Source organism: Myotis myotis, unplaced genomic scaffold (assembly GCF_014108235.1).
Source record: "Myotis myotis isolate mMyoMyo1 unplaced genomic scaffold, mMyoMyo1.p scaffold_m19_p_2, whole genome shotgun sequence".
In the NCBI taxonomy this organism is placed as follows: domain Eukaryota; kingdom Metazoa; phylum Chordata; class Mammalia; order Chiroptera; family Vespertilionidae; genus Myotis; species Myotis myotis.
In genome coordinates, this window is record NW_023416324.1 from 159,061,180 (window position 1) to 159,133,268 (window position 72,089).

A 72,089-nucleotide genomic window follows, 5' to 3' on the forward strand; every position below is an offset into this window, starting at 1 on the left:
CTCTCCAAACAAGAGGTTGGAAATTGCAACTATGGACCTGTCCAGATCAAGAGGAAATTTTACTTAAAGATACTGACAATAGAGGTTCCCCAATACAGACCACCAAAGCACCTACAGTGAAAAAGAAAATAAGCCCCATTCACTAGCTCAGAGCTTCCGAAATGCTGCTTAGACTTCTGAGAACAGACAACCAAAGTGTATCAGACATTCAAGGAAAGCCTCTAACTCAGAACATAAAGGTTAAAGAAAAACAACTATTGGAAAGAAAATTCTATAAGAAAGGAACATTTAAGAAGAAAACAAGGGGGATTGAAGTTAAGAAGTATAATAGAAATGGAAAAAAAGAAGATAAAATTGAGGAACTTTCAGAAAGTAAAAACTAAAATGAAAAATAGAAAACAAAGATAGAGCGACATTTGAGTAGGGGTCGATCCGGTCCATGCTGAATGTCTGAGGAGACTTTCAAAAAACATCTAAGACTGTGGGAAACGAATTTGGCTGCATAGGTAAACACCGGAGATTGCTGCCTCGCACAACCACTTCAAATATACAACTAAAAGACAAACGGACATCATCCAGAACCACAGGAAGGCTGGCTGAGTGGAAATTCTACAACTAGAAGGAAAGAGAAAAGCATACCGAGACTCAGAGGAGGTGCAGTTTGGAAATAAATACAGAGGTACAGAGGCACATGTGGAGAGGGCTGGCGACTGAGGACACGGTTGTATTTTTCAATCGGGAGGGAGTCTCAAGCTCTGAGCTCTAGTTCTGGGTGAGTCTCTGGGGACCCAGACTCATAGAGGAGAAACTGGACTGTCTGGCATTGGTCTGAACTTGAGGGCAGCTTTCTCTCCGGGGTGCTTGCAGTGACTGCCAGGACACTGAGAAGCAGGGCCTCTGAGGGCAGGATTGAGAGCAGCCATAACTGCTCGCTCCGCCCTGTTGATGCCCTGGGACCCCACCCCGCCCAAGCCATGCAGGGAGGCTTTTGCATATGAAAGGCCTGGCCTTTTGCAATCTGAAAATTACCTAACAAACTGCAGCTGGCCCAAGGCCCCAGGGCAATTTGCATTGTGTCAAAGCTGGGTCCTGCTGGATAGCCTCAGGCAGAGGCTAGATTAGCACCTCCTTAGAGATCCAGGAGCCAGTGTGCCCGGTGGTCAGAGTGGGACCATCCAGATTGCAGCTCCTCTGATCCATAAGGGACACACTCAGGGGCAGACTCAGTGAGCACCAACGCCCCATTGAAGCAAGTCTTGCCCCGGAGGGGTGTCTCCAGCACAGAAGTTCTCCCACTGCAGACACAGCTGATTCTCACAGCCACTTGGCCTGGAGGTCAATCCCTCCCAGTTTTACCTACAACAATCAAGGCTTAACTACAACAAAACTGTGCACAAAGCCCACAAGGGGGTGCACCAAGAGTGTCTACCTCAGGTAATTAGGGAAACTGAGGCACTGGGCCCTATATGACACCTAGCATAGAAAGCCACTCTATTGACACAGCGAAGCATAAAAAAAGTGAGAAGACAAAGAAACAGGACACAAATGACAGAAATGGAGGAAAGCAAACTACTGGATATAGAGTTCAAAACCACACTTATAAGGTTTTTCAAGAATTTTCTAGAAACTGCTGACAAACTTAATGAGACCCTCAAGAAATCTAATGAGACCCTCGAGGTTGTGATAAAGGACCAACTAGAAATTAAGCATATACTGACTGAAATAAAGAACATTATACAGACTCCCAACAGCAGACTAGAGGATTGCAAGAATCAAGTCAAAGATTTGAAATACGAAGAAGCAAAAAACAGCCAACCGGAAAAGCAAAATGAAAAAAGAATCCAAACATATGAAGATAGTGTAAGGAGCCTCTGGGACAGCTTCAAGCGTACCAACATCCAAATTATCGGGGTGCCAGAAGAAGAGAGAGAGCAAGATATTGAAAACCTATTTGAAGAAATAATGACAGAAAACTTCCTCTACCTGGTGAAAGAAATAGACTTACAAGTCCAGGAAGCGCAGAGAACCCCAAACAAAAGGAATCCAAAGAGGACCACACCAAGACACATCATAATTAAAATGCCAAGAGCAAAAGACAAAGAGAGAATCTTAAAAGCAGCAAGAGAAAGAAACCCAGTTACCTACAAGGGAGTACCCATACGACTGTCAGCTGATTTCTCAACAGAAACCATGCAGGCCAGAAGGGAGTGGCAAGAAATATTCAAAGTGAGGAATACCAAGAACCTACAACCAAGATTACTTTATCCAGCAAAGCTATCATTCAGAATTGAAGGTCAGATAAAGAGCTTCACAGATAAGGAAAAGCTAAAGGAGTTCATCACCACCAAACCAGTATTAAATGAAATGCTGAAAGGTATCCTTTAAGAAGAGGAAGAAGAAGAAAAAGTTACAGATATAAATTATGAACAACAAATACACATCTATCAACAAGTGAATCTAAAAATCAAGTGAATAAATAATCTGATGAACAGAATAAACTGGTATTTATAATAGAATCAGGGGCATAGAAAGGGAGTGGACTGCCTATTTTTGGGGGGGAAAGGGGTGTGGGGGATGGGGGAAGAGACTGAACAAAAATCGTGCACCTATGGATGAGTACAGTGGCGGGGGGGGGGGGGGGTGAGGACGGAGGTGGGGGTGGGATCCGGGTGGAGGGGAGCTATTGCCGGGAGCTGGTCCATGCTTGCTGTTTCAAGGGACCTGGCATATATGGCATACTGTTCTTAATATGTTTGCTCACCTTCTTGGCACTATGTGTTTTAACCAAGGTCTCCGAGAAAGGGTGTTTCCCCAGGTAGGGATTTTTCCCTGAAGTTAGGGAGGGAATAAAACCTCTTAACTAAGTGCCAGGCGGGTAATTAATCACTTTAACTATGAACAATCATGCTTAAGCTACATAATCTTTACTCCCTGGAATGGAGATAAACACCCTAACCTTTGGAATAGAGATTGATAGGATTGGAATCAACTAGTATAAATACAGATGTAAGAAGACAGAACCAAGAGAGACAGAACCTACACAGGAATGAGAAGATAGAACCTACACAGGAACCAGAAGACAGAACCTACACAGGAACCAGAAGACAGAAGAACTTAGCTGGAGAGAACATGGCAAAAGATCCTGGATTGAACCTGACTACAGAAATTGGCAAAAGAACCTGACTAGAACCTGGTGACTGAACCTGGCTGGAGAACCTGGACAGAACCTGGCTGGAGAACCTAGCGAGGGAACATGGCTATAGAACCTGGCTGGAGAACCTAGAGAACCTAGCAAGAGAGCATGGACTCAGAACTTGGCTGGAGATCCTGAACCAGAACTTGGCTGGAGATCCTGGCTAGAGATCCTGGCTAGGCTGCTGATCAACTGAACGCTGTCTCCATGTCATTCCTTCTTCGCCGACTCCGTCCACACCTTTGGGGACCCCTGGACCTTCTGGGGTTGGACCCCAGCAAGCTATGAGGGGAAAAAGAGGAACAAATGTAATAATTTGAACAATAAAGATTTAATTAAAAAAAAGGAAAAAAAAGAAAACAAAGATAAAATTAGAAGACCTGTTCAAAGGGCCCAATGTTTAATTGATAGTAATTCCAGAAACAACGAGATCAGGAACCAGAGAACTTAACAATGAAATCATTCAAGAAAACATCTCCAAACTAAAGGACAGGGGTTTCCAGATGAATGCCTTAGTGCTCAGTACAATAGGAATAAAAAGGAAGAAGAAGAAAAAGAGCAATCCCATGGTATATCATGGGGAAATTTCAAAAACACTGAGAACAAAATTTTAGAGGGAAGAAAATTAAAAAAGGATGAAGAGTCAGAATGGTTTCAGATTTCTCAATATCAACACTGGAAGCTTAAAAAAAATGGAGAAAATGTTTTCAAATTTCCAATACAAAGGAATTTCTAACTTTCAATATTGGCAGGAGCCTTCTGATCATTATAGACTGTAATTCAGGAGAAAATACAAGCCTGTCCAAATAAAAGACATCCTTCCATATTTACATGTGTTTGGATATGTTTAGAGTAGCTCTGGAAAGATACATAAGAAGCAATAATATAAAAATTGTAAATTCACATATCCTTGACCTAGCAATCCCACTGCTAGGAATTTGTCATACAGATAAAAGTGAGGAATAATCTATGTGCAAGGCTATTTGTTGCAGCATCATAGTATTTTTTTTTTGCATTGTATTCCCTTCAAACAAGCAACTAGCTAGCTAGATGCACTGGAGGGCGACTCTTTGCTGCATTCTTTCATGCCTTTGAATTTCACAGATGTTATTACCTATTTAAAAGCAAACAAACATTATCCCTTAATCTTTTTAAGCTTTTGTATAATAATTTTGAAAAGTAATCGATATAGTAAAAAAAGACCTTGGAAGATGATATTTGCAATGCATATAACCAGTAAAGAACTAATATCCAGAAAACATAAATGAACTTCTATGAATCAACAGAAAATGCAAGAATCTCCATAAAAATATGGACAAGACCATGAAAAAGCAATTCACAGAAGAGGAAACTGGCATGTTTAATAAACAGAGTTTTTAAAATACTCAGCATCATTAAAACAATAATGATGTATTATTTCACATCTATCAGCTTGAAAAATGTAATGCCTGACAATATTAAGTACAGTGGGGCCTTGACTTATGAGTGTCCCGACTAACGAGTTTTTTGAGACACAAGCCGTCTCTCGGCTGATTTTTTTGCTTTGAGTTGCGAGCTAAAATTTGGGTTACGAGCCAGCTTCAGATACCCCAATGCTAGTTGGCGCAGCGAACGTCACAGTGATTTGACATACGAGTAATTTGAGTTACGATCTCCGTCACGGAACGAATTAAACTCATAAATTAAGGCCCCACTGTATTGAAGATGTAGAAGTTTAAATTAGAGCAATTATTTTGAAGAGTAAGTCAGGGTCTGCAAGTGTACTATTGAAAAGGCATAATTAAAAACCCACTAAATAAAAAGTAGGAGGAAAGATGTAAGAAATCATAAACTTAAAAACTGTAAATAAACGAGTTCCCATATAAAATTTAAATCGAGTCTCAAGTTGTATTCATTCTGTAATTTTGCCCTTGGGAGGATGTCTGTTTCCCCTCTGTGGAAGGGTAGAGGTTGTTCAGGTGATTTGACCCCACCCAAACTCTGCGAGAGCCATTCCCATGAGTGGGCTCTGTGTGCATTGAAGATGGCTCAGGTACGTGCGTGACTGGGAAGGTGGGATGAGAGAATTACTTTGGTTTATTTCCCGCCCTCTGTGGTGTGAACACATGCATGCCACCCCCAAACAATGCTCCATATGCTCTTTACTCCTAGTTTCCCAGGGAAGAAGCCACACTGTAGCAGAACAAGGAGATCACAAGCCTCTAATAGAGCTCATCCCTCAAGGCAATACAGTCTCCTCACATCGACCTTCACCAGATAAAGCCTGTAAAGTACAGAGCCCTCCTCCTCTCCTCATGCTACTTCATCCTCCCCTCTCCCCCAGCCTTTTAAATATCTACTCCTTCCAACTTTAAGCCTTTGCTCCTTTCCCATATTACGGCCCTTTCCTTGGCAATTAGCAAGGCCCATGTTTCCCTTTGCAAAATCTTCACAACCTATGACATTAGTTGGAAGTCAGAGCCATTCCTTCCCTAGCCATGTTAGACTAGACTAGAGGGAGGAAGGTGCTGGAAGCGGAATGCCTGGGAATTAAGGAAAGGAAGAGGACATGAAGATATTTTGCCCTGAAGGAGGCAGTTTACTTCCCCTCCCTCCCTCCTATCTTCTGTCCTTTATTACTAGTTATTATTGTTAGTCTCTTACTGTGCCTAATTTATGAATTAAACTTTATCATAGGTATGTGTGGATGAAAGGGGCCACATGCTGACCTGACAAGCTCAGGGGAGGCCTGCATGGCAGTCTTGCAAACTCAGAGACCTAAAGCAACCACAAAGTGTTGTAATGTACCCCGCGAATCACACAAGGATGCCTCAAGAAGTCGAATTAAAGAGTCACATTTATTGCAAATCCGGGACTAAGAGGGGGCATTTCACTCTCCCAAATCTCGCAGTGCCCTCCCCAGCCCCAACATCAGACTTATAAAGATGCAAAAAGGTATTGATTACATTCTAGGGTTTGGAATGAGGAACCTGGTTTGCAAAAAGCAGTTTACAGAAGCAGGCTTAAGCATGTTAGCTAAATTATAGTTTTGGGTCTCCGGATCACTGAGTTGACAGAAACACATTACCTAAAGCCCTCTCGGGTCTTGGGACCACTGAGTTGACAGAAACACATTATCTAGAGCCCTCAGGTCTTGGGATAATTGTGCTGTCCTGGTTCCCAGGTACAGAAGAACGTGCTTTCTAAAACCAGTATGACCACAACCAATGGGGTATTCACATTACAATCAATAAGGTGTTCAATCAAATGGGATGATTTATATAATTCAGAAAATCAAAATAACTTTTCTATTATTTTAACAAAGCAAATAAGTACAGAAGCCAAACAGCAGGGTTAAAGTTTAACTATAGTTTCTACCTGAGATGATTGCTACCATACTTCAAAAGGATGGTCTGAAATTAAACTTTAACTAAAAGCAGTTATGGTGGGCAGTTACGTCCTAGGCCAGTATCTTCACTGACAAGGTCAACCTTTACCTTAACTGAGCCTATCTGTCTTTTTGCATCTATAATAACATACCCTTGAAATGTCTGGGTAACTTGTAACTTCCCTTTTTCTGGAGCCCCTGGGGCACAACCAAATGTGCTGGGCGCCAGGACAGATACCACATATTCCTTCATTATCATGTTAATTGTTCCTGCACACACCTAAGTATGTGTCCATCATTTTACTTTTTATCCAATCCCAGGGGTTTCCCATGCTTTGCTTTATCCCTCCTCCTTAATCTATCACCAATGAATTTCATGTAACCCACCTACATCCCTACTTTGATTGCAATGTATAAATACAAATGTAACCCGCCATACTCCAGAGCATTATCTCAATTCATTGAGGTTCTGCTTCCTGGCATATGTCAACAGTTTGGCTCAAATAAACTAACAAAAATTCTTTACAGGTTTCAATGGCTTTTTTTTATGTTAACATAAAACATAGTATATCTAATAGGGTTTGGTACTATCTGCCTTCTTAGGCATTCACTGGGGGTCTTAGAATGTATTCCCCTGCAGATGTGTGTGTGTGTTGGTGGTGGTGGGGGGGGTACAATATTTGCCTTTCCACAATTTACCACTCAGGTTCTTTTCCTTTATCTTGTCACTTCTCTAAAAATTAATTGTTCCTTTCTAAGAAGCTATATATATAAACTTACATTCTGAGAAAAACTTTCAGTTATTTGTCTCTGGGTACTCCCATATGTGACATACATTATGTACAGGTTAATAAACTTCTGCTTGTTTTTCTCTTGTTAATCTGTCTTTTGTCAGTCCAATTTGCAGGGCCCCTCGTGAAAGCCTAAAATGGGTATAGAAGGAGATTTTTCCTCTTCTACAGGAATATGTCGAACAGAAATAAGATTTTAGAAGTGTTAGCTAACATTACAGCAGTAATCATATTGCAATATATAAATGTATCAAACTAACCCATTCTACACCTTAACTTACACATTATATGTGAATTATAACTCAATTTTTTGAGGGTTTTTTTAAAATTAAATCTTTATTGTTCAGATTATTACATTTGTTCCTCTTTTGCCCACCCATAACTCCCCTCCTTCCAGTTCCCACCCCACCCTCCGCCCTCACTCCCCACCCACTGTCCTCATCCATAGGTGCACAATTTTTGTCCAGTCTCTTCCTGCATCCCCCTCACCCTTTTCCCCTCCAAGAATAGTCAGTCCATCCCCTTTCTATGTCCCTGATTCTATTATAATCAACAGTTCATTCTGTTCATCAGATTATTTATTCACTTGATTCTTAGATTCACTTGTTGATAGATGCATATTTGTTGTTCATAATTTGTATCTTTACCTTTTTCTTCTTCTTCCTCTTCTTAAAGGATACCTTTCAGCATTTCATATAATACTGGTTTGGTGGTGATGAACTCCTTTAGCTTTTCCTTATCTGTGAAGCTCTTTACCTGACCTTCAATTCTGAATGATAGCTTTGCTGGATAAAGTAATCTTGGGCCGAAACTGGTTTGGCTCAGTGGATAGAGCATTGGCCTGCGGACTGAAGGGTCCTGGGTTTGATTCCGGTCAAGGGCATGTACCTGGGTTGCGGGCACATCCCCAGTGGGAGATGTGCAGGGGGCAGCTGATAGATGTTTCTCTCTCATTGATGTTTCTAACTCTCTATCTCTCTCCCTTCCTCTCTGTAAAAAATCAATAAAATATATTTAAAAAAAAAATCTTGGTTGTAGGTTCTTGGCATTCATCACTTTGAATATTTCTTGCCACTCCCTTCTGGCCTGCAAAGTTTCTGTTGAGAAATCAGCTGACAGTCGTATGGGTATTCCCTTGTAGGTAACTGAGTTTCTTTCTCAGTTTTTTTTTTTTTAATATAAGAAGGTAAAATCAACATGTTTAAGGTGAAATGAACCTGTTTCTGAGTACGATGGATTAGCTAGTGACTGACTCATGCTCACATCTCAAGCAACCAAGAAATAGAAGCAAAATAGAGAAACCATCTGTGTAAGGCAGAGGAGAGCTGCTGAATCAACAAGAACTGGAGAGGTTCAGCCTCCACAGGGGAAGAAACTTGGGGAGGGAGAGCTGGCTTCTGAGCCACTTTCCCCGGGGTCATTTGCTGATTCTGGGCATGGGCCAGGAGCTGATCATTCCGGACCTTGGGAGACCACTGCTGGGAGACCAATGAGTGGAGCTATTGGAGGGGATTTGGCAGGTCTATGAGATTCTGGGGCTGCAAGAGGCTGGAGTTTCAAAATAGAAACAGAAAGCCTCTGAATGAAGAACAGAGCCTTCAGAAATCTTGTGAAACAGATTAGAATTACTAGATTTACCAGCAGGATTTCTGCTGAAAATCCTGAAGAGACAGGATTAAAATGGAGGTAGACTGAGCCTTACCAGGGCTGCACTCAGCCTCAACTCAGCCTGGTTCATTATTGGATTCAGGTGTCCAGCCTCAATGAAGTATAGTAACCTCCATCTTTGGTAAAAACTGCTGTTTAAAATTTTAACCCGGCTATTCTGGCTTCTGAAAACATTTGCTTCCTTGAATAATAGGGAAAATAGGACTACTCCCCACTCCAGAGAGGCCATAAACTATGCCCCAGACAGAGTTGTCAGTGCCGACACCAGGCCAGGCCTTGAGATACGGTTTTATGGCCCTGTCTCAGCAAACAGGACCTTTTCTTAGAAGGTCCGGAAGTCTCATTCCAAATTTGGAAAACAAAGAGCTGAAAAACATATAAATTGAAAAGACTTCCACCATATTGGGCCCCAGAATTTGAGAAGCAAGAGTTACTCTGGGCCCGGTAGCGAAAATGAACAGGACTCCAAATAAATTTGGCTTATTGATTAAGGCGTCTTCTGATTTACAATATAACACAATGAGAAAGAAGATGCTTTATAAAATTAAAATGTAATGTAGTTTCAAATTTAAATTAATGTAATTTTTACTTTATATGGAACGTAAATGAGCAAAAATGTCAAACAGTATTCCTGATTCAAAAGGGGTCCTGAGAAGAATTTGTTCTAGCAGTCATTCAAATGCACTGGTAGCCAATTTGAGACCCTTGGCGTACAAGAATATCAATAATGGGAATATTAAAAAAGACCTACACTTTTCATCATATTCTCTAAAAGATTTCAGGTGAATTAAATATTAAATACTTAAAAATCAAAAGAAACGCACCCCCACCAATGTGAATAGACTATCACAAGGGGAAATCACTTTTTCACTCTTGATGGAATAGAAATAAAAAAGATGGACAGATTCATGACTTAGATAGTTTTACCTCTGATGCAATGAATACCAACAAAGCTGAGATTTAAAAATTTAGAAGGATGGAGGAAGTGTTTGCATATAAACACAAAAATTCAATAACTTAAAAGTATAAATAATTAAAAGAGCTCATACAAGAAGAAACATGATTATAGATCATGGCAGGCAACCAGTGGTGGTGGTGGGGTGCTGAGGGAGCAAGGGAAGGAGGAGGTGGGGATGCCAGGAGGCAGGGAACCTGATGGGCCCTGATCACCAGCCAGGCCTAGGGACCCTACCCGTGCACAAATTTTGTGCACCAGGCCTCTAGAAAAATATAGTTTTTGCTGCCTTCTTAACTGGACAGATGGGAAGATAAAGTCATTTACATTTAGTTATATGAACCTTATTGAATGCTCATTTTCATAAAAAGAGAACAAGTTAGAGGTAAACAATGGTCAGAGTGAGTCACTCCACCCTAGCAAAATGTTCTGTAGGGGAGGAAAAACAATTTTCCTTCTACCCTTATAAGGTCTTGGCTGAGACCCCTTATAATAAAAGACAGATTAACAAAAGAAAAACAAACAGAATTGTATTAACATGTATGCTTGGGAGAGACTCAGGGAGAATGCATAACTCCCAGAGGTGGCTTAGAATTCAGATTTAAATACCATCTTAATAGCTGAAGGGACATGGGTTGGGGGATGTAGGTCTCTTAGGGGAGAGTAAAGTATTTTGGGGAAAGATGAATGGGCCTTAGAAGAGTAAGATGAGACACATGATAGTTTGCAATTTGTCTGGGGGTCTCCTCTCTTGTGAAGAGTCAATCTTCCCTGGTTCATGAATCTCCTGGGGAGGGAATTTATGACAACTGAGTTCCTTTTGGGGGCTCTGTCTTTAGATAGATAGGGGGAATTCAGAGAAAGCCTCTTCCTGCGTTTGCTGCTCTGTGAGTCCCTTCAGCTCAAAATAATCAATATAGCAAAGCAGCATATTTGGGGGTGGCATGTCTTGAACTCCTACAGTCATATTGGGGGGTGGCATACTCTACTACCCTTTAGTTCCAACTGAGAGTTGGCAAGCAGAAAGGAACTATTAGATCATAGCCACTGCCAGAAAGTAATTTGAGAAGTAGGACTACAGTGGGTAGAATTGTGCCCACCAAAAACATGTTGAAGTGCCAACCCCCATACCTGTGTATGCAACTTTTGGAAACTGGGTCTTTACAGATGTAATTAAGCTAAAATGAACTCATACTGAGTTTTATTGAAACACAGTCATGCTTATTTGTTTACAGATCTTCTAAGGCTGCACATGGTGAAAATAATTAAAAATCAATTTGCTCAGGTGTTAAAAAGGGAAGCGATCTTCCCTCCACTCTTCATTTTCACTTTAGAAAACTTGCAATGGATGGTTCATTTGTTCTCTGCCTCTTTGAGGTGCATGTAAATGGTTTTGAAATCTGTAAAAAGCCTTCTGCCGGATTTACAACCCAGGAATGTTTTTTCAAGGACCAGGGAACCATCTCTTTGAAATGCCATCCTCAAGGGAGATGGCACCCCATCTCCCAGTTTCCCTGGGAGGGCAGGAGCCTAACTTCCACTGGCATCTGGCTCCAAGTTGTAACTAGTCCCTGTCCCAGAGACAGGAGACACTTCTTTTGAATGAAGCAATTAGCTAACCCAGATGGACACCCCAATTACCAGGTGAATTTAGGATGAACAATGTGTGACAAATGGTGCTGTCAAGTCCTCTTACTTGAAGACGAGTTATCATTTGCCTTGAGAACATGTGTGTAATGGATTGTATCTGCCTGGCTATATACAAAGCTGAGATTTCTTTCTGTCTTTGCAATCCCTTTAGTGGCTTGCCTGTGATGAGTATCACCCTCAGGCTTAATGCTTAATCAATAATAAAACTATTTTTTTTCTCTTCTCCTTTATGGAGAGGTTTTCTGGGCTGGCAGAAGTTTTGTTTTTTAATTATATTTCTCCAGCAGTTGTTTCTGGTCTATGATGGCAGAAATTGAGTAATTGTAACAGACCGCATAAATGGTCTAAAATATTTATTATCTGGCTCTTTATAGAAAAAGGCTGCAGCTGACTCCTGATCTAGTGGGGGCGCAAGACACCTGGAAAAGCTAAGTTATTCAGTATAGCAAAGTCAGAGGAATTTGGGGTACGGTCCTGGGAACATGGGGAAGGTGAAGAGGAGGAGGTGGATCTTAGGACAAGGGGGTGCAAACCCAAATGTCTAGAGGGGCTGGAAGTTAAAGTAAATGAGTGCAATGGGCCAAATGGAAATTTTAGTGAATAGAAGCCAGGAGTCAGCTGGTCCTGGCTCCACTTGATCGCTGATATGTGAGGAAGTAAACCAGCCAAACATTGGCAAACCATCCGACTTTTTTCCAAGAGAACCTGGAAATCTCACACTGTTAAAATATGAGCATCTAATTCAAATTTGAAAAGCAGGTCTCAAGACAGGCTTCAGTTAGTGATCACCAAGTTTAACTTCTGGTCTAGAGAGTGGGGAGGACTCTCCATGTTAAAATGGGATGAGCAGGATGTCTAGAGCAGTGGTTCTCAACCTTGGCTGCACATTAGAATTACCTGGGAATCTTTTTAAAATCCTGATTTCTGGGCCTCGTCATCTGGAAATTCTGTTTTTTTTTGTTACTAATGTTGTGGCCCCACCCCATAACAAAGAAACAGAATTTCCGGAGGATGAGGCCCAGAAATCAGGATTTTAAAAAGATTCCCAGGTAATTCTAATGTGCAGCCAAGGTTGAGAACCTAGGCTAAAGGGGCAAGGGGAGGGCATGTACTGAGACTAGGAAGAGCCATACCTATAGGAATGAGCCATTGCAAGAAAACCATGGATTTTGGGAGACAGCAACGGGAGTGAGTCCCCACCCACTCTCTTCCCTGAACCTCCATTCTCTTGCTGGTACCTCCCTTTGCTGAACCCAGCCAGTAATCAGAGGGCATGAGAATGGGGTTGCTGCAGTACTTAGAAGTCAATGCCCAACATCACCACAAGAAAGCTCGGTAAGTGAATCTTGACATCACATCTGCATTGTCAACCTATGGTTGTTGGTACCAATTCAATGAGAATCTCCAATTTGGGGTGCAGTAAGAAGGAAACTCTATTTAATGCAAAACAGCTCACTGTGATACAGCAGGGGTGTGAGATGGCCCTTGGGTCAGACCCCTCTCAAGCTAAATAGTCTGCTCTTCTCCTCACTCATCTGCTTTGTTCTGTGCCAGTCTGCTCTGCCTGTGCTGGTCTATCCCACTTCGCTCCAGTGAGACATCTTCTGAGTTTTAGCTCCAGCCAGGGAAACACAGTTTTTGGTGGAAACAGAAAGTGTGCTCTCAGGGACAGAGGAAAGCAGATTTATATAGACTGAAGTCCCTGCCCCTTGTCCCTGATTGGCCTGTCCTTATGCAAATGAGGACTCCAAATCCTCACCATTTGATTGTTCCAAAAGACATTGTCCTTATTGGTCTGAGCCATTCGGATTGGTTGGTGAAGAAGCAGGTGGGGATATAGCTGCACAGCTCTGATTAGATGGGAAAAGCCTCAGTTCTATTGGTTGAAATAGGACTTCAGGAATTCCTTTATAAGGGCTGGCTGAGGTGGCAGAAACACCATCCAGGCAGGCAGTTCAGGGCAGAGGCAGGTAATTCAGTGCAGGTTTTTCCCTGAAGTGCAGTTTACATGAGAGTTTCCCATGTAAAAATGACTGCTAGGCTGTTTTTATTTGTTTGTTTTTAACTTCAGCCCAGTTAGCCACTAGCGGTTCTTTTTAGTGGGCATCTTCTTTCTCAGGATTCACAACATTAATAGATTATATATATATAAATTATGAGGAACAGAGGGAATTATGTGATTCATAATTTGGAGACAAGATTGAATGAAAGTTTCTGCAGTAGTGGCATTTGAGACCTTAAATGATGAGTAGGAGATTCCTAAAAGAAGGAGGTGGAAAGGCATTCTAGAGAGAGAATGCATAGAGCAAAGGCCATAATAATAAATGTATGGACTATGATTTGGAAAAGCTGGTGGTCTGGTGTGACTAGACTGTAGGAACTTGGTGAGAAGGAAGGGACATGAGCTAAGCAAAGCAGAATGAGAAACCCCTGATGGCCATGCTGGGGAGTTTCTAGGCCAGTGGTCCTCAAAAATGTGGACTGAAGACCACTAGCAGCAGCAGCAGCAGTTGAAACTTGTTAGAAATGCAAATTCATGGCCCCAACTTCACACCTACTGGGTCAGAAACTCTGGGGATAGGTCTTAGCAATCTGCATTTTATTGAGTCCTCCAATGATTCTGACACAAGATCAAGTTTCACAAGCACTGCTCTGGGCATTAGAGAATCACTAATGACATATCATCAGAGGAGTGATGAGATCAGAGCTAATTTTCTCAAAAAATAGTTTGCAGTAAGAGGAGGAAGAGAGTCGGGGACAGAGAGAGTTTTATGTGGGTATTTTAATCATTCTGGTAAGAGAACTATGAAAATGCCAATGGGGTAGTGAGATTTGAAGTGAAGGAGAGGCAGGGCTAGTGATGATGGACATGCAGGACAAGGGGGAGAAGCCAAAGGTGCCACTAAGACTATATATCAATGTACTATTACTGTAATATATTTTATATTTCCTGTCGTTTCCCCAGGAACTAAAACTAAGTTTCCTCCTCTATAAAATCAGGCATTTCAACATCATTTCTGCAGTCCTTTTCGACTCCTATGCCAAGCAAATAAAGCTGTGGAGTGATCTGCTGCCTTTTCAAAGCAGTGGTTGGAATGATAACCCATGGCATTGCACTGTATCACATCTTATTTGGCCTCACTTCCCTTTTTGTTTGTCCTTTCTTCACTGACCTGGGTTTGCACCTCCCAAACAAGTTGCTAACATCTTAATTTTTGCCTAAGGATCTGTTTTGGAGGACTCAGAACCCAATCAATAGAGAAGAAAATGGTACCCAACTCCCATATGGCAATCAAAGCAAAGCCAGTTCTACACCCCAGGATAAATGTAAGAAGTAGCACAAAGGTTTGATTTTTCTGCTGATTGCTTTGATGCTATCTGTGATGCTGTAATTTATAATAGGAAATTTATCATATGTATTTGGTATTTGTCCCAGTTTGTGGCACAGACCTAAGATCCTTGGACTTTCCCGAAAGCTGAGAGCCCATAAAGATGTATTTTATGTTAATGAGGTGACTTGTTATAATGAGGTTGTTATGGAATTGGCTCAGAAGGGACAGTTGTACACTCGGAGGTTCAGGAAAGTGAGCCTTTATTCAAAGTCCCGCTGCCAGTTCAGGGGACTTAAAATCCAGATCCTGAACCACTTAGCCAGTGAGATTTTCTCCGTATATATTTCTGCGTCTCTTGTTTCCTAACTGCCAAGCTTCTGTAGTGGACTCGCACAGCCCCCCTCGCGTCAGTTAGATGGTTAACTTAGACTGTAGCTAATGTCCATCCTGGATGGTGCCAGTGACCTCCCTCTAGTTAAGCTGTTACATCCTTGGTTTATGTAACCTGTTACATCCTTGTAAATTGGAAGTATTTAGGTAAATAGGTCTTGCAAGATCAGATAATTAAGGATGGGGCAGTGACTTCCTTATAGGCTATCAGGAATGTGCATTAGGGATACTGATTAACTAGGTACAGAGTCCCGCTGCTAGTCTACATTCTTTCACAAATGGAGTTACTTATCGGCTAGCAAGAGTGTGCAGTAGAAGGCAGGTTACTGGAACAAATTCAGATTGCTAGCCCCCACAATATGTCTTATGCTCCCCATCAAGGTGACTAAAAATGGGGTCTGGTTACCAGAGGAGCCAACCACATGATTAGAGGGTTGGAACTTTCAGTCCCACTCCCTGATATCTGGGGAGGAGACAGGAGCTGGAAATGAAGTTTAATCAACCATGTCTTTGTAGTTCAGATGGCAGGGAAGCTCCATCCTCTTTCCTATATGCCTTGCCCTGTGCATCTCTTACTATCTAGTCAGTCATTTCTGAGTTTTATCCTTTTGTAATACACAGATAATTTAGGGAATAAATTGGTTTCCTGAATTCTAGGAGTCACTCTAGTAAATTAGTTGAATCCAAGGGGTGGGGTCGTGGGAAGGAGAGAAGAGATGAAACTGCAGCCTACTCTTACCTTTGTAGTACTCTGTGTTAAGGAGGAAAAATATTGAGAAATGTGATTTTTCACAGCTGAAAATGACAGCAGTGGACTCAAAAGTAATTTTGTTGTACACTGAATGTGTTGTAGGAAACCACGAGAATCTCAACCTAAGGAAAAAGAAAAAAGGAGTAGGGAAAGAACACAGACCATCTGTTCCTAATATTTAACTTTATTTAAAGCAGATACAGCCGATAATACCTCACACGGAGCAAAAGCAACAATCTAAAGGCTCACCAACCACTCACACCATTAAACTGCCTATGCACACACTACATTGTAATCAAGAATCTAGACCCAAGCAGGAATCAAACTTTTGGTGTTTTGGAGCAAATTTAGCTAAAGGTTTTATAGATACAAAATAATTACTCACAATGGTAAAGACTTTAATGAATAATCAAAAATTAAATGCATCATCTAATATTTTTAAAGGCCTATCATTTCGTTTAAGCTTCCTCAACTCTCTAGATAAAGGAAAAGATTCTGGGTTTTTAAGTTCTTCAAATAGGACTTCTTTGGAGGAAATGTGCTGTGAGCAACGTGTAGGAATGTGTTTTTGAGACAAGTCCAGAATAACAGGAACTCCTCAGTCGCTCCATGGAGAAGTCCCCTATGGGAGGCAGTATAGCTCTGGGGTGTAGAAGCCTTGCAGCCAGACTACCTCCTTCAAATCCCAGCACTTCTACCCACTAACTATGTGACCTTTGTCAAGGTATCCTTTCTTTTCATCAGTTTTCTCAGTTATAAAATAGGGATACTAATGGTATCAATCACACAGATATAAAGATCTTATAAAGGGGACAAAATAAGTCCACAATAAATATTAACTATTACCCTCTGACCAAAAATATATGTGTGTGTGTATGTGTATCTTTAGGAAAAGAAAAAGACATCGTGTTCATCATTTTCAGAGAGAGGCTGGGATGTGGGTAACCAAATAAGAAACTCAGTTTTCAAATCAGTGGTAAGGACTCCAGAAATGACTTCCTTACTCCTGCCTCTGCTAAAGATTTCGGGAGCATATATCCCTCTGCTGGGGTATTAGCATCCTGAGTCAGGCAGCAAAAATACATTATGCACCAACGGTATATACCAGGCTCTATATCATGAAAAATAATAGCCTTATACTATTTATTAGCAAAGGTTGCACAATCTTTGCTCCTGGTCACTTTTCTGGCCATCAAGGAGGGAAATGTGTCTTAATTTTCTTTAACCAAAGCTTCTCCCCTCCCTCATTCACACTAGGATATTACCTTTAGGGTACTTAAAGAGATAACCAACCAACCAACAATCAAAAACTAAAGGACCACCAAGAGATGGTAATTTAAAAAGGATCAATTGGCAGCTAGTATTTCAACTGAAAAGGACAGAATACGATTTCAGACCCACAGCACTCCATCCCCCCCAACAATAACACAAGAATGAGGCACAATACCTCTGCAGCAAAAATCACATAGATCTTTGGGGCTTTTATCTTCTATAAAAGGTGACACTACAGAAATGACAGACTATCAGATCCTTACTCTTACATGAATCTCCTTGAGATGAGTATTTTTAAAGGTTGTTTCTACATTAAGATTTAGATTGGTATTTACTCTGCCTTTTCAACTGTGTCTTTGGAACGCTTGGCTCAAAATATCCTTCCAGCAGTCTTCTTACTCAATTCCTTTATCTTTCAGCTCCTGCTTGACACGTTTCAGATAATTAGGATCAGGATAACCATACCTGCAGAAGGAAAAGCCCCTTAGTTTCACACATGGTTTTAAAGATTCTGTACAGCAGGCCCCTGGCATTAATATTGTGTTGCAAACATTAACAAGCAATACTGGATGCGGATGAATTATAACCACTTGTATGTGTGCAGATGTTAGTCATTCAGCTAGTGAGTGAGCGTTGCTGTCTGTCTAAGACAGTGATGGCAAACCTATGACACGCATGTCAGAGGTGACACGTGAACTCATTTTTTTGGTTGATTTTTCTTTGTTAAATGGCATTTAAATATATAAAATAAATATCAAAAATATACATCTTTGTTTTACTATGGTTGCAAATATCAAAAAATTTCTATATGTGACACGGCACAAGAGTTAAGTTAGGGTTTTCAAAATGCTGACACGCTGAGCTCAAAAGGTTCGCCATCACTGGTCTAGGATGTGCCTCCCAATAAGACTTTTTATTTTCAGCTTGTGCTAAGCTGTGACTCTAATAAAGTTATACTATACTGTAAATGTATAAAAAGTATAAAATATATTAAAAACATGTTACAGGAGAAACCAAGATGGTGGCATAGGTCAACACCTGAAATTGCTGTCTCATACAACCACTTTAAAACTACAACTAAAAGACAAAACAGACATCATCCAGAACCACAGGAAGGCTGGCTGAGTGGAAATTCTACAACTAGAAGGAAGGAGAAAAGCACACTGAGACTCAGAGGATGTGCGCAAGTAAAGTGCAGAGGTACGGAGGCACATGCGGAAAGGGCTGGCAACTGAGGACGTGGTTGTCTTTTTCTATCGGGAGGGAGATACAAGCTCCTAACTGCTCTGAACTCCAGTTCCAGGTGAGTCTTTCAGGACCTAGACTCATACTGGGAGAAACTGGACTGTCTGGCAGCAGGGGGGCGGGGGGGAACTCGAGGGCGGCTTTCTCTCAGAGGTGCTGCAGTGATTACTGAGGGACACTGAGACCTGGGGCCTCTTAGGGCAGGGCTGAGGATCAGCCATAGCTGTTTGCTCCACCCTGTTGATCCCCTGAGAAACTGCCCCACCCAAGTTGTGTGCAGAGGCTTTTGCATATGAAAGGCCTGGCCCTTTGCAATCTGAAAATTACCTAACAAACTGCAGCTGGGTCAGAGAAACCCAGAACTTCCAAAAGAAGGCCCAAGGCCCCACAGCAGCTTGCATTGCTTCAAAGCTGGGCCTCATGTAGGTGCCTCCAAACCCCAAACAAAGAAAAGCAATTTGTAGATCTCTCCATAGTTCCTGCTGGGTAGCCTCAGGCAGAGGCTAAATTAGCACCTCCTTAGAGATCCATGAGCCAGTGTACCCAGTGGTCAGAGTAGGACCATCCAGATTATAACTCCCCAGATCCATAGCGGACACACTCAAGGGGCAGACTCAGTGAGCACCAAAGCCTAACTCAGGGGTGGGCAAACTTTTTGACTCGAGAGCCACAATGGGTTCTTAAACTGGACCGGAGGGCTGGAACAAAAGCATGGATGGAGTGTTTGTGTGAACTAATATAAATTCAAAGTAAACATCATTACATAAAAGGGTACGGTCTTTTTTTTTTTTTTTTTTTTAGTTTTATTCATTTCAAACGGGCCGGATCTGGCCCGCGGGCCGTAGTTTGCCCAGCTGGCCTAACTGAAGCAAGGCTTGCCACATAAGGGTGTCTCCAGCACAGAAGTTCTCCCACTGTAGACACAGCTGATTCTCATAGCCAGCTGGCCTGGAGATCAATTCCTCCCAGTGATACCAACAACAATCAAGACTTAACTACAACAAGACTGTGTACAAAGCCCACAAAGGGGTGCACCAAGAGTGTGCACCTCAGGTAACTGGGGAGGCTGAGGCACTGGGCCCTATAGGACACCTAGCACAGAAAGCCACTCTGTCAACACAGGAAAGCATAAAAAATGCGGAGACAAAGAAACAGGACACGGAGAAACTAAGATGGCGGCATAGGTAAACACCGGGAAATTGCCGCCTCACACAACAATTGAAAATTACCGCAAAGGACAGAGCGGACATCATCCAGAACAACAGAAAGGCTGGCTGAGTGTAAATTCTACAACTAGAAGGAAAGAAAAGCACGCTGAGAGCCAGAGGCGCTGCGGAGGTGAAGTGCAGAGGTACGGCGGCTCGCGCGCGCGAGGAAAGGGGGTGGCACCTGAGGACGCGGCTGTCTTTTTGAATCACAAGCTCCCGACTGCTCTGAACTCCGGTTCCGGGAAGTCTCTGGGGACCCAGGACTCATACGGGCAGAAGCTGGTCTGTCCGGCAGCGGGCGAACTTGAAGGCGGCTTTCCCTCAGAGGTGCTTGCAGCAATTAGCGGGTCACTGAGACCCGCGACTCCGGGCGGAGAATCAGCCATAGCTCCCTGATCCGCCCTTTGATTCCCTGAGACCCCGCCCCACCCAGGCTGCGGCAGAGGCTTTTGCATGTGAATGTACCTAACTGCAGCTGAGCCAGGCAGACCCGGAACTTCCAAGAGAAGGCCCAAGGCCCCGCAGCGGCTTGCATTGCTTCACAGCTGAGCCTCTTCGTGGCTCCTGCTGTGTGGCCTCAGGCAGAGGCTGAATTAGCACCTCCTTAGATCCAGGAGCCACTGTACCCAGTGGTCAGAGGGGGACCATCCAGACTGCAACTCCTCAGATCCATAAGGGACACACTCAGGGAGCAGACTCAGTGAGCACCAAAGCCCCACTGAAGCAAGTCTTGCCCCAGAAGGGTGTCTTCAGCACAGAAGTTCTCCCACTTTAGACACAGCTGATTCTCACAGCCAATTGGCCTGGAGGTCAATTCCTCCCAGTGATTCTACAACAACCAAGGCACCAAGAGTGCACCAAGAGTGTCCACCCCAGGTAACTGGGGAGGCTGAGCTACTGGGCCCTACAGGACACCTGGCGCGCAGGGCCACTCTATCAACACAGGGAAGCTGCCAAAATGCGGAGACAAAGAAACAGGTCACAAATGGCAGAAATGGAGGAAAGCAAATGATTGGATATAGAGTTCAAGGCCACGTTTATAAGGTTTTTCAAGAATTTTATGGAAACCGCCGATAAATTTAATGAATCCCTCAATAAGTATAGTGAGACCATGGAGGACATGAAAAAGGACCAACTAGAAATTAAGCATACACTGACTGAAATAAAGAATAATTTACAGAGATCCAGCAGCAGACAAGAGGATCCCAAGAATCAAGTCAAAGATTTGAAATACAAAGAAACAAAAAATACCCAACCGAAAAAGAAAAAAGAAAAGAGATTCCAAAAATATGAAGATAGTGTAAGGAACCTCTGGGACAACTTCAAGCGTACCAACATCAGAATTATAGGGGTACCAGAAGGAGAGAGAGGGCAAGATATTGAAAACCTTTTTGAAGAAATAATGACAGAAAACTTCCCCTACCTGGTGAAAGAAATGGACTTACAAGTCCAGGAAGCGCAGAGAACCCCAAACAAAAGGAATCCAAAGAGGACCACACCAAGACACATCATAATTAAAATGCCAAGAGCAAAAGATAAAGAGAGAATCTTAAAAGCAGCAAGAGAAAGACAGTCAGTTACCTACAAGGGAGTACCCATACGACTGTCAGCTGATTTCTCAACAGAAACCATGCAGGCCAGAAGAGAGTGGCAAGAAATATTCAAAGTGATGAATAGCAAGAACCTGCAACCAAGATTACTTTATCCAGCAAAGCTATCATTCAGAATAGAAGGTTAGATAAAGAGCTTCACGGATAAGAAAAAGCTAAAGGAGTTCATCACCACCAAACCAGCATTATATGAAATGCTGAAAGGTATTCTTTAAGAAGAGGAAGAAGAAAAAGGAACTCTTACCATTTGCCACAGCATGGATGGAACTGGAGAGCGGATAAATACCACATGATCTCACTCATTTGTGGAATATAATGAACAACATAAGCTGATGAACAAGGACTGATCCAGAGACGGAGAGGCATTGATTGGACTGTCGGGACTTGGAGGGAAGGTAGGGGAGGGTGGGGGTAAGGGGGAAAGATCAACCAAAGGACTTATATGCAAGCATATAGGCCTAATCAATGGACATGGACAACGGGGGGGTGAGGGCATGAGCGGGGGGGGTGGGGGGGTAGAGGGTAACGTGGGGACAAGGACACATATGTAATATCTTAATCAATAAAAAAATATATTAAAAAAAAAAGAAACAGGACACAAATGACAGAAATGGAGGAAAGCAAACTACTGGATATAGAGTTCAAAACCACACTTATAAGGTTTTTCAAGAATTTTCTAGAAACCGCTGATTAATTTAGTGAGACACTTGAGGATATGAAAAAGGACCAACTAGAAATTAAGCATACACTGACTGAAATAAAGAATATTATACAGAGTTCCAACAGCAGACTAGAGGATCGCATGAATCAAGTCAAAGATTTGAAATATGAAGAAGCAAAAAACACCCAACCAGAAAAGCAAAAAGAATCCAAAAATACGAAGACAGTCTAAGGAGCCTCTGGGACAACTTCAAGCGAACCAACATCCGAATTATGGGGGTGCCAGGAGAAGAGAGAGAGCAAGATATTGAAAACATATTTGAAGAAATAATGACAGAAAATTTCCTCTACCTGGTGAAAGAAATAGACTTACAAGCCCAGGAAGTGCAGAGAACCCCAAACAAAAGGAATCCAAAGAGGACCACACCAAGACACATCATAATTAAAATGCCAAGAGCAAAAGACAAAGAGAGAATTTTAAAAGCAGTAAGAAAAAAACAGTTAATTACCTACAAGGAGGTACCCATACAATTGTCAGCTGATTTCTCAACAGAAACTATGCAGGCCAGAAGGGAGTGGCAAAAAATATTCAAAGTGATGAATAGCAAGAACCTACAACCAAGATTACTTTACCCAGCAAAGCTATCATTCAGAATTGAAGGTCAGATAAAGAGCTTCACAGATAAGAAAAAGCTAAAGGAGTCCATCACCACCAAACCAGTATTATATGAAATGCTGAAAGGTATTCTTTAAGAAGAGGAAGAAGAAGAAAAAGGTAAAGATAAAAATTATGACAAAACAAATACATATCTATCAACAAGTGAATCTAAAAATTAAGTGAATCCAAAATCTGATGAACAGAATAAACTGGTGAATATAACAGAATCAGGGGCATAGAAAGGGAGTGTACTGACAATTCTTTGGGGGGGCGGAAGGGGTGTGGGGTGGCGGGAAGCGACTGGACAAAAATCGTGCCCCTATTGATGAGGACAGCTGGGGGGATGGAGGTCAGAGCGTGGGGTGGGAACTGGGTGGAGGGGAGCTATGGGGGGTAAAAAAGAGAAACAACTGTAATAATCTGAACAATATTTAATTTAAAAAAATGAATAAATAAAAACATGTTATATATAAAAATATAGTGTAGCCCTAACCGGTTTGGCTCAATGGACAGAGCATCGGACTGTGGAGTCAAGGGTCCCGGGTTCGATTCCAGTCAAGGGCATGTACCTTGGTTGCAGGCACATACCCAGTAAGGTGTGTGCAGGAGGCAGCTGATTGATGTTTCTCTCTCATCGCTGTTTCTAACTCTCTATTCCTCTCTGTAAGAAATCAATAAAATATATAAAAAATAAAAATATAGTGTAGTATATATTTTATTATATATATGTGTGTGTATGTATATATATATATATATATATATATACACACACACACACAAAATTAAACAAACTGTAATTGATTATTACAGTTGTTTCTCCCACATTTACACACACACACACACACACACACACACACACACACATATATATGTGGTATATGCTACTGGAGGATTTTCAAATTTGGAGAATTTGCAAAAATCTCAGGACCCTTTTGTATATTAAGGATCTGAGCTATTCTATCTGAATTTCACTAAGAACAATTGGGTTGCCTACAATACAACTTTCGCAACATTAAATAAGAGCTTTTCTAGAGTACTATTAGCCAAGTAAATTAAGGATTTCTGCGGACTAATGGGAGGAGGGGGTAGATTGAAGGATGATCCTAAAAGAAGGCAAAGTAAGTAACATTCCAAGGATCTACCCTTCAAATAAACAGGAAACCTCAAATCAAGTCATCTGAGATATCATTGATCTTGGATTCTGAAGATCCTTGCATTTTAATGCAAAAGTTAACTATATAACAACTGTATCATACATTTAGAAGGTGATGGGAACCAACCGTTCTGCCTTTGAGATTAACATCTCTCAAAAGACTGTATCCAATTCCACTGCTATAAATAGTCCCTTACAGCCATATCCTTAAATTGCCATAGCGTACAACTTCTAAATTCTGTTTGGCAATCATTGTATTTCAAAATGTTCTCACATTGCTGGTCCCACAAACCTGGAGGTTTTGTGGTGGATATCATTCCATGTAGTGATGTCTGACATTCCCGAAACTGGAGAAACCCCGACTGTGAAAATTAGCTTTTGGGCAAAGGCCTTTTGAAGCAGTGTCAAAACCTCCTTCCCTTCCTCGTTAGCAGGTAAGAATGCAGTTCGCTGTGTTCCAGAATATGGCTTTCCTGGGTTTGGGTGCTCTTCCTGTGTGAAGACAAAACAATGTCACATGAAAACACTCACGAGTCTAAATTTTACTGTACAGGATAGATGTGTTCATTTGCAGATAGAGTAAATAAAAAAAGTATAGAAATTTTGCTCATATTCCCAATAATTCATATTTCTCCTCTTTCCCTAAATTCATGCTGGGAATACCATCCACCCTAACACATAATCACCACCCACCCTTCCTCTCCCTTAACAGACACAAAAGGTAAGTTCTAAGCTAACACTGTTAACTTCATCACTACTTAAAGCCTTAGAAATATGACCATAGAAATAAGTCCCTGGGAAATCTACTAATTGGCAAAAGCAGTCTCTTTTGCATTGGTCATCCTAGCACACTGGAAAGAAACACAGGGATCTCAGAAACACTTACTGTTTGTATGCCTCCTCTCATATCATACTTAATCACGATGGAGCCATAGTTTTCATAGCCTGGAAGTGAATGTCTTACATAATTGACAGACATCGTTCCCTCTGGCTGGCTCCCTTTCTGGACACCATAAACAGTCTGGCACACAGGACAGACTGGCTTATATCTCATGGCTTCGGTGATACAAGGGGTGCAGAATTCGTGCTTGCACTTTGGTAGCACCAGCTTGTTATTAATGGGCTCCATACAGATGGCACACATATCCTCTTCCTTGTTCATTCCTGATGCCCCAGAACTGGCAGAGCGCTGGGATGTTGGTAAAAATGTTTCTGAATCATCACTATCAACGTCCATGGGTGTTTCATGATCCTCATTGGATTTCTCTCCAGCTAATGGGGACATGTCCCCTGTTTTTAAGACATATTGTTTTGCCTTTGCGATGTGATTTGGCAATCCAATAAAAGTAACTGATCCTTGAGTTAGCACAAAGTCTACACCTGGATGCCTTTTTTTAAAGTTATCAGCAAACTTGATCCCATATAAGTGCTTTCTCTCCTTGGCCAAAGGAACAACTTCTCTCATCAGCTGACAAGAAAAATGGTGATAGGCATCAACGAAATTTGCATAAGCATGCACAGACAGATCTACCTCCTTGTCCTTAGGTTCAAATAGAATGCAGGTTTTATCACCTTTCCCCAAAATCTTACTTTGAGTGTTGTACTTTTTTTCTATCTCTGATATCTCCTGGAGTAATTCAGCTTCTAAACACTTATAGCGAGCCGTGTCAACCTCAATTCCATTCATCATGCATGCAGGAGGCAATATTTTCACAGGTACCTTGACAAGACTTTCAGAGATTTGGGGGGCAAGAAAATGTCTGGCAGTTGAAATGTCATCTTGGGTCCCAGGGAGAGGTAATTCTCCTTCGTTCTCCTTTATAAAAAGCTTTCTAGGTTGGTGATAAAATCCCTTATTGACTTTATATGCCTGCTTCTTGTCTGCTAATGCAACACATTCCTGCTCCATATTTCCCATGCTTTTCTGAAATTCACTGACAAAAGTCTCTTCGGCTGCTCTGAGGTCACCTGATTGACTTGAGGTGAAGTATATGGAGACCGTATTCAGAGAACTCTCCTGGCTTTTTATTTTTACACCAAATCTTTTCTCTATCGAGTTTATTGTTTCAGGGTAGGTATTTTTGAAGTATTCAAATAAAGGCAAGGGAACTGTGTAACAACTGCCTTTTCCTTCTGACTTCGTTCTTGGTTCAGAGGGAGAAACACGGCTCTTCTGGTCCTGCTGATGGAGTGGCTCCTTCTCTGTTGTCAAAGGGGCTGATTCCTGTTTCTGCTCACTTTTTAGGAGTTGCTCACTCAAGAAGCCATGTATTTTTTCAATATCTCTGAAGTCACCACACACCTTCTCAATTCCATCGGAGCACTCCAATCTTTTGACATTGGGGCAAAGAGTGGTTATGTGTTCCCTCTGCTCTTTAGAGAACAGGTTACAGTTCAGGTCAGCTGTGACACTAAGGAAGATCTGAAAATTTAAAAGGAACAAATGAAATCTTTCAGACATCCAGGCCTACAGTCTCTTCTAAGGAGAATGTCTAAAGACTAGAGAAATAACTACTATGTCCTCCCTTAGATTTGTTCTTTCAAATCCTTTTCACAGAGGATGGAGCTATGTATAGCCCAGTCAGAGATGCTCAGCCCTGTCTGCATATTTAGTACCACCTGGGAAGTTATAAAAGAGGGGGAAAAAAACAAAACATAAACCAAGGTCTAGGGCACATCTCCAGAGATTCTGATGTAAATGTAGAGCTTGGACATGAGCATATTTTAAAGGTTCTGTGGACAAGCAATCTGGATTCTGCCACTATCTGTTTGATGGAAGGAAGGCACTTTGTCTTTTCAGGAAAGCTGCTGTGTTTCTCACAAGAGTCTGTAAGCCAAGAAGGGACCCATAAATCTGAGGAGAATGTTTTTTCTAGTCTTCGACCCCCCTCCTTTTTTTTTTTTTTTTTTAACTAAACACCTAAGAGCATGCAATGTTGCTGAGTCCTCTACACCCTACCTAGCCTTTAGTAGCTCAAGTATAAGGCAAGCACAACAAATTAGGCTAAAAAAATATATAGGCAAATTAAATGGAATAAAAAAAGGAAGATTTCTAATGTTTTGTTCCCCCTCAGGATCTTTGCACACGCTATTTCCTCTGCATGTACCATCTTTCTAGATCTTCCTTTAAAATGTTTACTGAATCCAGTCACTTCTTACACCTTGATCAGAACCAGCTGAAGTCCAAGCCATTCTCATCTTGCACTTGGCCTACAGCAACTCCTCCTAAGTGGGCTCTGACTTTCCACTCTAGCCCTTTTCTAAAATCAGTTATCCACACAGCAGCCAAAGTGATCCTTTAGAGCAGTGGTTCTCAACCTTCCTGATGCCGCGACCCTTTAATACAGTTTTTCATGCTGTGGTGACCCCTAACCATAAAGTTATTTTCGTTGCTACTTCATAACTGTAATTTTGCTACTGTTATGAATCGTAATGCAAATATCTGATATGCAGGATGTATTTTCATTGTTACAAATTGAACATAATTAAAGCATAGTGATTAATCACAAAAACAATATGTAATTACATATGTGTTTTCCGATGGTCTTAGGTGACCCCTGTGATAGGGTTGATCGACCCCCAAAGGGGTTGGGGCCCACAGGTTGAGAACCGCTGCTTTAGAGACATAAATCAGATCACTCCACTCCCCTGGCTCAAAACCATCTGATGAATCCCCTAACATTTAAGTGAAAGTCCAAAGTCCTTACTTTCATCCCCAAAAACCTGACTTCTTGTTACCTCTCCAAGTTCCTCTCATATCACTCTCTCCCTTGCTCACTGCCCTCTACCCCACTGGCCTTCCTTCTTGAAGCTTCGGGGCTCACGATATAAGCTCCCATCTTGAGGGCTTTGTTCTTGTGCTCCCCTCTTAGAACATTCTTCCCCCCAATATCCACTTAGCTAGCTCCCTTACTTCATGCATGTCTCTACTCAGATGTTACCTCATTCAAGATGTTTTTCCAGATATCCCAAAGTAATGGTCTTGTCACTGTCATTTACCCTGCTTTATTCTTCTTCCTAGCACTTATCACTGTCAGACATCTATAATAATAAAAGTGTAATATGCAAATCGACCAAACGACTGAACAGCAGACCATCAGGACAACCGTACTATGACACACACCAGTGCCAGGCCAGCCAAGGTGGGTGCGATGCAATTAGTCTGGGGACCCCACCATCACCCCATGATCACCCTGCAGGGGGAGACCCACGCAAAGCAATCGATTTGGGGGATGGGAGAGCTCTGCAATCACCCCAAAGAGGGAGGCCCAGGCTACCCTCTGTACAGCGATTTATCGCAGAGCCCCTGCCGGGTGAGCAATTGCACGAAAGTGGGAGGCCCAGGTTACCCAACTGGCGGCACTGTGTTGGGTGGGCAGGTCCTCCCTCTGCATGAAGATCAATCTGGGGGCACCACAATCTGGGGGCCCCACAGAGGGAGGCCCAGGCCACCAGCCAGCAACTCTGTGGCGGGTGTGCGGGGCCTGCCAGCAATTGCCCACAGAGGGAGGCCCAGGCCAGGCAAGCAATCGCATTCCACGCCTGTCACCTGCAGAGGGTGGTAACTGGCAGGGGGGAGGTAGGAGGCAGCACCGCACAAATGGCAAGCAGTGGCAGCAACAGAGGCGAGGCCAGCTGCCGGCAGCCAGGGGAAGGAAAGCCCCAAAGGCCCTGATCGCTGGCCAGGCCTAGGGACACTACCCAAGGGGTCCCAGATTTCGCAGGCTGGGCTGAGGGAACACCCACCCCCCATACACGAATTTCATGCACCGGGCCTCTAGTTTTATTAAAAATAAACTTGAGGCCCGGTGCATGAAATTCGAGCACGGGTAGGGTCCCCAAGCCTGCCTGGCGATCAGGCCTGATCAGGGCCTTCTGGCTGCTTGCTGGGGCCTTTGTTCATTCCACACTGCCCCCTGGTGGTCAGCACACATCATAACAGGCAGTTGAACTTCCGAGGGGACAATTTGCATATTAGCCTTTTATTCTATAGGAAGATTTGTTTACTATAGGATCTGTATCCCTCACTAGAATGTAAGGTCCTTGAGGGCAGGGTCTGCTATGTAGCTGGCTGTGTCCCCAGCTTCTGTGACAGTGCCTGGCACACAGTAGGCAGTTGATATTGATTTGTCAAATGACTCTTGGCATGGCTAGCTCCTTCTCATTTAAGTCTCAGGCCAAATGTCACCTCAGAGACTTTGTCTCTGATTCCTGGTCAGAAGTAGCAAGACCTCCTTTGTCTTCTTATTTGGTTTACTTGCTTATTGACCTTTTATGTAGCCCCCCAGCAGGGACTTGTTGTCCTCTGGGTCCCAGTGCCTGAAACAGTACCTGGCTCATAGAAAGTGCTCAGCCAATGGTTTTGAGACAATAATGAAACATATGGTGACTGGAGAGGAAGTTGCAAATACACACCTACCTCCTTTCAATACTCACCTTTTGGACACAGGAATCCACAGAATTAGGAATATGTTCTTCATTTGGATGTTTCTCACCAGACCTTGCCCCTTCTTGTGACTGTCTTTGCACTTGAGACATTCCATTCTTCTCTACTGAATTTTCAGTGCGTTCCAGGAAAATAGTCACAAGTTTGTCGTCAACCGTAATTTGGTGCTCTCCTTTTTCCAACACTCCCTTCTTAGCTTCAGTGGAGACATTAAACACACACATACACAAAAACAAGGGAGTGATGTCAAACAATCCTCTATTCAGGCACCTGTATCCCACCCAAGCACCCTCCCAGTGAGGGCTGCTCCCTACTTGCGGGGAGGGTTTATGTTACAGAATGTGAGGGAACTATTCAAAACTCTCACATGGGCAGCTTCAATTTTCTTGCACAAATGAAAGCTCAAGGATAATAAAACATTGACAACTCGTGACAAGTCATGTCTCTGAAACTGTCTGGGGTTTCCTTTTTCAATCAGATGGCATAGTACTCACATAAAGTGGATTAAAAACAACAACAGGGAGTCAGCAGTGCAGACTCAGAATTTTGTAAATATACAAGTGTGTACTGACATTTATAGAAAAAATGTTCACATTGCTTATCTCCAGGTGTTGCTCTTTATTCTTTTCTTTCTGTCTTTTCTACGGTGGGCATATATTATTTTTGTAATCCTCAAACATAAATCAATGGAATAATTACTTAAAACATGAAAGCGGAATATCTAAATGGCGAGGAGCCACAGCCCTATGGGGGACGGCAAGGTGTTAGACCTGAGAAAGATGGGTCAGGGCCAGGATGCTGGGAGGTGTCAAGGGTAAGGTGCAGTCCGGCGAGATCAGCGACCGGGCACCTCTGGGCGCTATCCTCCCGTGGGCTGAAGAGACCCCAGTTCCTGTCCCCCACACTCCCACCCCACCCCACCACCTCCCGCCCTTTCCCCTCTTCTGATCGCTCTGGGTCCGCCTGGAACCCCGTGAGGCTGGGCCCCGGGGACGGCCTCTGCACCCCCAGCCCCAGGCCTGCGGCTCACCTGCCCGGTCCAAGAACTCCACCCGGAAGGCGCCGGCTCCCAGGGCTCGGACGGTGCACTCCCCGCCGCGCGACTGCCGGCTCTGGAAGTAGCTTTCCAGCTTCCGACGTAAATTCAGGCCGGGCTCGGACACCCGCACCAGCAGCGTGGAGGGCGGGCTGGGGTTCGAGGAGGCCATGGCTGCGGGCGGGCGTCGGGTGCGCGGCGGCTCCGGGCGGTGCGGGGCCTGGACTGAGGCGGGGGATGCGTCCCGCCCCGCCCACCGGCCGCAAAGTTTCAGTTCGCTTTCCGCGAAGTCCCTCCCCGTTCCCGCTCCCGCACAGCCGCTCCGCGCCCTACCTCGCAGCCTTCCCTTCCCTTCGCGGCCCAGCGCAGTGAGTAGTTCCGTCCCGCGTCCCCCGGGCGGTGGGGACCGGCGGCCGGCGCCCCGTCCTGCGGGCTCGGGCTCGGGCTCGGGCGCGGGCGGCGGCGAGCAGGCGGAGGGGGTTGCGGCGGGGCGGTGGGTTGCGGGGGGCAGGCCGGCCACGCGAGGGTGAGACTGGTCAGGTGCTGAAGTCAAAGAAAGTTCCTCCTGAGCTTGTGATTCCTCTCAACTCTCACTGTTGTTACCCTTACTGTTATGTGCAGCCAAAATGTCATTCCCGTTCTGAGTTCAGATTAATACCTGCATTAAAAAAAAAAAATAAATCGTTCACTTGCGTTATGACATAGCACCAGTTCCCTCCCTCCAACTTTATCCTTTTAGACTGACTCTCCTCATTCCTTGCCTTGACCAACAGTATGAACTCGGCGCCGCCCTGTGCATTGAGAGTAAAGATGAGCATGCATGCCCTCGGGCCGGTAAAGGGAGGGGGACTTGTGAAGCAAATCTCTTGAAGGCCTCCAGGAGGAGATTTGAAGCAAAGTCTTAGAGAGAGAGGTGGGGGTGGGGGGGTGGTGGGTCATGAGTAGGTTTTAGGGTGCATCTGAGGCACGGATGAGCACTGGGGCCTTGGAGGCCATGAGATGGGTGAGGGACATGATGGAGGAAGGGGCTAGAATCAGTGCTGTACGTACAAATATCTAATTTTAATTTTTTAAATGTTATGAGCCATATTTTATAAACAAGTGAAATTAATGTTAATGATGTTATTTAACTCAATATATCCTGAATGTAATCATATATATCCTAAATTAATCAGCATGTAATCAATGTTAAAAACGTTTTTAAGATTTATCATTATTGTTGAAAGTTATACAGATGGACCCATTGTTTCCTCACTGAACCACTCTAGCCCGTCCCCTCCTCCCCACCAGGCCTTCACCACACCATCGTCTGTGTCCATGGGTTATGCATATATGCATACAAGTTCTTCGGTTAATCTCTTCCCATCCACCGCCACCTTCCCTCTGAGATTCATCAGTCAGTTCCATGTTTCTATGTCTCTGGATCTATTCTGTTCATGTTTATTTTGTCCTTTAGATTCTACATGTGAGTGAGATTGTGTGATACTTGTCTTTATCTGACTGGCTTATGAGATATTTTACATCCTTTCTGTCATTCTGAGTCTTTGTGATCCAGTGTTTATCTCACACTTAACATCACACCTCAGTTGGGACTAGCCACACTTCAGGAGCTCAAGAGCCGCATGTGGCTAATGGTCCACACTGGGCATACAACACAGGTCTAGACCGTGAAAGGCACGAAGATCAGTGGGAAGAAACAGAAGGGTTGTCAGATGTGCATTTTAGAAAGATGGTGTTGACAACCATGTGGAGGACACATTTCCAAGCAGGGACGAATGAAGGCAGAGAAGCCAGAGAGAACGTTTTTGCACATGGCTGGTAAGACTGGGAATGGGTCAATCCTTATGGAAAGCAATTTGGCAGTCCTAGCAGAATTACAGCTGCATAGACTTTCTGATTCTGCAGTTAGGGGTAGGAGAGAGCCTTTCACACTTCTAAATTTGATCCAGGAAACATAATACCTATCCAAACAATAAAATGTAAAATTAAATATATTTAAATTTTTAAAGAGACTGTGTTGACATAGCTCAGGCAAGAGGCCCTGAGGCCCTGAAATGAAGTGGCCAGTAGGCAAGAAGGATTGGCGCATAAGTGACTTAGGTGTTTAGAGCTAATTGATAGGTTGTTTATGGGACAAAAGAGAAGATTCTAGATTTCTGACTTGAGTGGATAAGTGGTATATCATTGATTGAACTGTGGTGTTTAGGAGAGAAAGCATGGACTTTGGAGGGAGTCGGGTAAGGATAGGAAGGTGAATCCAGGCAAAAGGCCTGTAAAGGTAAAGTGAAAGGTACCAAAAGAACCAAGTGAAGATGGCATAAGGGATGCTAAGAAAGCAGAGTTTTGGGACACAAAGAATGAAATACAGAAGAGAGTCTGTTGAGGTTAATTAACCTCATGGAGGACACTGATGAGCATAGGAGTACAGGGGGTAGGCAGGAACCCCCTACAGTGGGTTGAGCCGGCAATTGGATAGAGGAGAATCCATTTCTTCATGTTGCCCATGCAGGGAAAAGAACTCTGTAGGAACCAGTGATGGAAAGTTGGGAAGGCTTTTGTTGCTATTAGTGTTGTTCTTAAAATTGAACAGATTGTATTATGGGCAATATGCTCCTTGTTTCTGATTTCTTTGGAGTTATATATACCCACACACACCCCTCAAGTGTATTCCTACGTCTATAAAGCCTGACCTAAGGAAAAAAGAAACAAGTGCAACACCAGGGAAAGCAAAAGCCCCAGCCAGACTTCCTTCTTTTGTGAAAACAGCAGCGCCCTCTGGAGGCAAAAATGCATCTTGTCCTGGGACTTTAAGATTGGACTGAACTTGCTGTTTTTCCTGACATGGAAGAAGAGTGCTCTGATGCTGTAGATAGCTGCAGAAATTTTTTTCTGTTGCAAAGGCATTACAAATCATTTCAGAGGCCTATTGACAACTCTGTGGACAACAAGTGCAGGCTACTGTGTCAGTAAGCATTTTCATTTCCACCTATTAGATAGAAAATCATCAAAATAGTTTTTCTAGAGTTTCTGATTTTTATCCAGATATTCCCATTTCTTGTTTTTTAAAATATATTTTATTGATTTTTTATAGAGAGGAAGGGAGAGGGATAGAGAGTTAGAAACATCGATGAGAGAGAAACATCGATCAGCTGCCTCCGGCAGACCTCCTACTGGGGATGTGCCCACAACCAAGGTACATGCCCTTAACTGGAATCAAACCCGGGACCCTTAAGTCCACAGGCCGACGCCCTATCCACTGAGCCAAACCAGGCAAGGCTCCCTTTTCTTATTAGATTAAGAACTTATCACAAATTCACTACACACACCCTTGACATACATAACTACAACCCTTTCTTCAAACACTCTCCAGGGTTCTTCATGTTCACGCAGAAGGCTGGTTTTTCCTCGTTTTTTTTTTTTTTAATGCTGTGCTCAGTCTTACGACTTGGTATCATTCTCCTCTTCTAATTGTAAAAACTTGTTCCACCCTTCAAGATCTAGTTCTAGTCTCACCTCCATAAAGCTCTCCCTGCTGTAGCCCGTATGTCTCTTTCCCTTCCCTGAACTGCCATTATGGTTTCAATTGGAACCTCATGGTAAAAAAATAGGAGGTAAACAGTAACTATGGCAACAAAACAGTAGTGCCTTTTCACTAGTAAAACTAAAACCTACTCATGACCAGAAATCATCATGTTTAGTTTTCCTATGGTTCATTCTTGCCAAATTCCCTAAGACTCTGGTCTGTGCTTATTGCATCCTTTGTATTCATTCCTAGAAGTGGGCCACCATATTTGGGAACAGCAGTCTATGCTTGGAAAAGCAAAACATTTGAAGGGTACAAACATTTGAAGACCCTAGGGTCCTAGAGGATGGAGCTTTCTAAGGTAAAAAGCACTTATATATAAACATAGATGAATTTTGAACTTGATCAGCACATGAATATTTCCTCCCATAATAGCAAGAAATCTGGGTCTTCAGTTTGGTATCAATAGGCCAATTAAAGTTTCTCCTTGTACCATGTGAGACACAGGGAATCCAGAATATGCTAATCTAATCACCAGAGGCAGCCTGAGGATGGATAATATGTAAAAATAGGACCTCAATATCATTTTGATTCTGTCTACTTATTTAGCAGTTCTGCTTTTGCTGGATTGGGCAGGGGGGAGGGAAGAGCATTATGGAGGAAGAATAAAAACAAAGAAATAGAGAAAAGACACCTCATTTGTTCAAACGTAAAATTCTACATTCAGGCTTATGTCATGAAATAAACAATTGAAAGTGGTCCCTTACTGGTAGATGGGGAGGTGTAGCTGATGAGGCTCATGTCCCCATGTATTCTGTTCTGTCTAGAAAAACCCACAAGCCTTTGGAAATTGGAGGCCTATCTGAAAGTTTTGGTAATTTGGGCTGTGACCTTTGGGCCTTTGCATGTATTAATCTCTAACCCTTCATCTCATCCTGAATCAGAAGTGCATTGATTGGCCTCTAGGAAGTGGGGTAGGGTCAATATTTGCTATGATATTAAGTATTTCAAGTATTTCAGGCACACAGATTAAAGTAATGAACAAACAGGTAGGTGTTCCCCTTCCCCTCAAACCCAGGGCTTTTAGCAGAGTATCTGTTGCTTTGTGATTATTAGGCTGTATCTGTTATCAGTAATCTGTAGTCATTTGGTTTCAGTTTTTTTAAAACCATTCTCATTTTTCACAGGGTGCTGGAGCAGCAGCTTACAATGAAAAATCAGGTAGGATCACCTCACTCTCAGACTTATTTTAGAAAGTGTTTACTCATATCTGTCCTCAGTGGATAAAGGGGAATGCAGAAGGAGACTGTCTTCCCTGCAAGTGTTCAGGTGTGTAATTGCAGGACCTGTGGCAACTCAGAGCGTGCCTCAGAAGGGGTACTGCTTCAGGGGCAGTGTGCATCAGCAGACACGTTCTCTAAGGGCTTCCATTGATCCCTTTCTTTCCCCACAGGATGTAAGACTCTTCTGACCACAAAAATACTATTGAAAAGAAAACTCTATAAGAAAGGAACATTTAAGAAGAAAACAAAGGGAGTTGAAGTTAAAAAGTATAATAGAAATGGAAAAAAACAAGATAAAATTGAGGAACTTTCAGAAAGTAAAAACTAAAATGAAAAATAGAAAACAAAGATAAAATTAGAAAACCAGTCAAAGGGCCCAATGTTTAATTGATAGTAATTCCAGAAACAAAGAGATCAGGAACCAGAGAACTTAACAATGAAATTATTCAAGAAAACTTCTCCAAACTAAAGGACACGAGTTTCCAGATGAATGCCTTAGTGCTCAATTCAATAGGAAAAAAAAGGAACAAGAAGAATTAAAAAGAGCAATCCCAGGGTATACCATGAAGAAATTTCAGAAACACTGAGAACAAAATTTTAGAAGGAAGAAAATAAAATGGAAGAAGAATCAGAATGGTTTCAGATTTCTCAACATCAACACTGGAAGCTTAAACAAAATGGAGGAAATGTTTTCAAATTTCCAATACAAAGGAATTTCTAACTTTCAATATTGGCAAGAGCCTACTGATCATTGTAGACTCTGATTCAGGAGAAAATTCAAGTCTGTCCAAATAAAAGACATTCTTCCATATTTACATGTGTTTGGATATGTTTAAAGTAGCTCTGGAAAGATACATAAGAAGCAATAATATAAAAATTATAAGTGCACATATCCTTGACATAGCAATCCCACTGCTAGGAATTTGTCATACAGATAAAAGTGAGGAGTAATCTATGTGCAAGGCGATTTGTTGCAGTATCATAGTATATTTTGCATTGTATTCCCTTCAAACAAGCAACTAGCTAGCTAGATGCAGTGGAGGGAGACTCTTTGCTGCATACTTTCATGCATTTGAATTTCATAGGTTTTATTACCTATTTAAAAACAAACAGGAGGTCATCCAAGATGGTGGCTTAGGTAAACACCAGAAATTGCTGCCTGGCACAACTACTTCAAAAATACAAAAAGTCAAAACGGACATCATCCAGAACCACAGGAAGGCTGGCTGAGTGGAATTCTACAACTAGAAGGAAAGAGAAAAGCACACTGAGACTCAGAGGAGGTGTGGAAGTAAAGTGCAGAGGTATGGAGGTGCATGTGGAAAAGGCTGGCAACTGATGACACGGTTGTCTTTTTCAATCGGGAGGGAGTCTCAAGCTCCCGACTGCTCTGAACTCCAGTTCCGGGTGAGTCTCTGGGGACCCAGACTCATACTGGGAGAAACTGGACTGTCTGGCATCGGTCAGAACTCAAGAGCAGTTTTCTCTCAGAGGTGCTTGCAGTGATTACCACAGAACACTGAGACCCAGGTCCTCTTAGAGCAGGGCTGACGATCAGCCATAGCTGTTTGCTCCACCCTGTTGATTCCCTGAGACCCCGCCCCACCAAAGCTGTGCGCAGAGACTTTTACATATGAATGCCCTGACCCTTTGGAATTTAAAATTACCTAACTAACTGCAGTTGGGTCAGAGAGACCCAGAACATCCAAAAAGAAGGCCGAAGGCCCCACAACAGCTTGCACTGCTTCACAGCTGGGCCTCATCTGGGCACCTCCAAACCCAAAACAAAGAAGAGGAATCTGCAGATCTCTCCATAGCTCCTGCTGGGTAGCCTCAGGAAGAGGCTAAATTAACACCTCCTTAGAGATCGAAGAGCCAGTGTACCTATTGGTCAGAGTGGGACCATCCAGATTACAACTCCCCAGATCCATAACGGACACACTCAAGGGGCAGACTCAGTGAGCACCAAAGCCCCACTGAAGCGGGTCTTGCCCCAGAAGGGTGTCTCTAGCACAGAAGTTGTCTCAGCGTAGACACAGCTGATTCTCACAGCCAATTGGCCTGGGGATCAATTCTTCCCAGTGATACTTACAACAATCAAGGCTTAACTGCAACAATACTGTTCAAAAAGCCCACAAAGGGGTGCACCAAGAGCGTCCACCTCAGGTAATTGGGGAGGCTGAGCCATTGGGCCCTATAGGACACCTAGCACAGAAAGCCACTCTCAACACAGGGAAGCATAATAAATGTGGAGACAAAGAAACAGGTCACAAATGACAGAAATGGAGGAAAGCAAACTACTGGATATAGAGTTCAAAACCACACTTATAAGGTTTTTCAAGAATTTTCTAGAGACCGCCGATTAATTTAGTGAGACCCTCAAGAAATCTAGTAAGACCCTCGAGGATATGAAAAAGGACCAACTAGAAATTAAGCATACACTGACTGAAATAAAGAATATTATACAGCGTTCCAACAGCAAGATAGAGGATCACAAGAATCAAGTCAAAGATTTGAAATACGAAGAAGCAAAGAACACCCAACCGGAAAAGAAAAAAGAAAAAGGAATCCAAAAATATGAAGATAGTGTAAGGAGCCTCTGGGACAGCTTCAAGCGTACCGACATCAGAATTATGGGGGTGCCAGAAGAAGAGAGAGAGCAGATATTGAAAACCTATTTGAAGAAATAATGACAGAAACCTTCCCCTGCCTGGTGAAAGAAATAGACTTACAAGTCCAGGAAGCACAGAGAACCCCAAACAAAAGGAATCCAAAGAGGACCACACCAAGACACGTCATCATTAAAATGCCAAGAGCAAAAAACAAAGAGAGAAACTTAAAAGCAGCAAGAGAAATACAGTCAGTTACCTACAAGGGAGTACCCATACGACTGTTAGCTGATTTCTCAACAGAAACCATGTAGGCCAGAAGGGAGTGGCAAGAAATATTCAAAGTGATGAATAGCAAGAACCTATAACCAAGATTATTTTACCCAGCAAAGCTATCATTCAGAATTGAAGGTCAGATAAAGAGCTTCTCAGATAAGAAAAAACTAAAGGAGTTCATCACCACCAAACCAGTATTATATGAAATGCTGAAAGGTATCCTTTAAGAAGAGGAAGAAGAAGAAAAAGGTAAGGATACAAATTATGAACAACAAATACACATCTTTCAACAAGTGAATCTAAAAATAAGGTGAATAAATAATCTGATGAACAGAATAAACTGGTGAATATAATAGAATCAGGGCCATAGAAAGGGAGTTGACTGACTATTCTCCAGGGGGAAAGGGGTGTGGGTGGTTCGGGAAGAGCCTGGACAAAAATCGTACACCTAGGGATGAGGCCATGGAGGGGAAGCGGGTAAGGGCAGAGAGTGGGGTGGGAACTGGGTGGAGGGGATCTATGCGGGGGGGGGGGGGGGAAGAGGAACAACTGTAATAATCTGAGCAATAAAGATTTAGTTAAAAAAAACAACAAAGGGATAAAACAAACAAACAGACAAACACTATCCCTTAATCTTTTAAAGCTTTTGTATAATAATTTTGAAAAGTAATCAATACAGTAAGGAAAGACCTTGGAAGATGATATTTGCAATGCATATAACCAGTAAAGAACTAGTATCCAGAAAATATAAATGAACATCTTTGAATCAACAGAAAATGCAAGAATCCCCATAAAAATATGGACAAGACCATGAAAAAGCAATTCACAGAAGAGGAAACTGACATGTTTAATAAACAGAGTTTTTAAAATACTCAGCATCATTAAAACAATAATGATGTATTATTTCACATCTATCAACTTGAAAAATGTAATGTCTGGCAATATTAAGTATTGAAGATGTAGAAGTTTAAATTAGAGCAATTATTTTGAAGAGTAAGTCAGGGTCTGCAAGTGTACTATTGAAAAGGCATAATTAAAAACCCACTAAATAAAAAGTAGGAGGAAAGATGTAAGAAATCATAAACTTAAAAACTGTAAATAAACGAGTTCCCATATAAAACTTAAATTGAGTCTCAAGTTGTATTCAATCTGTAATTTTGCCCTTGGGAGGATGTCTGTTTCTCCTCGGTGGAAGGGTAGAGGCTGTTCAGGTGATTTAACCCCACCCAAACTCTGCGAGAGCCATTCCCATGAGTGGGCTCTGTGTGCATTGAAGATGGCTCAGGTACGTGCGTGACTGGGAAGGTGGGGATGAGAGAATTACTTTGGTTTATTTCCCGCCCTCTGTGGTGTGAACACATGCATGCCACCCCCAAACAATGCTCCATATGCTCTTGACTCCTAGTTTCCCAGGGAAGAAGCCACACTGTAGCAGAACAAGGAGATCACAAGCCTCTAATAGAGCTCATCCCTCAAGGCAATACAGTCTCCTCACGTCGACCTTCACCAGATAAAGCCTGTAAAGTACAGAGCCCTCCTCCTCTCCTCATGCTACTTCATCTTCCCCTCTCCCCCAGCCTTTTAAACATCTACTCCTTCCAACTTTGAGCCTTTGCTCCTTTCCTATATTATGGCCCTTTCCTTGGCAATTAGCAAGGCCCATGTTTCCCTTTGCAAAATCTTCACAACCTATGACATTAGTTGGAAGTCAGAGCCATTCCTTCCCTAGCCATGTTAGACTAGAGGGAGGAAGGTGCTGGAAGCGGAATGCCTGGGAATTAAGGAAAGGAAGAGGACATGAAGATATTTTTGCCCTGAAGGAGGCAGTTTACTTCCCCTCCCTCCCTCCTATCTTCTGTCCTTTATTACTAGTTATTATTGTTAGTCTCTTACTGTGCCTAATTTATGAATTAAACTTTATCATAGGTATGTGTGGATGAAAGGGGCCACATGCTGACCTGACAAGCTCAGGGGAGGCCTGCATGGCAGTCTTGCAAACTCAGAGACCTAAAGTAACCACAAAGGATGGTCTGAAATTAAAGTTTAGCCCTAGCTGGTTTGGCTCAGTGGATAGAGCGACGGCCTGTAGACTGAAATTAAAGTTTAACTAAAGCAGTTATGGTGGGTAGTTACGTCCTAGGCCGGTATCTTCACTGACAAGGTCAACCTTTACCTTAACTGAGCCTATCTGTGTTTTTGCATCTATTGTTACAGAAAAACTGGACAAGAACCAAACAGCACTCTGAGAGTTCGGAGTTACACTTTATTCACTTTTGCGGCCCTAGGGAAATGAATCCAAATTCTAAGCAAAGCTACAAGCAGAGCTTCCCTTTTTATGGAAGAGCCAGCCCTTTGTGTGCTTGCTGGCGGCGGCCTTGAAAACTACACAGTTCTATCAATTAAAAATGCACCTGGTATGGCATTGGGTGTATCTAGTCTCTGGCCTACAAGGTCAGACAGCTAATTTATCTCCCCCATTATTCAAGCAGGCTAGAAAGCAAGTTACTTTTTCAGAATAAGAGGCTGTCCAAAGAATAGCAGAGAATTCCAAACAGTTGTTTTACAGAATAGGGGTTTTCCTTCACATTCCCCCCCCGCCTTGTCCCACAAGCTTTTCAGCCTTGTGGTACAACAACCATGGGGTGTTATGGTGAACATGGGTGTTGATCGATCTTTTACTACTTCCTGCTGGAAAGGGACGATGTTCAAGGGGTTAACATCCCATTTCTTCCTCTTGGAAAGGTTTGTAGGGAATTCTTCTGGCTTGTAGGACCATTTGAAGTTTAAAAGTATCTAGATGGGATGAGATAAAGCAAGTTAACAGATTTAGAAGACATGCTCCTGTCTAGATTCCCCATTTCTAGATCCCCCCCCCCCCCATGCAGCCCAGGACTCAGATAACTTCTGTTTTATTTATCTTGTTTCTTTTTTTTGTGTAGGAAGCAGTAATTTTATGTTGCTTCTGTATTTCAGCAAGGGCAGAAGAGTTCTCCTCCTGGGCCTAGCCTTGGGTTCCTGCAGCGTTTATAAAAAGATAAAATGAGAATTACTAGAAAGATAAAAACAATGATTATCTAGAAATACCAGAGCATTTTGCCTTTAAGAGAAGATAAGAAAGAAAGTGTAAGGAAGAATTCAGAGTGTTCTCTGAATCCTTTGGAGCAGGTTGATTGGCCAGGTCCATTGTCTTCTTGAGGGTGATCTTCAGTAGGTGTGTCTGGTCAGAGGTCATCTTCCAGTCAGGCTCCTTGCTGTCCTGGGCACAGAAGGAGCTGGGCTTGTGACCTGGCAGAGACAAACTATAACAAATGGTCCACTGGAAGGGAAGGAAAAAATTTCATCTTTAACAACCTCTATTAAAATAGGATTTTTCTCTTTAAAACTCCTCTATGGTTATCAAAAGTCAAATTAAGACTAATTTATCTACCGTATTCAATTTGGTCTGATGTTTGCATAAATACAACAAGAATGGTAACTGACTATCTTTGCTGGAATTTCATGATTGAATCTTAATGTGCCCCATAGGGCCAGGAAGCCAAGCCATCCAGCTGCCATCAGGCCTGCCTGCAGTATCTGCTGAGTTAGGTGAATCCCTCACCTGAAGCAACTCCACCTGAGCCCACGCTCAGGCCCATCTCAGTAGCCCTCCTACTCGTTGCAGCCCAGAGTGTGTGGGGGTTCCACAGGGATGCAGAGGCATCCTTATTGCTCCCCTTCTACTCTGACCAACCGCCAGTGATGGTAGGGCATGGGCCTGACGTTCCAGCACCAGCCATCTTCAGGGCTCGCAAGCAGGATACCAGGCTTTTCCCATGGCACTCTTATTGGCTTCAAGTCTTTAGAGTTCAGACAGGTCTCTTTAAAACATGATACTTCAGTCAAAGTTTTCCGTTAATAAAACCACTATTAGGAACCAGTCTTATTGAATATATGCAAAGAAATGTATTGCCGTGATTTATTAAGCATTGCCACATTCTAGAGGAATTATATAAGGAGGAAAACATACTGACCTGACCTGCTCCAAGATTTCCTGATTTTCCCTGCCAGTCCCTTTTCATGGACTCTTCAGAGTAATATAACCATCTTTAAATGACAAGAAGAAATTTATAATATGTCTATATTCAAATAGATAGTTATAGCTTCTCCTATAGTAAGGCTCCCCTTACTTGACTTGTTCTCTCAGAATGGACTAAAGGAGCTTTATTTCCTTACAGGGTTTTACATGTCACAGGTCCTCACAGGGTCTATAATTCCTGTAACAGAGGGCTAGTATTTACCACTTCACTACTTCCTTCTGTTCTAAACAGGCCTTCCCCAGTTTCCTACAGTTGAGGTTTGTACCACCCCTGACATGGGCATGGTCACACAGGCCTGCAAGACAGTATACAGGCTGCCAACTGTTAACTGTCTCTTAATAGAGGCCAAAACCTGATGGTTATTTTTCTTTGCCCAGTTGGGCACTTGCCCTCTCGGCAGCTACAGCTACATTCAAACCTGTAAGAGAATCAAAGGTGAATATAACATATTAATACAATGAAACATAATATTGGCACCATGGCCGCTTCAGGCAGCTAAATCTTCTGCTACTACACATGAGATATGGTAGGGCTATATGAACATCTTAGGGAGGTGACTAAAGTCTACTCTTGACCTTCCTACATAAGGCAAAATTGTCCTTGTCTCTTTGGAGCCATGTCCATGAAGATGCAGGCATCATCTAAGTTTATTATACAATTTTCTGCAGGTTACTGTCAGGGCTGTGCACTGCAGCCAGTTCTTCTTTCTAGCTATAAACACAGTCTGTCCAATTTCCTTAATATGTATCCTGGCACAGGAGAAGGTTGTTTTGCTGTATACAGGTAGCTTAACCCCTATACAACTGAGCTTGGACCTCTGCCTAGCAAACTGCAGTCATAAGTTCAATATGCAGCCTCCGGTTCTCCTAACCCAATGAGGTTTCGGCCAGTCTCTGAGTCAGACTCCTCCTCTCTTGGAGAATTTCAAAGTCCTGATGGCTCCCAGGTCCAGGGAGAGTGCCCTTTTCTTTGCCTTTTTGTTAACCCTGTTTATTAGTTACAGGGCCTTGCTATCCTTGACTTCCCACCAGTCCCCTTTGTGGCAGAGCAACAACCAGGCCTCTTCCAAGGGAGTGCATTGGAAGGGGATATTAGCCCCTCCTCTTCCAGCAGCAACAGGTACTGAACCCTTTCAGTACATTTGCAAACAGGGAGCTTTTGCTAGCTCTATCCGCAGCTTTTATAGATCCCAGGCTTGCTGCTCTATTCCTGGGGCTGTAGGAAGGCTAGTACCAGTCACTGGCTTCTGTTTTAACTGTTGTAGCCAGTAAGCTAAAGGCCCAAGTCTTGTATTGCTTGTTGTAAGTACTCCTTACTCTCTGGGCAATAGAGGGGCAGCTCTGGTGGCAGGTAAATTTCAGCTTTCCCCACTTCTCTCGCTGCTGCTTCTTCTTTCTGGGCCGCAGCGGGCAGCTCAGGCATCCAGCCCCCCTTCTTTGACCTGGCTCTCAGGGGCTGAGTCTGCCTGGCAAACAGTTCTAAATCACCAGGGCAGCTGCAGACTTCAGCTCTGTTTCTCCTCTGTTTCTCCCATTTCTCCTGGGAGTTTAGTTGTTTTTAATGTATTAGAATTCTTTATTCTTAGAAACTTTAATCTTTTAATGATTACCAAAAGTGAACAGTCAGCAATTTTAGATTAATATTTATGAACACATTTTAAAGTACTTTTACTCTTAAGATATATCTAGACCAGCCGTGGGCAAACTACGGCCTGCGGGCTGGATCCGGCCCGTTTGAAATGAATAAAACTAAAAAAAAAAAAAAAAAAAAAGACCGTACCCTTTTATGTAATGATGTTTACTTTGAATTTATATTAGTTCACACAAACACTCCATCCATGCTTTTGTTCCAGCCCTCCGGTCCAGTTTAAGAACCCATTGTGGCCCTCGAGTCAAAAAGTTTGCCCACCCCTGATCTAGGCCTTGAAGTTAGTTGATAATGCACCTGCTAGCAGTCTGCAGCCAGTAACATAACTGCTAACACCCCCCTTCTTTGTCTCAGCCCAGGCCCGTTGCTTTCCCTCACAGATTTCTTGCAGAAGGAGGCCACCTGAAATTCAGTTACAGATACTTTTCAGAATCAGGATGAGGGAGGAAGGGAAAGACCAGGTTATGTCCTCTATGAGGATTCTAATAAAGAACTGAAAATGGCAAGTCAAATCAAACACATAACCACAAAGACAAAGACAACAGACCACACGAGACACACAATCAGGGGTTAACGGGGTCTATAGACAGTTAATAATAACTTCAGCCTTAGGTGGCTCATGTTGGACTATGATGTCACAGGCAGGGTCAGGGCCAGTAAATCTCTCCTCCCTGCAGAGCTGTTAGCCCTCTGTGTCCACCAAAGAGATAAGAAAACCATAAATAACAAGTTGTTTGAAATTTACTACTTTGTTAATTTGCTAAGAAAATAGTTAACTTGAAAAGATTTCTCTCTTGCTTTTTTATAAGCAATCTCAGAACTAAGCAATCTTGGAACCTAGCCAGCCTTTATTTTAGCCTTTAAATCTACCCTAGAACTTCAAAATTTCAATTTAATACAGTGAATTTACAACCCAGGTAAGAGCAACTGATAGACAGAACTTTTTGTTAGCAAAGTGGGCTGATTCCTTCTGTAATGGCTAGCAAAAGACTCTGAGAACTGCTAGAGACTTTTGCATACCATCACGGGTCCAGTCCAAACGTTCAGCCAGATGAATTAACAGAATGTAGAATAAATCAAAGTAGCTTTCACTTACACAGACCAGTTAATGAGTAGCCAAACAGATAAAACACTCGTACTTACATTCTCTCAGTAGACTAGCCCAGACTGGAGCTGAGCAAATAAACGAAACAATGCTCAACTCCCCAAATGGGCATGGGGGCACTCCTGGCACCCATGTCCCAGAGCAGAATTCTCAACCAACGTCTTGGTGAGAACCTACCGGAGGAGTTAAGACTGCGTCCAGTCCCCCTTCTCAGTAGCAAATTGGCTAGTCCCACACAAACAAACAGCTGTTCACTCAGGGTTTAAACAAATTCCCAAATTCTAAACAAATTCCAAATTCTAAGAAATTCCAAATTCCAAATAAATTACAAATTCCAAACAAATTCCAAATTCAAAACAAATTCCAAATTCCAAACAAATCCCCAATTCCAAAGGGAACTCTGTGGCTTCCCGGGAGGTGATCAAGCTCCCCTTCCACTCATTCCGAGAGGGCCAAATAGTAGGGGATTGGGGCCCCTACCTTACCAATTCTGTCAACAGGTCCCAAGGTGTGTCCGTCCACACTCTCCAGATGCTGGCCGGGTCCTGGGCTGAGGTCCAGGAGTGCCCGGATTCCCCCCGGTTCAATTCTGCTAAATCAGTAGAGCAGCGCCTCCCGGGGGCCTATCTGGCTCCCCCAGTCCTCAAACCCAGTCCACACCGGAGGCCAAGAGGCCACGATGGTTGGTTCCCCAGTCTTCCCGAAATGTCAGGGAACCAATTATGTTACAGAAAAACCGGACAAGAACCAAACAGCACTCTGAGAGTTTGGAGTTACACTTTATTCACCGCGGCGGGCCTAGGGAAATGATTCCAAATTCTAAGCAAAGCTACAAGCAGAACTTCCCTTTTTATGGAAGAGCCAGCCCTTTGTGCACTTGCTGGCGGTGGCCTTGAAAACTACACAGTTCTGTCAATTAAAAATGCACCTGGCATGGCATTGGGTGTATCTAGTCTCTGGTCTACAAGGTCAGACAGCTAATTTATCTCCCCCATTATTCAAGCAGGCTAGAAAGCAAGTTACTTTTTCAGAATAAGAGGCTGTCCAAAGAATAGCAGAGAATTCCAAACAGTTGTTTTACAGAATAGGGGTTTTCCTTCACAGTATGATAATGTACCCTTGAAATGTCTGGGTAGCTTGTAACTTCCCTTTTTCTGGAGCCCTTGGGGCACAATCAAATGTGCTGGGCTCCAGGACAGATACCACAAATTCCTTCATTATCATATTAATTGTTCCTGCACCCACCTAAATATGTGTCCATCATTTTACTTTTTATCCAATCCCAGGGGTTTCCCATGCTTTGCTTTATCCTACCTCCTTAATCTATCACCATTGAATTTCATGTAACCCACCTATGTCCCTACTTTGATTGCAATGTATAAATACAAATGTAACCCGCCATTCTCCAGAGTATTATCTCAATTCGTTGAGGTTTTGCTTCCTGGCATATGTCGACAGTTTGGCTCAAATAAACTCACAAAAAGTCTTTACAGGTTTCAATGGTTTTTTTTACATTAACATATGTATAGGGGAAAACATAGTATATATAGGGTTTGGTCCTATCTGCCTTTTTAGGCGTTCACTGGGGGTCTTGGAATTTATCCCCCTGCAGATGTGTTTGTGTGTGTCAGGTGGGGAGGCAATATTTGCCCCCCACAATTTACCATTTATAGAGACTCAAGGCTCTTTTCCTTTATCTTGTCACTTCTCTAAAAATTAATTGTTCCTTTGCTAAGAAGCTATATATATAAACTTACATTCTGAGCAAAACTTTGAGTTACTTATCTCTGGGCACTCCCATATGTGTCATACATTATATACAGGTTAATAAACTTCTGCTTTTTGTTGTTGTTGTTGTTGTTAATCTCTCTTGTCAGTCCAATTTGCAGGGCCCCTCGTGAAAGCCTAAAATGGGTAGAGAAGGAGATTTTTCCTCTTCTACAGCAATATGTCAAACAGGAATAAGATTTTAGAAGTGTTAGCTAACATCACAGCAGTAATCATATTGCAATATATAAATGTATCAAACTAACCCATTGTACACCTTAACTTACACATTATATGTGAATTATAACTCAATTTTTTAAAGTTTTTTTTAATATAAGAAGGTAAAATCAACATGTTTAAGGTGAAATGAACCTGTTTCTGAGTACAATGGATTAGCTAGTGGCTGACCTATGCTCACACCTCAAGCAACCAAGAAATAGAAGCAAAATAGAGAAACCATCTGTGTAAGGCAGAGGAGAGCTGCTGAATCAACAAGAACTGGAGAGGTTCAGCCTCCACAGGGGAAGAAACTTGGGGAGGGAGAGCTGGCTTCTGAGCCACTTTCCCCGGGGTCATTTGCTGATTCTGGGCATGGGCCAGGGGCTGATCATTCCGGACGTTGGGAGACCGATGGGTTGGAGTTATTGGAGGGGGTTTGGGAGGTCTATGAGATTCTGGGGCTGCAAGAGGGTGGAGTTTCAAAATAGAAACAGAAAGCCACTGAATGAAGAACAGAGCCTTCAGAAATCTTGTGAAACAGATTAGAATTACTAGATTTACCAGCAGGATTTCTGCTGAAAATCCTGAAGAGACAGGGTTAAAATGGAGGTAGACTGAGCCTTACCAGGGCTGCACTCAGCCTCAACTCAGCCTGGTTCATTATTGGATTCACGTGACCAGCCTCAATTGAAGTATAGTAACCTCTATCTTTGGTAAAAACTGCTGTTTAAAATTTTAACCCTGCTATTCTGGCTTCTGTAAACATTTGCTTCCTTCAATAATAGGGAAAATAAGACTACTCTCCATTCCAGAGAGGCCATAAAATATGCCCCAGACAGAGTTGTCAGTGCCGACACCAGGCCAGGCCTTGAGATATGGTTTTATGGCCCTGTCTCAGCAAACAGGACCTTTTCTCAGAAGGTCCGGAAGTCTCATTCCAAATTTGGAAAACAAAGAGCTGAAAAACATATAAATTGAAAAGACTTCCACCATATTGGGCCCCAGTATTTGAGAAGCAAGAGTTCCTCTGGGCCCACTAGCGAAAATGAACAGGACTCCAAGTAAATTTGGCTTATTGATTAAGGCGTCTTCTGATTTACAATATAACACAATGAGAAAGAAGATGCTTTATAAAATTAAAATGTAATGTAGTTTCAAATTTAAATTAATGTAATTTTTACTTTATATGGAACATAAATGAACAAAAATGTCAAACAGTATTCCTGATTCAAAAGGGGTCCTGAGAAGAATTTGTTCTAGCAGTCATTCAAATGCACTGGTAGCCAATTTGAGACCCTTGGCATACAAGAATATCAATAATGGGAATATTAAAAAAAGACCTACACTTTTTATCATATTCTCTAAAAGATTTCAGGTGAATTAAATATTAAATACTTAAAAATCAAAAGAAAAGCAACCCCACCAATGTGAATAGACTATCACAAGGGGAAATCACTTTTTCACTCTTGATGGAATAGAAATAAAAAAGATGGACAGATTCATGACTTAGATAGTTTTACCTCTGATGCAATGAATACCAACAAAGCTGAGATTTAAAAATTTAGAAGGATGGAGGAAGTGTTTGCATTTAAACACAAAAATTCAATAACTTAAAAGTATAAATAATTAAAAGAGTTCATACAAGAAGAAACATGATTTTAAATCATGACTTTTTAAACTTTTGTTCAAACTTTTCAGTAAAATAACTGCAATTTAAACCTACTTGGAAGTTTCATTCTGTACCTAAAAAAGAATTAGAAAAACTTTTAAAAAGTGATAAAATCGCCAGCCTACAAGGGTCCAGAAAGCACACATGCTCACATATTAATGATAGCAATGTAAAGGGAGCCAGCCTTTCTGTGGGGCAAAATGGTACTTTATTGAAAAAATCATAAATATGCCTAATCCCTGACCAAGTAATAAAACTTATCCTGAGGAAATAATGATTAATAAAAAAGTATACATATACAACATTTATTTTATGCCAGTAAAACACTGGAAGAAAGCTAAGATCCCAACAGTACAGAAATATAGAAGCTAACTGTGGTGTACCAAAATGTTATACTCTAATGATATACTAAACATCATTAAAGTAAAGATGATAGAGGAAACAGAAAACATTTGGTTAAATCACACTACCAAATTGTGTGTACACACCCATAATTATAAAAGGACCATGAATATGTATAGGCAGAGATATAGAGAATGTTTCTAGTTGGACTAAGAGCAACAAGACTTGTAGTGAGTTATTCTGTAAAGGTGTTAAAATTATGTTTTTAGAGAATTTAATATTGCTATAATGAGAGCAGGATTTTCTTTGCAGGGCATAAGACTGGCTCTACCCTAGCCTATCTAATAATAGCCAAACATGGTAATTGACCGTACCTTCGCTATGCCTCCCATTGGCTAATCAGCACGATATGCAAATTAACCACCAACAAAGATGGTGGCTAATTTGCACACAGCAGGCAGGGCAGGACAGCATGAGCCGCCAGCACTCCCCATCCAGGCCAGCCCCAGAAGCCCCAGAAGCTGGCAAGGCAGCCCCAGAAGTCGGCCTGCCTTGCCGCCCGGGATCCGATCTGGTCCCGGGTGGCAAGACAGGCTCGGCCCAGAAGCCCCAGAAGCTGGCCTGCCTTTCGCCCGGGATCCAATCCAGTCCCGGGCGGCAAGGCAGGCCGGGCCCAGAAGCTCCAGAAGCTGCCTGATATGGTAGTAACTCTATCAGTAAGCACTCTGAAAGTCAGTGACATAAATGCACCAATTAAAAGACAGATTATGAGGGTGAATAAAAAACAAAACCCACTTTAAATATAAAGACACATATAGATTAAAAGTAAATGAATTAAGCTGCAGCCTGTTTTGCTCAGTGGATAGAGCATTACCCCATGGACTGAAGGGTCCCAGGTTCAATTCCAGTCAAGGGCATATACCTCAGTTGCTGGCTTGATCCCCAGTCCCTATCAACCCATGTGCAGGAGGCAACCAATCAATGTGTCTCTCCCTTTCCCTTCACTCTCTCTAAGATTCACTGGAAAAATATCCTTGGGTGAAGATGAACAAAAACAAAGTAAATGGATTAAGTAACATTAAAGAGATTATAAGAAAAATACATTCCAAATTTTGTTAGTTGTATAATGGTTATGTTTAAATTATTAACACCTAAGAAATTGGGTGAAGGGTACATATAATATGCTGTAGTATTCTATAGTTTTTTTTACATGTATGAGATTATTTCATATTAAAAAATTAAAAATTAATAAAATATTAATTGAAATGTATCTGCGTTACATGAAAAATCTCCTAATTGCTTCTAGCATAATTTATTAAATTGTGCTAAAATTTACAAGGGTTCAATTAAAAAATATCTTAATTCTAAATGACATAATAGAAAATATATAATAGTGCAGTTATAAGCACTTACCTGAAAATAAAAATTTAAAGAAGGGATTAGCCAAAGAAAATATATGCATAACCCATGGACACAGACAACAGTATGGTGATGGCCAGAGAGAAGTGGGGGGCAAGAGCTGGGTAGAGGGGGCAAAAGGAGGGAAATAGGGACATCCTATATAATAATAATAAAAGGCTAATATGCACATTGACTGAATGGCAGAATGACCGGTTGCTATGATGCGCACTGGCCACCAGGGGGCAGACGCTCAATGCAGGAGCTGCCCCCTGGTGGTCAGTGCACTTCCATATGGGGACTTCCACTCAACCAGAAGCTGGCTCATGGCTGGCCAGCGCAGTGGTGGTGGCAGGCGCCTCTCCCACCTTGTGGCAGCACTAAGAATGTCCAACTAACGGTTTAGACCTGATCCCTTGGGGGCCTAAGCCTTTAATCGGAAATCCCCTGAGAGCTCCCTGGCTGCCAGAAGGATGTCTGACTGCAAGCTTAGGCCTGATCCCCCAGGGAGTGGGCCTAAGTCGACAGGCAGACATCCCCCAAGGGGTCCTGTACTGTGAATGGGCGCAGGCCTGGCTGGGGGACTCCCCCTGAGTGCACAAATTTTTGTGCACCAAACCTCTAGTATAATAATAAAAGGCTAATATGCAAATTGTCCCCTCGGGAGTTCGACTGGGAGCTTGATCACTTGCTATGATGTGCACTGACCACCAGGGGGCAGTGTGGAACATGGTGGGCAACCAGTGGTGGCAGTGGGGTGCTGAGGGAGCGAGGGAAGGAGGAGGTGGGGATGCCAGGAGGCAGGGAACCTGATGGGCCCTGATCACCAGCCAGGCCTAGGGACCCTACCCGTGCACAAATTTTGTGCACCGGGCCTCTAGTAAAAATATAGTTTTTGCTGCCTTCTTAACTGGACAGATGGAAAAATAATGTCGTTTACATTTAGTTATATGAACCTTATTGAATGCTCATTTTCATAAAAAGAGAACAAGTTAGAGGTAAACAATGGTCAGAGTGAGTCACTCCACCCTAGCAAAATGTTCTGTAGGGGAGGAAAAACAATTTTCCTTCTACCCTTATAAGGTCTTGGCTGAGACCCCCTATAATAAAAGACAGATTAACAAAAGAAAAACAAACAGAATTGTATTAACATGTATGCTTGGGAGAGACTCAGGGAGAATGCATAACCCCCGGAGGTGGCTTAGAATTCAGATTTAAATACCATCTTAATAGCTGAAGGGACATGGGTTGGGGGATGTAGGTCTCTTAGGGGAGAGTAAAGTATTTTGGGGAAAGATGAATGGGCCTTAGAAGAGTAAGATGAGACACATGATAGTTTGCAATTTGTCTGGGGGTTGTGTTGACTTCTAGTCTCCTCTCCTGTGAAGAGTCAATCTTCCCTGGTTCATGAATCTCCTGGGGAGGGAATTTATGACAACTGAGTTCCTTTTGGGGGCTCTGTCTTTAGATAGATAGGGGGAATTCAGAGAAAGCCTCTTCCTGCGTTTGCTGCTCTGTGAGTCCCTTCAGCTCAAAATAATCAATATAGCAAAGCAGCATATTTGGGGGTGGCATGTCTTGAACTCCTACAGTCATATTGGGGGGTGGCATACTCTACTACCCTTTAGTTCCAACTGAGAGTGTTGGCAAGCAGAAAGGAACTATTAGGTCATAGCCACCTGCCAGAAAGTAATTTGAGAAGTAGGACTACAGTGGGTAGAATTGTGCCCACCAAAAACATGTTGAAGTGCCAACCCCCATACCTGTGTATGCAGCTTTTGGAAACTGGGTCTTTACAGATGTAATTAAGCTAAAATGAACTCATACTGAGTTTTATTGAAACACAGTCATGCTTATTTGTTTACAGATCTTCTAAGGCTGCACATGGTGAAAATAATTAAAAATCAATTTGCTCAGGTGTTAAAAAGGGAAGAGGTCTTCCCTCCACTCTTCATTTTCACTTTAGAAAACTTGCAAGGAATGGTTCATTTGTTCTCTGCCTCTTTGAGGTGCATGTAAATGGTTTTGAAATCTGTAAAAAGCCTTCTGCCGGATTTACAACCCAGGAATGTTTTTTCAAGGACCAGGGAACCATCTCTTTGAAATGCCATCCTCATCCCAGTTTCCCTGGGAGGGCAGGAGCCTAACTTCCACTGGCATCTGGCTCCAAGTTGTAACTAGTCCCTGTCCCAGAGACAGGAGACACTTCTTTTGAATGAAGCAATTAGCTAACCCAGATGGACACCCCAATTACCAGGTGAATTCAGGATGAACAATGTGTGACAAATGGTGTTGTCAAGTCCTCTTACTTGAGGACTAGTTATCATTTGCCTTGAGAACATGTGTGTAATGGATTGTATCTGCCTGGCTATATACAAAGCTGAGATTTCTTTCTGTCTTTGCAATCCCTTTAGTGGCTTGCCTGTGATGAGTATCACCCTCAGGCTTAATGCTTAATCAATAATAAACTATTTTTTTTCTCTTCTCCTTTATGGAGAGGTTTTCTGGGCTGGCAGAAGTTTTGTTTTTTAATTATATTTCTCCAGCAGTTGTTTCTGGTCTATGAAGGCAGAAATTGAGTACAGTGGGGCCTTGATTTACGAGTGTCCCGACTAACGAGTTTTTTGAGATACCAGCTGTCTCTCAGCTGATTTTTTGCATTGAGTTGATAGAGTAATTTGAGTTAACGAGCTCCTTAACGAGCTCGGTCTCGGAACGAATTAAACTCGTAAGTCAAGGCCCCACTGTAATTGTAACAGAGACCATATAAATCAGTGGTTCTCAACCTTGTCTGCACATTAGAATCACCTGGGAATCTTTTTAAAATCCTGATTTCTGGGCCTCATCCTCCCGAAATTCTGTTTCTTTGTTATGGGGGCGGGGAGGTGGCACAACATTAGTAACAAAGAAACAGAATTTCCGGAGGATGAGGCCCAGAAATCAGGATTTTAAAAAGATTCCCAGGTGATTCTAATGTGCAGCCAAGGTTGAGAACCACTGGTATAACTGGTCTAAAATCTTTATTATCTGGCTCTTTATAGAAAAAGGCTGCAGCTGACTTCTGGTCTATGTGTGCGGGCAAGAAAAGCTAAGTTATTCAGTATAGCAAAGTCAGAGGAATTTGGGGTAGGGTCCTGGGAACATGAGGAAGGTAAAGAGGAGGAGGTGGATCTTAGGGCAAGGGGGTGCAAACCCAAATGTCTAGAGGGGCTGAAGTTAAAGTAAATGAGTGCAATGGGCCAAATGGAAATTTTAGTGAATAGAAGCCAGGAGTCAGCTGGTCCTGGCTCCACTTGATCGCTGATATGTGAGGAAGTAAACCAGCCAAATATTGGCAAACCATCCGACTTTTTTCCAAGAGAACCTGGAAATCTCACACTGTTAAAATATGAGCATCTAATTCAAATTTGAAAAGCAGGTCTCAAGACAGGCTTCAGTTGGTGATCACCAAGTTTAACTTCTGGTCTAGAGAGTGGGGAGGACTCTCCATGTTAAAATGGGATGAGCAGGATGTTTAGAGAGTGCCCTGGAGGAAATGGTTCGGGTGGGAAATGGCTGATAAATTCCTAGAAATATTTATGTGTGACCTGGGAGTTGATTCCAACACTGAGATGTAATTAGTGAATATGTTAGTGATGATTTGAAGGGAAAAAAAGGGGGTGGTGTCTCTAGCATAAAAGCAGGGTGGAAACAGGAGCCAAGAAGCTGATTTCAATGTGGACTTTCTCTGGAAAAAATAGTCCCCCTAAAAGAGATATATTGGAGAGGGCTATGGACCTTCCTACAGTGCACTGGATGGGAATGTGGGCTCTTTTATGTGGATACTAGAGGCTTGGTGCACGAAATTCGTGCACAGGGGCGGGGGGGGGGGGCGGTCCATCTGCCTGGCCTGCACCGTCTTGCAATCCGGGACCTTTCAGACATCCCTCTCACAATCCGGGACTGCTGGCTCCTAACTGCTCGCCTGCCTGCCTGATCACCCCTAAAACTCAAGCTTCTTCTTTTTTATTTTTAATATTTATATTTCTTCCATATTTCTTATTTTAAAAGTCAAGCTTCTAGAGAACATGAAGTATTTAACATTATTCCATATTCCTTACAGAGAGCTAAGCATGGTAAACACAGCAAATACTAAATACTTACAGGCTTCTATACAAACACTTTCCAACCAGGAATGTTTTAATAGGCAGTCTCCAAAAACTTGAACTGGAAAACCTAAAAGTAGAGTGCTCAGATTTCAGGCATCAGGTGCTATTAGCAGGATTTCTATCCCATTTAAACTTTAATTCTTAGCTCTCAACAGTCTGGACAAACTGCCCCTCACTGTCCCGAAGTTTCTTATTCGTCACTATCTCATGTTCCTTTTTTTTTTTTTTTTTTTGAGTTCAATGTTTTATATCCACATCAGTATCAACGTACCATACAAAATCCACCTGCCAGCCTAACCGGGTAGGCAGGGATGGGGGGGCGGGGGGGGAGGAGAATCCATGGCAGCATAGAAAATTGGGGTTCTTGTCCCAAAAGAGGAGAAAATGGGTTTATAGTCAAGGAAACAAAATCAGAACCCAACATGATCAAGGAGAAGCCTTGAAACTGCATCGAGCAGAGATGCTGTGGGCAGCAGTGCATCTCAGCTGGTGCAGCAGTACCTGCAGCAGTCTTGGTTCCTGGGAAGCCTGGGGTCAGATAGGGCCCAGCTCTTGAGGTTATTTTTAATAATTTTGCTTTGGAAGAGGAGGGCTTCTGGGCAGCAGCTCCATGTGGGGATAATCAGTGGGAGTTTCACTTCAGGGTTTGGAGGGGAAGTTGGGTCTGTGGGGCGGGGGCGGGGGTGGGGGTGGGGGCGTGACCACCTGGCCCCAAATGTCACAGCTGAGGTTCTTGAAAGTGGCCCAGCAAAGTTCCTTCCTGCCTTCTTCCTGCCCTGATCCCAGGTCTATGGCTTAAAAATCAGGGCACCAGGCTGGGGCTGAGCACCCCAGGGGCCTTTGTAAACATGGCAGGTACAGGCAGGGAGACCTTGGGGGAACTGTAGGAACTGGTGGGGGCAGCCAGAGCCAGGGGAGGGCAGTACCCACAGGGAAAGGGGGCATGCGGCAGAGGAGGTATGCTCCTCTAACAGAGACTTAGAGGTACAGAGACCAAGAGAGACAGAGAGGACAGAGATGGGGATAGAGAGAGTGACAGGAAGAGAGAGACTCAGAGAAAGCAAGAGAGAGATTGAGACAGAGAAAGATTCACAAAGAAGAGAGACAGACAGACAGAAAGATGTAGTCCTGCTCTGTATGAGTCAGCCGGCTGTAGGGTGGGGGTGGGGGTGGGGGGGAGGCCAGGCTCGCACGGGATGTGCCAGTGGGATGGTAAGTGCATCCTTGTGTTGCACGAGAGAGGTATGCTGGTAATGCAGCACCAGCTCCTTCAGAGAACCGTACAGGTTGCAGGGCCACGCAAAACCCAAGCCAGTGGCCGAGCGGTAGATAACACAGTCCTTGGTATCACAGTCCACCACCACAGAGCAGGCATAGCAGCCCCGCTGGCTGCTCTCACGGATAAGGAAGGTACTATCCCGCTTGCTGTTCAGCATTTCCTCGGACGTGTGCGGTTGATCTTGCCCACATACCAGGTTCGTTCCTCATGGTGGGGGAGGTCATCCTCATCCTCCATCAGTGCATACTGGTCTTCAGTCTCAGTTTTGATTCCCAACCACTCGGTGATTTTCTTCTGCCAGGCGCCTTTCTGGGTGAGCCATACCAGGTACTGGTCTTGGATCTTGCGCAGCTGCATGAGGTCTGGCTTCAGGCTATTCATGCACTTATCTCAGTTGTCCAAGGCCTGTGTCCACAGCTCCTGTTCCAGCTTCGTGCGGCTCTCGTGGATCTCAGCGATGCAAGACTTGAGCCGTTCTGAGTTCAGCAGGACCCTCTGCATCTCTTTTTCATTGCCCTCACGCCGGAAGCGCTCCAAGTACTCCTTGCTGCACTTCTCTTGAGTCTGGCCCTGCTCTTGGAAGATCTTGATGGTTTCATTGAAGGCTTTGATTGTGGTGCACTTCATCTGCAGTTCCTGGGAGGTGCATGTGTGCTCCTCCTAGAGCTGGTCGTACTTGCGGCTCTTGTCCTCAGCTTCAAACCAAGGTAACAAACAAATAATTTCCACCAGAAGTCACGTCCAAATACTGTGAGACTAAGGACTATAGGGCTGACTATGTACATTCTAAGTAACAGGCTCACGTTCTGGCCCTAGGCACTCGGGCATCCTCCACAATCCCACAATCCTCTGGTTGCATACGCCGGTTCTTCTAAATCCTCCTTAAATGGTGTTTCCTTCAGTCGCGTTGCAACGTCCAGGGCCTCTAGTTGGAGAGGATTTTTCTGTTCTTTGATGTTGGAACTATTGGAATCAGTGAAGTTTTGGGAATATTGCCACTGCCATGAACATGTCGGTCCCAAGTGCACTCATGAAACAACTGCCCATGCAGTCCACTGGTTCGCAATAAGAAAAGTACTGTGCTGAGCCATTTTCCAACTGGATCTTCCTCTTCCCCAGCACACTCCAAACCTACACCAGGCTGACCACCCCAACCCCACAGACCCTTAAGACCTTCCCCCCTATTTCTTTGATGTTCCCCCACCAAACTCACACCCTATCACGTTGTCTAGGGGTGCCCCTAACGGCTCCCTGTTCAATCCACCGTCCATTCGTTTAGGACATGATGGACCCTGGCTCTTTATATATTAGGATTAGTGGAGAATAATTCACACAGGATAGTGAACTTGGGGACTTAGAGTAATGAGTAGCCTATAACAAGCCCTCAATACATTTTGGCTTTTGTAATTAGCTATTGTTTTCTGGAATACATCTGGAAACACAGATCCCTTGGCCAGGATGCACACTTGCCAAGAAAGAAACAAAGGAAGCTCAGCCACTTTTCAGTTCTAAAGGAAACGGTTTGGTAACATGTGGTGGTTTTAAAACACGTCTGCAAATTCTTAAACACTCCTCCCAAGAAGTGGAGTCTAATTCTTCTCTCCTTGAATGTGGGCTGGACTTAGTGACTTGCTTCTAATGAATAACATATTGGAGAAAAGACACATAACTTCTGAGGGCTAATTCACAAAAAATGATCCAGCTTTGCTCTCTGAATCAATCTCTCTCTCTCTCTCTCTCTCTCTCTCTCTCTCTCTCTCTCTCTCTCTCTCCATCCCTTAGGAACTGAGCTGCCATGCTAGAAGTTCAGCTACCCTGAAGCTGCCATGCTGGAAGACCATGTGGTGAGCCCATGTGCTGATAGAGATGCCAGAGGAGCCCCGGCTGTTCCAGCTACCCGCCCCCGCCTCCTGCTGCTTGAGTTTTCCCAGTCTAGGCACCAGATGCATGTGAGTAAAATAGCCCTTGAGATGACTCCAGTCTCAGCCACGATCAGACCACAAACAGTTGAGGGAGATTGCCTAGATGAGCCCAGTTAAACCCCCAAATCTTGAGAGATAATATGGTAATGAGTGATCGTTGTCTTATACTGCTAAATTTTGGGGAGGGTTGTTAAGAAGTAAAAGATAAGCTGGAATAATGTATTCAGCTCCTCCTATGTCAAGATTTTTTTTTTTTAAATAGTTAGGTACATTGCCTGATATAAAAAGAAAGCATGGTGAAATTTCTTTATGTCCACGCCTTTATTTCATTGACAGATTTTGGGATTTAGGGGAGAAATTGATATGTAGGGTGGAGATTTTATTTCTTTTAATTTGGTCATATGACTGATTTGTGGAAACAGAAAAAAAAATCACCTCTTCCACACATCAAAGGCTTCTAGAATGTAAGGGCTTGAGATATCCACCTTGTTGTATGTAGAATAACTCACAAGTTTGTGCTTTCTGACTGGCGATAGATAAACATCCACATGTCAAGGGCATGTACCTTGGTTGCAGGCACATCCCCAGTGGGGAGTGTGTAGGAGGCAACTGATCGATGTTTCTCTCTCATATCGATGTTTCTAACTCTCTATCCCTCTCCCTTCCTCTCTGTAAGAAATCAATAAAATATATTTTAAAAAAACACACAAAACAACACATCCACATACCCTGAATTTGAGACTGCAGGAGGAAGGACATGGCTCATTTCTTCAGAAGGTGCTCTGGCTTGGCTGTGAACACACATGGATTGAGCAGATGGCACCAGGTCTCAATCACTGATGCTGTAAAATGTCATACCCAGTTATGTCAGGGGCTGGCTTCTCCAGGGATAAGATGCTGACCTGAAATGTGATGTGCAGGGCGTTTAGGGAGTACCCTTGAACAGCTGAGTCAACAAGCCCTTCCTTAAAGGGGACTGACTCTGTGTGGTGTATCACTGTGGCCAACAGAAGTTGCCAAGTATTTCAGAAGAGATGAAAACTGGCTGAGTATGGATCGTCCATTTTGCTTCGAAGTATGACTTTGGAGAATAAATCTCTGGATTCCAACCAGGGTGATGATTTTCAAGTGGAACTGACTGAGCTGTGAGAAAAGCAGACTCAGAAAGCTCCCTGGAGTTTTAGGGATGATTTTATGAACCCCTGAGTTCTGAAATTTCTGGCTATGTGGCCAAATTCTGGGAAAAGTGTTTGTCAACTCAAATCTATGAATCTATTTTAGTTTCTGGTGTTTGGATTTGAACACATTTTTCACTGCTCACTGGATTTGAGAAAAAGATTTTTGAAGTAAAATTAGTAAGGACACAGGATGTAATAAAAACATATGTGGATGTTGTATTGTTAAAAGCCACTTTTCTTGTACCCTATGACAACATCCCCAAAACAGAAAAGAAAAAGGATTTCTCCCTAAGTGTCTCTATTTATGAAAGAAGAAAGTAACAGTGTCACATGGGCATCCCTACACCAATCCCACTAGAAGGGAATGAGTTGACTGAAACTGGCTTAGCCCAACCATTAGTCAAATGTGGCCTTGAGAGGGTATCTGTTTACCTAAGTACCTTGCTCTCAGTATCTAAACAAAGTTAATCCTACCAGATCTGAGGCCCTGAGCCTAACTGTCCCCTATATCTGGGCTCCTGAGCATTAAAGAGAAAAAGCCAACATGATATAGAAAAATGTTAGTTACATGCAAACAAGTGGTTAGAATAAGATGGAACTTGGAGACATTGTAGAAAATAGGTCTACCTTTCATCTAGTGCCAGTATTCCACCTTTGTGTGGAAATTACCGAAAAATCAGTACAGCGGTCTGGTAGGGTTAAGTTCTCCTAACGAGGAAGAAGAGACTGCCTTTGAGTAAGTAACCAACCTACTCAAAGTGTCCGTCACATTTAGCAAGGATTAACCAACTCAAAGTGGTCATAGCAATATTAATACAAGACAAAATGGACCTTAAGACAATGAGAATGAATAAAGGAGAAAGAGTGTTACTCATTAATGACAGAAAGGAACAATTTACTTGGATGACATAAAAATTATGAATCATAACACAGTTTTAAGTTAAGCAAAAGCACAAGAAGATAAATTAACTAAAAAGTGGTGAGATTATAGTAGTCCCCCCTTACCCACAGTTTTACTTTCCACAGTAAATTTCCATTACCACAGTTAGAAAATATTAAATTTCCCCAACCATCAATATCATCTGCTCCTGACATCCAACCATCAACATTGTCATGGCTCAATGATCCAGGACCACCAGAAGCAGATGATCCTCCTTCTGATGTATCGTCAGAATACATCATTCACCTCACTTCATCTCATCACATAGGCATTTTATCATCTCACATCATCACAAGAAGAATAGTGAATATATAGTACAATAATATATTTTGAAAGTGACCACAATCACATAACTTATTATACTATCCTATATAATAAAAGGGTAATGTGCAAATTGATTGAATGGCGGAATGACCAGTCGCTATGATGCACACAAACTACCAGGGGGCAGATGCTCAACACAGGAGCTGCCCTCTGGTGGTCAGTGTTCTCCCACAGGGGGAGCACTGCTCAGCCACAAGCTGGGCTGAGGGATGGTGAGACTCTCCCGCCTCTGTGGCAGTGCTAAGGATGCGGGCCTAAGCCCTCAGTCGGAATTCCTTAGCCATCAGTCAGACAGCCCCTGAGGGCTCCCAGACTATGAATGTCATGCACCAGGCCTCTAGTTTACACTAATAAAAGAGAACGATGAGAATTAACCATCACTCCGTCACCCCACCACTCTGTTACACCCACAAGCCATGCCCACCAGCCAATCAGGAGCGAGTATGCAAATTAACCCAACTAAGATGGCAGCGGCCAAGGAGCTAGAGCAAGCAGGAGGCTTGGGTTGCCCCTGGAGATGGAGGAAGCCAAGCTTCCCGCCTACCCTGGCTGGCCCTGGGCTCCGCTCAAGGCTACAAAGTTTCAATTATAGAAGATAAATAAATCCCAGATACCTGCTTCCAGCTGGACCTGGGCTCTGCTCAAGGCTACAAAGTTTCAATTATAGAGTTAGCCTGGAGGTCAAATCACCCCCGGTATTGCCGACAACAATCAAGGCTTAACTACAACAAGACTGCGCACAAAGACCACTAGGGGGTGCACCAAGAAAGCATAAAAAATGCGGAGACAAAGAAACAGGACAAAACTGTCAATGGAGGATATTCAGTTCAGAACCACACTTTTAAGGTCTCTTAAGAACTGTCTAGAAGCCGTCGATAAATGTAGTGAGATCCTCAAGAAATCTAATGAGACCCTCGATGTTATGATAAAGAACCAACTAGAAATTAAGCATACATGGACTGAAATAACGAATACTATACAGACTCCCAACAGCAGACCAGAGGAGCGCAAGAATCAAGGCAAAGATTTGAAATGCGAAGAAGCAAAAAACACCCAACCAGAAAAGCAAAATGAAAAAAGAATCCGAAAATACGAAGATAGTGTAAGGAGCCTCTGGGACAGCTTCAAGCGTACCAACATCAGAATTATAGGGGTGCCAGAAGATGAGAGAGAGCGGGATATTGAAAACCTATTTGGAGAAATAATGACAGAAAACTTCCCCCACCTGGTGAAAGAAATAGACTTACAGGTTCAGGAAGCGCAGAGAACCCCAAACAAAAGGAATCCAAAGAGGACCACACCAAGACACATCATAATTAAAATGCCAAGAGCAAAAGACAAAGAGAGAATCTTAAAAGCAGCAAGAGAAAGAAACTCAGTTACCTACAAGGGAATACCCATACAACTGTCAGCTGATTTCTCAACAGAAACTTTGCAGGCCAGAAGGGAATGGCAAGAAATATTCAAAGTGATGAATACCAAGAACCTACAACCAAGATTACTTTATCCAGCAAAGCTATCATTCAGAACTGAAGGTCAGATAAAGAGCTTCACAGATAAGGAAAAGCTAAAGGAGTTCATCACCACCAAACCAGTATTATATGAAATGCTGAAAGGTATCCTTTAAGAAGAGGAAGAAGAAGAAAAAAGTAAAGATACAAATTATGAACAATAAACATGCATCTATCAACAAGTGAATCTAAGAATCAAGTGAATAAATAATCTGGTGATCATAATAGAATCAGGGACATAGAAAGGGAATGGACTGACTATTCTTGGGGGGGAAAGGGGTGTGGGAGATGCGGGAAGAGACTGGACAAATATCGTGCACCTATAGATGAGGACAGTGGGTGGGGAGTGAGGGCGGAGGGTGGGCCGGGAACTGGGAGGAGGGGAGTTATGGGGGGAAAAAAGAGGAACAAATGTAATAATCTGAACAATAAAGATTTAATTAAAAAAAAAAGTTTCAAAAAAACTAAGATGGCGGCATAGATAAACACCGGGAAATTGCCGCCTCCAGCAACAATTGAAAAATACCGCAAAGGACAGAGTGGACATCTTCCAGAACAACAGGAAGGCTGGCTGAGTGTAAATTCTACAACTAGAAGGAAAGAAAAGCACACTGAGAGCCAGAGGAGCTGCGGAGGTGAAGTGCAGAGGTACGGAAGCTCACGTGCGCGGAAAGGGGGTGGCACCTGAGGACACGGCTGTTTTTTTTGAATCACAAGCTCCCGACTGCTCTGAACTCCGGTTCTGGGAAGTCTCTGGGGACCCAGGACTCATACGCGGAGAAGCTGGTCTGTCGGGCAGCGGGCGAACTTGAGGGCGGCTTTCCCTCAGAGGTGCTTGCAGCAATTATCGGGTCACTGAGACACGCGACTACTTAGGGCTGGGCGGAGAATCAGCCATAACTGCTTGCTCTGCCCTTTGATTCCCTGAGACCCCGCCCCACCCAGGCTGCGGCAGAGGCTTTTGCATGTGAATGTACCTAACTGCAGCCGAGCCAGGCAGACCCGGAACTTCCAAGAGAAGGCCCAAGGCCCCGCAGCGGCTTGCATTGCTTCACAGCTGAGCCTCTTCGTGGCTCCTGCTGTGTGGCCTCAGGCAGAGGCTGAATTAGCACCTCCTTAGATCCAGGAGCCACTGTACCCAGTGGTCAGAGGGGGACCATCCAGATTGCAACTCCGCAGATCCATAAGGGACACATTCAGGGAGCAGACTCAGTGAGCACCAAAGCCCCACTGAAGCAAGTCTTGCCCCAGAAGGGTGTCTTCAGCACAGAAGTTCTCCCACTTTAGACACAGCTGATTCTCACAACCAATTGGCCTGGAGGTCAATTCCTCCCAGTGATTCTACAACAACCAAGGCACCAAGAGTGCACCAAGAGTGTCCACCCCAGGTAACTGGGGAGGCTGAGCTACTGGGCCCTACAGGACACCTGGCGCGCAGGGCCACTCTATCAACACAAGGAAGCTGCCAAAATGCGGAGACAAGGAACAGGTCACAAATGGCAGAAATGGAGGAAAGCAAACGATTGGATATAGAGTTCAAGGCCACATTTATAAGGTTTTTCAAGAATTTTATGGAAACCGCCGATAAATTTAATGAATCCCTCAATAAGTATAGTGAGACCATGGAGGACATGAAAAAGGACCAACTAGAAATTAAGCATACACTGACTGAAATAAAGAATAATTTACAGAGATCCAGCAGCAGACAAGAGGATCCCAAGAATCAAGTCAAAGATTTGAAATACAAAGAAACAAAAAATACCCAACCGAAAAAGAAAAAAGAAAAGAGATTCCAAAAATATGAAGATAGTGTAAGGAACCTCTGGGACAACTTCAAGCGTACCAACATCAGAATTATAGGGGTACCAGAAAGAGAGAGAGGGCAAGATATTGAAAACCTTTTTGAAGAAATAATGACAGAAAACTTCCCCTACCTGGTGAAAGAAATGGACTTACAAGTCCAGGAAGTGCAGAGAACCCCAAACAAAAGGAATCCAAAGAGGACCACACCAAGACACATCATAATTAAAATGCCAAGAGCAAAAGACAAAGAGAGAATCTTAAAAGCAGCAAGAGAAAGAAACTCAGTTACCTACAAGGGAGTACCCATACGACTGTCAGCTGATTTCTCAACAGAAACCATGCAGGCCAGAAGAGAGTGGCAAGAAATATTCAAAGTGATGAATAGCAAGAACCTGCAACCAAGATTACTTTATCCAGCAAAGTTATCATTCAGAATAGAAGGTCAGATAAAGAGCTTCACGGATAAGAAAAAGCTAAAGGAGTTCATCACCACCAAACCAGCATTATATGAAATGCTGAAAGGTATTCTTTAAGAAGAGGAAGAAGAAAAAGGAACTCTTACCATTTGCCACAGCATGGATGGAACTGGAGAGCGGATAAATACCACATGATCTCACCCATTTGTGGAATATAATGAACAACATAAACTGATGAACAAGGACTGATCCAGAGACGGAGAGGCATTGATTGGACTGTCAGGCCTTGGAGGGAAGGTAGGGGAGGGTAGGGGTAAGGGGGAAAGATCAACCAAAGGACTTATATGCAAGCATATACGCCCAACCAATGGACACGGACAACGAGGGGGTGAGGGCATGAGGGGGGGGGAGGGTAACGTGGAGACAAGGACACATATGTAATATCTTAATAAAAAATATATTAAAAAAAAGTTTCAATTATAGAAGATAAATAAATCCCCCCAAAAAAAACAAAGGAAGAAAAAAAGGAGAGGCTGGGAGCTTGGGTCGCTGGGGGGCGTGGCCAGCCTGAAAACGGTCATCAGCCCCTCCCCCAGGCTGGCCAGGCACCCCAGTGGGGACCCCCCCACCCTGAAGGGGGTGTGGCCAGCCTGAAAACAGCCCTCAGCCTCTCACCCAGGCTGGCCACACCCCCATGGGGTTAGGGTCCCCACTGGGGGCCTCGACCAGCCTGAAAACAGCCATCAGCCCCTCACCCATGTTGGCCAAGCACCCCAGCAGGATGCCCACCCTGATCCGGGACACCTTTCAGGGCAAACCAGCCGGCCCCCACCTGTGCACCAGGCCTCTATCCTATATAATCCTATATAATAAAAGGGTAATATGCAAATTGACCCTAATAGCAGAACGACTGGGAATGATTGGTCACTATGACATACACTGACCACCAGGGGCAGACGCTCAATGCATGAGCTGCTCCCTGGTGGTCAGTGCGCTCCCACAGGGGGAGCTCTGCTCAGCCACAAGCCAGGCTGATGGCTGCCAGCACAGTGGTGATGGCAGGAGCCTCTCCCCCCTCCTCAGCAGTGCTAAGGATGTCCAACTGCAGCTTAGGCCTGCTCCCTGCTGGCAAGTAGACATCCCCTGAGGCCTGCTGGGCTGCCAGAGGGATGTCTGGCTGCCAGCTTAGGCCCGTTCCCCCAGGGAGCAGGCCTAAGCCAGCAGGTGGACATCCCCCGAGGGGTCCCAGACTGCGAGAGGGCACAGGCTCAGCTGAGGGACCCCCCCCCCCCCCGAGTGCACAAATTTTTGTGTACTGGGCCTCTAGTATTATTATAATTGTTCTATTTTATTATTAACTAGTGTTAATCTCTTAGTGTGACTCACTTACAAATTAAGCTTTATCATAGGTATGTACATATAGGGAAAACATAGTGTATATATAAGGTTCTTTACAATCTGCAGTTTTAGGCATCCACTGAGGGGAGGCAGGGTCTTGGAATGTATCCTGTGAAAATAATGAGGGACTATTGTACAAAGATAAATTAACAAATCATGCACCATATATTAGACTCCATACCCTCACTACCACAGCTTTGTTATTTAGACCACATAAATATGAATGGTTAACTTGGCCTAAGGGTAGAACTGGATTCAAATGTAGGAGACAGAAATATTCCCTGCTATGAGGAAGAGGAAACTGTTAAGTAGGAGAGATGAGGCAAGGGCAAGGCCAGTGAGGGACACTGCTGTGAACTCTCAACAGCTCTAGCAGCTGGACAATGGGTTTATTTGCCTGAAGAAGAGATCTGGGCAGAGCATCACTATGTAAGGATAGCATCCTGCTGAGCTCTGGAGCAAGATTGCCTGAGTTTATATCTCAGCCTGATCAGTCACTAGCTGTGTAACCTCGGGGAAAGATTTTTAACCTTTTTGTGCTTCAGTTTCTTCATAGTAAAATGGAATTAATATTAATTTTCTTATAAATTTGTTGTGAGTACTAATTATTACACTTTATCATTTTTTTTTACTACATTTGTCCATGTTTTATGATTTTCAAGGACATTTATTTCTTCCAGGATAGATTTCTCAAAAGTTATGAATACATTAATGAATGTTTGTCTTGGTAACTGATTGGCTGTAGAAATGAAGGGAAGCAATCAATTTTAAAACCTACCCTAAAAGTTTGAAAGGTGCTCGCGATCTATGTGGCTGTCAGGACCCGGTCTCAGGGGGTTTGCAGTTTGAAAGGTGCTCGCGATCTATGTGGCAGCCAGGACCTGGTCTCATGGGGTTTTACCCAAGCAGTTTGAAAGGTGCTCGCAATCTACTTGGTGGTCAGTACCCGGTCTCATGGGGTTTGCAGTTTGAAAGGTGCTTGTAATCTAACTGGCGGCCAGGAACCGGTCTCATGGGGTTTGCAGTTTGAAAGGTGCTCGTGATCTATGTGGCAGCCAGGACCCGGTTTCAGGGGGTTTTACCCGTGCAGTTCGAAAGGTGCTCGGGATCTACATGGTGGCCAGGACCCAGTCTCAGATTGGTTTGCAGTTTGAAAGGTGCTCGGGATCTACATGGCGTCCAGCACCCGGTCTCACTCGGGGGTTTGACCCGCGCAGTTTGAAAGATGCTCGCGATCTACATGGTGGCCAGGACCCGGTCTCATGGGGTTTGCCATTTGAAAGGTGCTCAAAGTCTACGTGGTGGCCAGGACCCCGTCTCATGGGGTTTGCAGTTTGAAAGGTGCTCACGATCTACGTGGCAGCCAGAACCTGGTTTCAGGGGGTTTTACCCGGGCAGTTCAAAAGGTGCTCAGGATCTACATGGCAGCCAGTCTCAGGTGGTTTGCAGTTTGAAAGGTGCTCGGGATCTACATGGCGGCCAGGACCCAGTCTCACTCAGGGGGTTTTACCTGCTCAGTTTGAAAGGTGCTCATGATCTACTTAGGGGTTAGTGCCGCTTCTTCCCGCACGGCTTCTCCCATCACGGCTGGGGGGTGGGTAAAGGCGGCCCCGGTTCTTCAATCAGGGCTGGGGGTCAGGCGAAGGCCCCCAGTTCTCCAGTCACGGCTCAGGGGCTGGGCAAAGGCCCCCGGTTCTTGCCTGCTGCCTGGGTTTCCGATCACCGTCAGTGGCAGGCAGCTTTTCCCATCCTTTCCCTTTCGCCTTCCAGCATTGCGTCTACATGTGCAAATTAACCGCCATCTTTGTTGGCAGTTAATTTGCATATCACCCTGATTAGCCAATGGGAAGCATAGCAGAGGTACTGTTAATTACCCTTTTTGTCTTCTATTAGATAGGATACACATTTGCTCTTTAGCAATGCGTACAGGCATATCAAAGGTAAAGTTTAGTAAACAGTAAAAGGATTATCAGGTTAGGGAATTGCCTTGAGCCACCACTATCTCAACAGATGAGGTTCTTAGCATCAGTCCTGCTAATGCCCAAGGTCTATCAGCTTTCTGTGTTCCTTGGTGCACTCTCATGATAGTATCAGCAGAGGGGCTTCCCGCATTCCCCCTTTTTGTTTTCTTAATAAATCTTGAAAAGTGTATGCCATCTGTAGGGCTTGAGTCCTTTTAAGACTCTTCATTCCGCATCTGCAGACTAGAAATAAACATATAAGAACAAGAATGAGACATACAATAGTGGTTATGCTAAGAGGCAGATGTAAGGAGATCCAGTGAAAAAGATTAAATTCTTTCATGTCCTTTTTAAATTGCTGCCAGGCTTCTAAAGAACTAGTTTGTAAGTTTGCCTGGGATAATTATACAATATGCTGTTGCAATTCTAAAATATCAAGGGTTGTGTTACCTTTACCCCAAGCACCAAGAAGGTGATTTTTTATTGATTCCCAAGGGTGTAAGGTACGCTTATAGGGAATGGGGGTAACACAAATCTGGGAAAAATTATAATGACACTGTAAGGACATTCTTTGCTCTAAGCTGTGAATTTTATTGCCCATCCATAGAACTGTAGATTTTAATGTCGATAATTCTATCTCAAATTAGCTGTCAATTCTTTTTTCTGTACATTTTCCTTAACTTGATGTACAAACCGAGAAGTTTGAACAGTTTGTACCATGGATGAAGCAGCAATTCCTACAGAAGTAAGTAACAATACTAGAGCAAAGAGTCCTGCAATTAACATTCCAAGAAATCTTTTTTGTCATTTTAAGATTTTTACCAGGTCATGTAACAGTTGGTAGGTTTGATGAGATTCCCAAGGCTCCATTAGGTTAATAAGAACCCAAGTGAAAGCAGGTTGTTTTAAAATCATTAGGGAATCTTTTTGGAATGTAGAATTAATACAATGGGATAGTGTGCAGCCTGTGCATGACACCTCATACAAATGGCTTGTTGCATTAAGGCACATCTGGATGCCGCCTGAGAGGAGTACAAAAGGATCAAATACACAAGCGGTGGCAAATACTGTCTTATTGGGAGTTCCCCATAAGGTACAAATGGAGTTATTAAAGCTATAGTTAAAACTATACCATTTTATAGGTGCAAGTGCAGAAGCTAATGTCCATTGTGTGTTTTGTAGGGGCCAATTATCTTGTTGTAATTGAGATCCAGCAAATCCTCCTCATCATGAGTGGAGTGATTTGCTTCAACATATAGACAGAATGTGGTCCCCTTCCATTTAAGTTGCTATTGTTAATATAAGCAGACTCATAGGGGCTCCAATCCACAAAGGAAAACTGTTATTAAGTTTGCTGCTGGTCGGATGGTCACTATAGCAGTCTTGTCAATTGATTTCTTCCTCTGTGTGATGCCATTCATAAAACTTTTTACATAATGGCTTAGCTTGATGTACAAACTAAGGGGATAACTTAGTAATGTTACATTTTCTGTACCTTTCCCAGGAGCAATTAGTGATAGTAGATGTATTTGGGCTTTTGCTTCCCTCTCCTTTGGTGTCCATAACCAGAAACGTCTTTTTAATTCTACACACAAAGGAGCAGCAGTTGAATTCTGTGTCATACAAAAGGGAAGCTGGATGGTGACATCCGTGTAATTATATCTCACCCAGATACTTCCTTGTCCCACCTGTGGTCCCCTTAGATGACCAAGGTGCTGGTATTATTGGTGACTATACTAGGTGGGGGATCAGTCCAAGTAAGGGGTCTCACCCATGGAGGGTCAGGAACATAAGTCCAATATACTTCCCCATTTGCCCCTGGTAGTATTACCACACAACTGATGACGCTAGCATGGCAAGGAAAACATTCTCAGCTATTCTTGGGGTTTTTGTCTCCTCACAAATTTTCTCAACTTTCTGGACTGTCGTCTTCATCATCCCCCAGGTCATCTCCAGACTGTTTGTCGTCTGTCTCGTTCTCCTCCCATTCCTTGCGTTCAGTGTGTTGCTTTAACTACTGCTTTTTTGGGGCTGGAGTAGTTGTCTGTCTGCAGCCGCAGGTACAGGGTGAGGCTCCAGCTGAAAGGTCCTCATTAGTCTGGTCAGTTCCTCTCTTGGACCGATGTTGAAGTTTAATGTTCCTTGCAGGAATCCACATGGGCTTGGAGGAGTTTTCTGGAAATACAGAAGCATATCCTCGACCAAATGTTAACAAAAGGTTGGGACCCTTCCATAAACCAGACTTGTGATCTTTCCATTTAACCAAACCATTTTCCTTTGGTTTATTCTGACACCAGTGTACTTCCATAGGTTTCTTGCAAACATTGTTACAAGTGAAAAAAACTAAAGTAATTAAGGCTTGGTGTAGTCTACCTACAGGAGATTTCTCCAGCATCACTATTCCCCCTTTTTGTTTTTCAAGTTGGGATTTTAGCCACTGATGTTGGCATTCTATAACTGCCTGGTCTTGGGAATTGAATGGTATTCCCGTAATGTGTTGAATTTTCCATTTTGTACAAAATTTCTGGAAATGACAGCTTGTGTATGCAGGTCCATTATCAGTTTTAATAATTTTTGGAATTCCCATGATGGCAAAAGCAGTTAGGCAATGATTAATGATCTGTTTTGTTGTTTCTCCTGTAAATGCAGTGGCCCATAGGACCCAATGCATCCAAAAGGAGTATAGTGTGTTACATCCATTTGCCATATATGGTCCCTTATCAATCCTCGAGAGCTAATTCCTATATTAGGCCCTTCAAGCAGATGTAACATGCAAGTGGGACATTACATGATAATCTGTTTTGCCAGCTGTCTAGTGATTGAGAATTTAATTGTTTAGACAACATTTTGGCAGGTTGATATAAAAGCTGATGAGATTCTGTGGCCTGTTTTAATAAAACAACCAATTGATTGGCATATGCATTTCTTTTTGTTAAAGGACCACGCAAGGTGGTATGAGCCCTGATATGAGTAATATAAAAGGGATATTGTCTTTGCTGCACAATTTGCTGTACCTGTTTAAATAATATAAATACACTTTGGTCACTGAGACATCTTAATCGAGCAGTCTCAATTCTGTTTACAAGGCCAGCAGTGTAGGCAGAATCAGAAATAATATTAAGAGGCTCTTGGAAATCCTGCAATGCAGCCTTGATAGCTTCTAATTCAATTCTTTGCACAGAAGTGTGACTTATCTGAATTCATTGCATGATAAGCAGCTTTACCATCAATAAAAACAGTTAATGCTCCAGGAATAGGCTCCTACCTAGTATTTTTTGGTATAATAATAGGGGTGTAATATAAAAATTGTAATATCTTGTTTTTTAGTATGTGACCACTGAATTCCCCTGAATATCCACTTAGTCCAATCTGCCAATTTAAATCAGTCTGAAATTACATTTCTAATTGCTTTCCAGTGAGGGGAAGATAGATGCATTGGGGTTCTTCTCCTCTAAGCTGCCTGCAGTGCTTTTCGAGTTGAGTTCTATATATGTAACCAAAGTTTTAGGGGATTGATGGCATAGGTGGACCCATTCAATAATAGTTGGAGAGTTCTTATTTTGGAAAATAACTCCAGTGGGACTATTTGCAGTAGGATTAATCTGTCCTAATAAAGGTAATTCAGGCTGTACCCATGCTACTGAGGAGATTGCCTGCTCAATCCTTTGTAACTCCTTCCTAGCTTCATCTGTTAATATTCAGGATGAGGAAAGATTAGAGTCATCCCTAAGTATATTGAATAAATTTATCATTTCTCCTGTAGAGATTTTTAGATAAGGTCTTAACCAATTAATGTACCCTAATAATTTTTGAAAGTCATTTAAGGTCTTAAGGCAATCCTTTCATATTTCCACCTTTTGAGGCCTAATACATTTCAATTATGGTTCCTAGATATTTGAAGGGCATTTCTCTCTGTATCTTTTCTGGAGCAATCTTTAAGCCCCATTTAAGGGAGTTCCTTCTCTAACTGGGAAAACATTGCTAAAGTCTGTTCCTCCTGTGGGCTTGCTAAGAGCAAGACATCCATATAATGGATAATGTAATAATACTGGGACTATTTTGTCCCTTAAAGGTTGGATAGCTTGAACTACATATTTTTGACACGAAGTGGGGCTATTGGCCATTCCTTGAGGTAAAACTTTCCATTGATATCTTTTCATATCCTCTATATTATTAATAGATGGCACTGAAAAGGCAAATCTTTGTTTATCTTGAGGAGCCAAGGGAATGGTGAAAAAACAATCCTTCAGATCTACTACTGTAAAAAAAAAAAAAAAAAAAAAAAAGATCTACTACTGTAAGAGACCAATCTAGAGGGATTTGTGAAGGTGCTAGGAGTCCAGGCTGTAAAGCTCCCATGGTATGCATAGTAGCATTAACTGCTCTAAGATCATCGCCGCTTTCCTGTCGCCTTTTTAGGTATTGTCAATATAGGCGTATTCCATGGGCTATCGGTAGGCTCTATGTGGTTAGCCTCTACTTGTCCTTATTAATTCATGAATATGACCTAATTTCTCCTTGGTTAATGGCCACTGATCCACCCATATAGGTCTATCATCTTTCCATTGTATAGGATCAGCATAGGGGCGAGGAGACTGAGCAGTGACCATTCCTAAAAAGGTTGATATCTTAATCCTTGTCTTCCTGGGTTTCCTTTGGTTTGAATGGGTTCTTAATTCCCTGACAATTTTTTCCTAAGCCTTGACTGGATTGATATCACATCTGAGTTATTAACTGTTGTCCCTTGCCAGTAATAACATAAGCTTGTAAACCTTCTAAAACATCATGGCCCCATAAGTTGACTGCAATTACAGAGACTATGTAGGGCTGAAACCATCCTGTTTGTCCTTCCTCATCTTGCCACTTTAACACTTCAGCACTACATTGGGTATTATCAGGAACTCCGACCC

At 43.0% G+C, this 72,089-nt stretch overlaps 1 protein-coding gene and 1 pseudogene across 2 annotated transcripts; both read right to left on the reverse strand.

Moving 5' to 3' along the window:
* Window positions 1–16,263: 16,263 nt before the first annotated feature.
* LOC118676613 (E3 ubiquitin-protein ligase DTX3L-like) lies at window positions 16,264–30,682 on the reverse strand. 2 transcript variants are annotated; one of them, XM_036350783.1, is made up of 5 exons: window positions 30,380–30,682; window positions 29,340–29,545; window positions 24,790–26,325; window positions 24,196–24,395; window positions 16,264–17,834 (listed from the first exon to the last, which is right to left on the reverse strand). In XM_036350783.1, the coding sequence occupies exons 1-5, from the start codon at window positions 30,555–30,557 to the stop codon at window positions 17,765–17,767; spliced, it is 2,190 nt and encodes a 729-aa protein (XP_036206676.1). In that variant the 5' UTR covers window positions 30,558–30,682; the 3' UTR covers window positions 16,264–17,764. The 2 variants fall into 2 exon arrangements, with proteins under 2 accessions (XP_036206676.1, XP_036206675.1); XM_036350782.1 differs by having other exon boundaries at window positions 24,178–24,395.
* A 24,907-nt stretch (window positions 30,683–55,589) lies between these two features.
* Window positions 55,590–56,554, reverse strand: LOC118675734 (annotated as a pseudogene).
* Between the last annotated feature and the right edge of the window lie 15,535 nt (window positions 56,555–72,089).

Coding starts and splice junctions, on each gene's coding strand:
- LOC118676613 (XM_036350782.1), bottom strand. CDS start 30,557: ATGGCCTCCTCGAACCCCAGCCCGCCCTCCACGCTGCTGGTGCGGGTG. Junction 29,546..30,379: donor GGAGTTCTTGGACCGGGCAG/GTGAGCCGCAGG, acceptor TCTCCACTGAAG/CTAAGAAGGGAGTGTTGGAA. Junction 17,835..24,177: donor AGGTTTGTGGGACCAGCAAT/GTGAGAACATTT, acceptor TTCCTTCTGCAG/GTATGGTTATCCTGATCCTA.